General features: G+C 59.4%; 2 protein-coding genes and 1 pseudogene across 10 annotated transcripts; 1 reads left to right on the top strand and 2 right to left on the bottom strand.

Moving 5' to 3' along the window:
* The first annotated feature begins 42 nt into the window (after positions 1-42).
* Positions 43-15,367, top strand: FGFR3 (fibroblast growth factor receptor 3). 6 transcript variants are annotated; one of them, XM_027103954.1, is made up of 18 exons: positions 43-214; positions 580-790; positions 6,068-6,334; positions 6,478-6,531; positions 8,102-8,274; positions 8,358-8,481; positions 8,558-8,748; positions 9,537-9,687; positions 10,928-11,118; positions 11,467-11,615; positions 11,975-12,096; positions 12,174-12,284; positions 12,358-12,548; positions 12,631-12,753; positions 12,833-12,903; positions 13,115-13,252; positions 13,412-13,517; positions 13,626-15,367. In XM_027103954.1, the coding sequence occupies exons 2-18, from the start codon at positions 679-681 to the stop codon at positions 13,770-13,772; spliced, it is 2,421 nt and encodes an 806-aa protein (XP_026959755.1). In that variant the 5' UTR covers positions 43-214; positions 580-678; the 3' UTR covers positions 13,773-15,367. The 6 variants fall into 6 exon arrangements, with proteins under 6 accessions (XP_026959755.1, XP_026959753.1, XP_026959751.1 ...); XM_027103952.1 differs by having other exon boundaries at positions 44-210; positions 8,105-8,274; XM_027103950.1 differs by having other exon boundaries at positions 44-210.
* Positions 15,368-19,053: 3,686 nt separating this feature from the next.
* On the bottom strand, positions 19,054-53,594 carry LETM1 (leucine zipper and EF-hand containing transmembrane protein 1). 4 transcript variants are annotated; one of them, XM_027103946.1, is made up of 14 exons: positions 53,277-53,588; positions 49,254-49,314; positions 43,080-43,491; positions 37,309-37,452; positions 36,553-36,690; positions 35,704-35,907; positions 30,333-30,452; positions 28,765-28,896; positions 28,307-28,450; positions 27,751-27,882; positions 24,697-24,831; positions 23,697-23,887; positions 22,491-22,629; positions 19,054-21,553 (listed from the first exon to the last, which is right to left on the bottom strand). In XM_027103946.1, the coding sequence occupies exons 1-14, from the start codon at positions 53,353-53,355 to the stop codon at positions 21,404-21,406; spliced, it is 2,181 nt and encodes a 726-aa protein (XP_026959747.1). In that variant the 5' UTR covers positions 53,356-53,588; the 3' UTR covers positions 19,054-21,403. The 4 variants fall into 4 exon arrangements, with proteins under 4 accessions (XP_026959747.1, XP_026959746.1, XP_026959748.1 ...); XM_027103945.1 differs by having other exon boundaries at positions 27,751-27,885; positions 53,277-53,586; XM_027103947.1 differs by lacking the exon at positions 19,054-21,553 and adding an exon at positions 21,585-22,154 and having other exon boundaries at positions 27,751-27,885; positions 53,277-53,593.
* A 5,193-nt stretch (positions 53,595-58,787) lies between these two features.
* LOC113618742 (40S ribosomal protein S23 pseudogene) lies at positions 58,788-59,285 on the bottom strand (annotated as a pseudogene).
* Positions 59,286-67,825: the final 8,540 nt, after the last annotated feature.

Here is a 67,825-nt window from a genome sequence, read left to right as displayed (position 1 = left end):
CGCGCGCCGGGCAGCCCGGGCTCAGTGCGCGGTGGCGGCGGCGGCGGCGGCGGCGGCGCGGGCAGCTGGCGCCGCGCGGTCCAGCTCGGCCGGGCGCACGGACGCACCGCCGAGCCGACGGCCGGTGGGACGGGGCGCAGGCGCTGGGCCGGCGGGCAGCGAGCGCGAGCCAGAGCCGCGCTCAGTGAGTCGGGCGCCCGCTGCTGCCAGGTTGGTGCGTGGGGACCCGGCGGGCGCGAGGGGACCAGGCGGGCGCGCGGCAGGTCCAGAGCGCGCGGCGGGCTCGGATCCCGAGCGGTCTCTGCGGCGGGGCCCGGCCGGGGCGCGGGCTTCCAGCTCTGGAAAGTTTGCAGCCGCCGCCGCCGCCGCCCTGGGAGGGCTCTGCAGCAGCCAGGGAGGGAAGGGGGAGGGAGGGACCGCGGCGGGGAGGCGGCGGCCGGCGCCAGGCGGCCCGGGAGCCCTGGGCGGCGGCGGCGGGCGGGGCGGACGGGGATCGGAGGGGCCGGGGCGCAGGAGCCCTGCCACCGCCGCCTTCGCCCCTGCGCGCCCGAGTAACGAGTTGCTTGCCTCCTCCAACAGACTCCCGAGTGGCGCCCTCCCGCCGGTGCCAGAACCGGGCCATGGGGGGCAGCATGCTGGCGCGCGCCGCCTGAGGACGTCGTAACACCCTCCCCAGCTATGGGCGCCCCGGCTTGCGCCCTCGCGTTCTTTGTGGCCGTGGCAGTCGTGATGACCGGCGCCGTCTCCGGGTCCCCGGGCATGGAGCAGCGCGTCGTGCGGAGAGCAGCAGGTACGGAAGGACCCGACGGGTACTGGGGAGGGGCACTGGGCCCCGGCAGGCAGAAGCGTCGGGGCCGGGGAACGGGCGCCTGGGTGGGTGTGGGGCGCCGGAGATCAGAGTGGGCCCCAGGGCTTGCTCTGGGCTGGCATAGCGGGGCCAGCGTCCGGGTTTCTGCCGCCCTCCCTCCCCGGGGATCGGGGCCAGAGCTGGCGCGGCAGTTTGTGGGGCGCCTGGAGCCGCAGGGCTGCCACCCAAGTGCGAGGCTGCGGCGGCGAGCCGGGCACCGCGGTGGCGTCCGCAACCCCCGCCCCCAGCGGTTCCCCAGTGGGGCGCAGCCTGCTCCCGGGCGCTGTCGGGAGGGCTTGGGGACTGCGTTTCCACGATTCCCATTGTTCCGCGGGTTCTGCACTGACGGACAGTTTCTGCTGTTGGTGCCTCTCCCCCCAGCCCCCTTCGGGCCCCAGTTCGTGGCGAGCGTCAGCCAAAGCGAGAGGTTGGACTTTGGAGGGAGGGTATGAGAGTGCGTCAGCCCGGGGCCGGGCCCCAGCCCCTCAGTGGCCTGCATGACCAGGTGACACCTAGTGCCTCCGTTTCCCCCCACCCAGCTCTCATGACCTGTGAGTTAAGATGACTGCCCCCAGGGGTGTGCAGCGAACGCCAGGCGGGGGCCGGGAGGTGAGAGGGCGGATGTCCGAGCGATGTGGAGTCGCGGAACCCCGCTGGCGGTCAAGGTCCAGGGGGACGTCGAGGGTCTGCGAGGAGGGCCCGTAGAGCCTGGGCAGGGGCGGGGCGGGAGCGCGTCTTGGCACCGGGCCCTGACCCGCACACGCACAAGGCCCTCGAGGTGCAGCGCGCGCTGACGCACGCTGCGCCCGGCCGAGCGCTCCGGGTGCCCACGCCCCGCACACGCGCTGCCAGGCCTCGGCAGAGAGGGGAGGCCGTAGGGAGCCCGCCCCCTGGAGACCAACAACTCCGGGGCGCTGGCGAGGACCGGCGCGGGCGAGGGGGCTGCGCGCACCGCTGTCCCCAGCCCGGCGGCGGCGCGGAGGGAGGCCTTCGCCCGGTGAGCTCACGCCCCACCCGGGCGAGACCCGAACAGCCGCTCCTTTGTACCTCGGCGCGGCCACAGACCGCGCATTGATGGCGGCCGGGCCTCGCGGGGAGGTGTGAGTCGAGCGGCTGCGGGCGCGCAGTGCCAGGGAGGCGGCGGCCGCGGGCTGGACGGAGGCAGATGGCGGCCCGCCCCTCCCTGCGTCCCCCGCGCCCCTTCCTCCGGCGGCGGCTGCGGCCTCCCGGAACAATGTCATTTTTTTATGAATGAAAGTGGGCTCGGCGCTTGAATGTGCGTGTCATTCAGCGGCGTGACAGAGGCCGTCGGGAGGTCAGGGCGCGCTTTTAGCGCTTGCTAGGGCGGCCCCCGCTTCCAGGGGCGCAGAATAGGCGGCCGCGGGGGGAGCCCCGAATTAGCATTCGCATTCAGATAAAGATATTACTCCCTACGGCCGGGGAATGTCAAATAGCCCCGGGGGAGGGGGCGGTGGGCGGAGCTCCAGACCTCCCGGACCCCCTGCGGCGCGGAGGTGGGGCAGTGGCCCCCGCCTTCCCCGCCTCGGGAAACTGGCAGCGCCCCCACCAGATGCGGGCCAGGGGTAGAGCGTCCTGAGGACCCCCCCGGGGCTGGGGTGCCCGCGCACCGGGGCCCCTGTCCCCGCAGTAAAGTTGGTGAAACAGGCAGTGAGTTGGTAGGTCAGTAACCCTAATCCGGCTCCTGAAGGAGCTGGGCCACGGGCCAGGCAGTAAGCGCAACGGCCTCGCGAAATTTACGAAGGTCCCAGCCTGGCACTTCCCGGGGAACGTAAATTACGGAGCCGGAGCGGGCAGGGGTCACGGACACTGGGGAAGGTGTCCGCCGCTGGACTGCCCTGGCCACCCCAGGCCCCGCCAGGGCGGCCTCCATCTCCGCACGAAGCCACTGGCGGGGGCCCCCGCCAGGCAGGAAGGTTGATGGGTGCCCCCCCCCCCCCGCCCGGGGGGGGCCCCGGGGGGGGGGGGACTTCCCGGGGAGGCGCGGGCGGCCCCCCCCCCCCCCCGCTCCTCCCCCGGTTTCGGCCGAGAGATCGGAAGAGCGTCGTGTTGTATTCGTTTTTTTTTTTTTTTTCCAAACCGGTACCTGGGCAGACGGCCCGTGCACTGAGTCAAAGGTGCCCCCGCCCCCCCAGGCCCTCAAGTCCCACCTGGGGCCCTATCTGGGGCCTGGTGCGCCCCATTTTACAGTTGAACCTAGAGGGGAGCTAGGGGTCTCCTTGAGGAGGTAGGCGGGGCGTCTGCCCAGGTACCGGTTTGGGGGAGCGGGTGGCCAGGCCGGCCTGAGTGATTTACAAGTGAATGAAAGGTGAGGAGCCTCTTCAGGCTGGGAGACCGGGGGGGCTCCCTGACCCCAGGCCCTGCTGGGCCCGAGGCTGCTGGCTGCCCACCCTGGTTCTGGTTGCTTTCCTGCAGCCTCAGTTTCCTCGCCTGTGCGGGATAACGGAAGGGTTGCTGGAGGATTAGGCTGGATAATCCTGTAAGCCCTCATTAGCCCGCCAGGCCTCTGGATCCCACCCCTTTCTTTTCCTCACTTTGTTACGAAACTTTTCATATTGTTTCCGGGTGGGGAGGGGACTGGGGAGGCAGGAAGGCCATGACTTCACGGTCCCTTTGGGGCGCGCCTCCCGGCTATTTAAAGCATGTACCTGGCATCAGAGACCTTCACCCACATCCAGAGCCAGAGGGCTTTGCTCTTCCTCCGTCGTCAGCTCCAGGCGCCTCCTCTGAATCGGGTCTGGATTTGATGCTTGTTCCCTGGGGTCTCCTCCAGGTCCCTCTCACGGAGGGTGGCCCGACCCCTGCACACCCCACATGCATTGAGCGGGTCTCAACTGTAGTGACCCCAAACCGGGAGCGAGTTCCGCCAGCAGGGCTCGCAGCCCTCTGGAGCAGGCTGGCACCACTCCGGCTGCGGCCTGGTGGACATCAATCCTGGGGTGTAGCCCTGGGGCAGGGGGGTCTCGCGCCCCCTATTTTCACCGGCTCCAGTGCTTTAACTGCTTGTGGTGGCCCCCCTGGCCTGCCAGTGGGGGAAACTGAGTCACGGGGCCCGTGAGTGGCAGATTCAGGAGGATTCTGGGCCTGGGAGACGTGCCCGAAGGCCCGGCTTGGCCCCTCCAGGACACAGTACCCCTTGGCGGCCCCCTCACCGAGCTCAGGCCTTTGGCGGGGGTGCAGGCTGGAACAGGTGCTGTGGGACCCACGGGGGCGGACATTCCACCTCTGCCCACCCCCGCATGGCACGTGGGCACCCACCATGGCACAGAGAACATTTGTCTTCCCACGTGTGTGGCGCCAGTGCCTGTGTGGGTGTGGACGGGCCCCCTTTTGTTGATCAAGAAAGCCTCCTTCCTGAGGCCATTGTGGTGGGAGCTGAGTAGCCCACAGCCCCTAGGCAGAGTGCCCCCTCGGGCCCTGCCCGTCACTCTGTGTCCCCCCGCCTGACACCACCGCCGCCCCCGCCTTGGCGTTGCCTGGTCTCCCCCGGGTCCTCTGTGGCGCGGAGTGGATTGGATCTGCAGGAAGTGGAGGTGCTACTGCCGTCCCTGCCCTGGTCCGGAGGTCCCCGGCCTCTACGGCCACCTAGTGGAGCAGGGTCCTGGGCAGGTCCGGGGCTGGCCCTCGGCGGAGTGCTGGGTCCTCCCAGCCCCCTGCTGGACCAGGTTGAAGCGAATACTTGTGCGGATGGCTTGACCTGCCTTTGCCACCCAGACCAAACCGGAACCAACCACTGTTGCCCTTGGGCCAGGGCCTGGGGCTGAGGCAGCCGCAGCCAGCCTGTTCTCGGCCTTCTGGGGGGCCTCAGCCGGCTCCCGGCACTGGGTGGTCCCCACATAACACTGTGGCCGGGACTGGGGGTCTGAAAGTCAAGCCAGGAGCCCCCTGACTGTGGGGACCCTGGGAATGCAGACCCCATGGGCACTTCAGGGACCCTTCTGGTGGGCGCCGAGCTTGTGGAACCTCCTGAGGTGGGGGGCAGAATGGGGCCCGTCAGAGGAGCCAGGGACTGGCGTGGCCAGAACGGGCAGCTGGGCCCTCGAATCTAGGCCGTGCGTCGGCAGAATGACAAGTAACGGTGTGACCGACCCAGCTGGGTCTGCGTGGTGGGACCACCCACCCCTGTCCCGGGCCCAAAGCCCAGGCTGCCTGCCTGCGCCGTGCATTGCCCAGCTCTGGCAGGGAGGCCTGGGGGGGCTGGTCAGCCCCTGGGTCCCAGGCCTTGTTGGCCCCTTGGGATCTGGACAGCCACTGGTCAGGGGAGGGGCGCAGGGGCCACAGTGGACATGCGCCCTCGGCAAGGACCCTCCACCCCGACTTCTCGGCACCTGCGGGGAGAGGTGGGCCGGGCCTCCTCAGCCTGGCCTGGCGGTGCCTGCTCTGGCCTCGCCGCCAGCCGAGTCTGCGGTCTTCCTCCCCTCGCCTGTGTCCATCTGTAAGATGAGGGGTCCTAGGTCCCCTCACCCCACTGGCCACAACTGGTACCACGTCTGTGTATTTCTAGCCTCCTTCTGGGTATGTGTTCTCTCTGATTTACTGCGGAGGTGTAGTCTGAGTCGGGGTTCAGGCTGTCCATGCCCCTGAGAGCCTCCACTCTGGGCTGGCCTTGCCGGCATCAGCTTGGGGCTCTTCTGGAAGGCTTGGGAGTGTTGTCTGACTGCGGCGCTCCCTTCTGGGGCTGGGCAGGTCCCGAACTGGTTTTGAAGCCAAGATGAGGGGTGGGGGGGCACCAGGTGGGCACCCCCTCCTGGGATGAATTGTCTTGTCACTACCCCGCTCGTCCCCACCTCCGAGCCTCTGTTTTAGCTGAGGTCGGCCAAACACAGCACGCCCACCTCCTGCTTCGCTGCTGCCCGTGAGGTCGGAGCGGATGCTGCATTTCTAAATCACTGAAAAGAATCAAAGGAAAATTGGACGCTCTGAAACTGGAGTGTTCCGTGTCTACAGACAGTGCTGGACTGGAGCGGCCCCTCCCACTTCCTCGCGTGTCCTCTACATAAGCGCTACCACAGCAGGGTCGTCCTCGGGACGGAGACCTGGTGGCACTACGAACAGTGCCTGCGCCCGGCCCTGTGGGACAGTCGGCAGGACCACAGGCTCTTCCGTCTCCTGGGCCCACCTCAGCCCCCACAGGCCCCAGCCTCCCCCCGGTGCCCCTGGTTTGGGGGGCGCCTGCCTCACGGGCCCCCATCTTGCCCGCAGAGGTCCCGGGCCCTGAGCCTGGCCAGCAGGAGCTGGTCTTTGGCAGCGGGGACACCGTGGAGCTGAGCTGCCACTGGCCTGCGGGGGCTCCCTCAGGGCCCACGGTCTGGGTGAAGGACGGCGTGGGGCTGGCGCCCTCAGACCGCATCCTGGTGGGGCCGCAGCGGCTGCAGGTGCTCAACGCCTCCCATGAGGACGCCGGGGCCTACAGCTGCCGCCAGCGCCTCACGCAGAGTGTCCTGTGCCACTTCACCGTGCGCGTGACAGGTAGGGCCTGCTGGGGCCCACGACGCTCCCGAGGGTCCTGGTGGCCTTGGGGGAGGGGAGGCCCCCGGAGGCGCCGTCGGAGGGAGGGGCCCCTGCCTGGCTGCAGGGCCACCTCCCACATTTCCCTCTCGCCTGCGCTACAGATGCTCCGTCCTCAGGAGACGATGAAGATGGGGAAGACGAAGCTGAAGACACAGGTGAGGCCGGGTTCCAGGCGCGCGGGGCTGCCCAGGGCTGGGGACCGACCTCCCACTGGGGCCCTGCTCACCAGGCAGGGGAGAGACCGAGGTCTGGGGGCCACCTCCGTGGGGGCCCCTTAGTGTGGGGTGGCGGCAATGCGTGCCCAGCTCTGGGCTCCGGGTGGCAGGTGACGGGTGGGATGGGGCACCGTGCTGTGGGGAGGGGACTGGGGCCCGGGGCTCCAGGAGCAGCCGGGGGGCCGGTGTGGCCGGGGCCGGGGCAGTGAGGCCTGTGGGCGAGGTGGCCCGTCCCACGTGTGACTGAGACAGGGCAGGCGGCAGCGGACAGAGGGGTTAGGGCCGGTGGGGGGCGACTGAGACAGTGCGGGGGGGGGGGGGGTGGCGCTGAGCAGCAGGGACAGCAGGTCCCGGCATATCACTGTGAAGGGGCTGCGCGGTGCTTTCCGGTGACAGGCTGAGGTGACAGCGCCTGGAACAGTGAGCAGCAAGGGCTTTGCCCAGCGGGCGGGGGGCCGGCTCAGGGAGGTGGCGTCTGGTTTTGGAGGAGCTGAGTTTGAGATGCCCCGAGATGCGGGACGGGGGTGAGGGCCCGGCGGGCGCCCCGCCGCCTCCCGCCTGTCCCCTGTGTGTCCCGCTCGCCCTGGCCGTCCCAGGCAGGGGGTTGGCGTTCTTCTTCCTGAGTGGGCTCAGGGCCACGCAGCAGGGCTGCTGGCAGAGCTGCCTTCCTGAAGGCATCGTGGTCTCCAGTCCCAGGGAACGGCCCCTCCCTGCCGGGCTCCCTGGGGTGTCTGACACCGGCCCCGAGAGCTCTGGAGGCGCCACCCCCGGCGCCTGCCCACACTGCTCCCCACCCGGGCTTCGGCACCCTCTCGGAGGTGGCTGCACGGATGGCAGCAGGGTCGCGGGGAAAGGCTCCCTCCCTCCTGGGGACACCCACCCAGCCTCCCCGTGGTGGGAATGCAGCCTCACCCCAGCCCCAAGGGAGAAAAGCCAGTTGGGCTGTGAGGGTGGGGGTGGGACGGTCCTGGAAAACAGGATGGGGGAGCAGGGCCTCCCAGACACCCTTTCACCGCGTCCCCACCTGGCGCCCATGGTGTGGAGAGTGGCTCCTGGCCGGTCTCAAGGCTCCGGGTTCTGCGGGTGGCTGGGTCTTGCCTCCTGGTGAGCTCCCGAGGCCTGGCCCTGCCCGTGCATGCAGCCGGGCTTCCTAGCCCGCTGTGACCTGGTCCCTCTGCGGGCTGCGTCTCCCCTCTGGTGGGCCTGCCTGGGTGGGTGGGTGCTCCCCTGGGAGGACACCTTTGCGTCGTGAAGGCTCCTGGGCCGTGGTGTGGCGCCCGGGGTCCTCTCGGCTGGAGGAGGTGCTTGAGGGAAGTGGACGGGAAGGGAGGGGACCTGGCTTTTGAATGCCAGGAGGTGGCCACCTGAGGCCACCGAAGGCTCGTCCAGCCCAAGCAGGGGTCTTCAAAAGGCCGACCTTTCCTACACAGGAGGGGAGACTGAGGCTGGCGCGGGGCAGGCAGGCCTCTACTCCCACCCTGGTCACAGCCTTCCCGCGCCCTTCTGCCAGCAGGGGCCCCTTACTGGACACGGCCCGAGCGGATGGACAAGAAGCTGCTGGCGGTGCCGGCGGCCAACACGGTTCGCTTCCGCTGCCCAGCCGCCGGCAACCCCACCCCGTCTATCTCCTGGCTGAAGAACGGCAAGGAGTTCCGAGGCGAGCACCGCATCGGGGGCATCAAGGTGGGCCCGGCGGGGGGCGCTGGGGCCTCGGTGCCGGCCAGCAGGGCACAGCCCGCCGTCCGCTCACCCGTGTCCACCTGCAGCTGCGGCACCAGCAGTGGAGCCTGGTCATGGAGAGCGTGGTGCCTTCGGACCGCGGCAACTACACGTGCGTCGTGGAGAACAAGTTCGGCAGCATCCGGCAGACGTACACTCTGGACGTGCTGGGTGAGGCCCGGGCTGGCGGGTGCGGGCGGCAAGCGGGCGCGGGTCAGGCAGCCTCTGAGCGCCCCCTGTCCCGCAGAGCGCTCCCCGCACCGGCCCATCCTGCAGGCGGGGCTGCCCGCCAACCAGACAGCGGTGCTGGGCAGCGACGTGGAATTCCACTGCAAGGTGTACAGCGACGCGCAGCCCCACATCCAGTGGCTCAAGCACGTGGAGGTGAACGGCAGCAAAGTGGGGCCCGACGGCACACCCTATGTCACGGTGCTCAAGGTGGGCCCTGCCGCGCCGCTGGCTGGGTGGGGCAGGCGGGCTGGGGGCGGGGGACTCCTTGCAGGTGAGCCATCAGGCCCGGCCCCGCGGGGGCCCCTTTCGCCGGGGACAGGGAGGGCATCCCAGGCAGGAGGCCTGTCGTGTTTAAGGGACGGGGGTCGGGGCACAGGCTTTGGACCTGCGGGGAGAAGCAGCGGGGGGGTCGGCTCGGGAGGTGGGGCCCAGCCCAGCACGCCAGGACCTACAGTGAGCCCTGTGTCCTTGCGCCCTTGTCTGCCTTCAGACGGCCACCCGCCCACCTCACTGGGCCCTCAGGGCAGGACCGCCTGAGCTTTGTTCCCACGGCCCCGGGGGTGGGGGCCCCCCGAGTTGGGGTGATTGCGACACTTGCAGCCCAAAGAGAAACATCTGTTTAGAGACGAGATGGGCCTGCGGGGCGGGAGCAGGGGTCCAGACTAGCCGCGGGGCGGTGCCGGGTGCTCTCGGCCCAGCCGTGTGGCAGCCGGGGCCCCCGCGGTGGGCAGCTCCAGTGCCCTGGGAGGGCCTCTCTGAGCGCCACCAGCCAGGGCTGCGCTCCGGGCTGTTGGGGTGGATGAGGGGAAGGCGCATCCGCGGAGACGACAGCCGCCTCCAGGCAGCCTTCCTAGCTGGCACAGCCTAGTCCGCCCATCCGTGCCTTGGGGGTCTCAGAGCCTCAGAGCCTGGGGTCTAGACAGGCCCGCTCCTGCGCGGCCACTTCCATGCCCGGCGGGGCTTCCGCGCCTGAGCCGGGTCTCTTGTCCCTGCAGTCGTGGATCAGTGAGAGTGTGGAGGCCGACGCGCGCCTCCGCCTGGCCAATGTGTCCGAGCGCGACGGGGGCGAGTACCTCTGTCGAGCCTCCAATTTCATAGGCGTGGCTGAGAAGGCCTTTTGGCTGCGTGTTCACGGGCCCCAAGCAGGTAACAACTCTGTCCCACGCCTGCCTGGCACGCCGAGCTCCAGCTCCGACGCCCTGGCCCTGCGCCCACCCGCACGCCCCGCCGCTCGTGCCCCGTCCCCGGCTCACACTCTGCTCCTGGCGTGGCCACATCTGCGCCGCCGCCTCTCTGGCCTCCGCCGTGACCGCCTGCTCTGAGCCCCTGTGGCCTGTGCCGACCCGCCTGCACCCCCGTGCGCACTCCTCCCCCCACCCCCCTGCCCGGAGGACCTCAGCCCCGAGGCCGGGCCGGAGCCCATCTTCCGCTGCTCTGGCTCTCGCGCTCTCCCTCCATCCCTCTCTCTGGCCCCTGCTCCCGCTGCTGCTCACTTCCTGCCCATCTTTGTCGCCTGCCCGCCCGCCTCCCCTCCTGGTGCGCGCTAACCCCTCCTGCTGTGCTGCCGGTCGCACGCCTGGCTCACCTGGGACAGAGGACTTGCCGGTGGAGGGACTGGCTTCAGGCTCGGTGTGGACGCACGAGGCAGGGGGCCCTCGGCCGCCGTGGCCATGGCCGTGGTGGTGGTGGCGGCGTTTTCCTTGCAGCCTGGCTGGATCGTCGCCGCGTGGACTCTGGCTGTGGTGCCCGCGGGAGGTGCTGGCGCTCTCCTATCGCGCTCTGTTCTTTCTTTGTAGACGGCGGGCGCTAACACCACCGACAAGGAGCTAGAGGTTCTGTCCTTGCGCAATGTCACCTTTGAGGACGCGGGGGAGTACACGTGTCTGGCGGGCAATTCTATCGGGTTTTCCCATCACTCTGCGTGGCTGGTGGTGCTGCCAGGTACCAGCTCCTGCTGCGCTCGCTCTGCGCCTGTCCTCTCGGGGCTGCAGCTCGGGACACGCCAACGCCATCGGGGACAGGCAGGGGACCGCAGAGCCCTCGAGCCAGGCCCTGTGCCCGGTATGGGGACAGAGCCCACACGGCCCTGTCTTGGCCCAGAGGGCCTCCCTCGAGCGCCCCATCCCAACGGGGTCCCCCGCAGCCGATACGGTGGCTTTGGTGTCTCCCGGGTGGCGGGTGAGGGTGCCGCCGGCTCTGCTGGGCTCTTTCTGTCCTGGGTCTGCCCCTCCTGGCCCAGGCATTTCTGGCTGCTGGACCTTCAACGAGTAGGCCCTTCAGGCCTCAGCGCTCGCACCAGGGGAGCTGAGCCCCCGGCCCGGCCCAGGGCGGCCCGCGGGGGCTCCTGGGAGGCTGGGCCAGGCCCCCAACGCCCGTGTCTTTGCAGCTGAGGAGGAGCTGGTGGAGGCTGGTGAGGCTGGCAGTGTGTACGCAGGTGTCCTCAGCTACGGGGTGGGCTTCCTCCTCTTCATCCTGGTGGTGGCCGCTGTGACCCTCTGCCGCCTGCGCAGCCCCCCCAAGAAGGGCCTGGGCTCGCCCGCCGTGCACAAGGTCTCCCGCTTCCCGCTCAAGCGACAGGTAACAGAAAGTAGATACCAGGTTCCGAGCCGCCCGTGCCCCTGCCCCGGCCTCCCGGGCTCCCACGCTCAGTCCCCTTCCTAGTGTCAAGGCCTGGGGCCTGGGGCCTGCCCGGGGACAGCCCTTCTGCTGTGGGGGGCGCCGAGCCCTCAGTGGTCTCTGTGGTCACCGCACAGAGCCGGGTCACTCTGGGCACAGAGCATGTTAGAAGTCTTCGCTCAGTGTTGTGCAGGAGTCAGGCAGCCATCCCAGGCCTGGCCTCAGCCTACGGTCCGAGGGGGCCGCACCCTTGCCCCCGCGCCCCGGCCGTGCGGCCCCGCAGCACCAACCTGCCCCTGCTGACCCAAGCAGGTGTCCTTGGAGTCCAGCTCGTCCATGAGCTCCAACACGCCGCTGGTGCGGATCGCCCGGCTGTCCTCGGGGGAGGGCCCCGCGCTGGCCAACGTCTCTGAGCTCGAGCTGCCCGCCGACCCTAAGTGGGAGCTGTCCCGGGCCCGGTCAGTGGTGTGCGAAGGCCTGGGGCCCTGGCCCGGGGGGGCGGGGGGCGCACACACGGTGGGGGCCGGTGGTGGGGAGGGGCCCCACTCAGACCCGGCTGCATTCAGATGGGAATCAGGTAGGCCACTGCCGGAGATGGGGCTGGGGCGTGGCGGGGAGGACCCGCCCCAGGAAGTGCTCTCACCGGCCCAGAGGCCGGGGTGGGGGGGGTGGGGGTAAGGTCCTCCACCAGCACGAGCACGGTCGCCGGGGCGAGGGTGGTGGGCTTCCTGGAGGCGGTGGCACTGCACCTCAGGCTGCCTGGGACAGTGCCTCAAGCGGGCGGGCGTGCTCATCGCTTCTCTGCTTTTGCCGCCAGGCTGACTCTGGGCAAGCCTCTCGGGGAGGGCTGCTTCGGCCAGGTGGTCATGGCGGAGGCTATCGGCATCGACAAGGACCGGGCTGCCAAGCCCGTCACGGTGGCGGTGAAGATGCTGAAAGGTGAGGGAGGGACGTGGCGAGGGGAGCCTGGACAAGGCTGGGGCGGCCCAGCCTGACAAAACCCCCTCCCCGCACAGATGACGCCACAGATAAGGACCTGTCGGACCTGGTGTCCGAGATGGAGATGATGAAGATGATCGGGAAACACAAGAACATCATCAACCTGCTGGGCGCCTGCACGCAGGGCGGTGGGTGCTGGGCCCGTGGCGGGCGGCGGGCGGCCCCCAGGTGCAGCCCCCTCTGAGACCCCGGTGCTCGCAGGGCCCCTGTACGTGCTGGTGGAGTACGCGGCCAAGGGCAACCTGCGGGAGTACCTGCGGGCGCGGCGGCCCCCGGGCACGGACTACTCCTTCGACACTTGCCGGCTGCCCGAGGAGCAGCTCACCTTCAAGGACCTCGTTTCCTGCGCCTACCAGGTGGCGCGGGGCATGGAGTACCTCGCCTCGCAGAAGGTGAGCACTGGCGGGGCCGGGCCGGCGGGGGGGCGGAGGGAGCAGCCGGTGGCGACCGCCTCAACCCCGGTCCTGTCCCCAGTGCATCCACAGGGACCTGGCCGCCCGCAACGTGCTGGTGACCGAGGACAACGTGATGAAGATCGCGGACTTTGGCCTGGCCCGCGACGTGCACAACCTCGACTACTACAAGAAGACCACCAATGTGAGCCCGGCCTGGGGAGGGTGGGGGACTCAAGCCGGGAGGGCGCCTGGCGGTCAACAAGCCCCGTTCCTCCTCCCAGGGCCGCCTGCCCGTGAAGTGGATGGCGCCCGAGGCCTTGTTTGACCGCGTCTACACCCACCAGAGTGACGTGTATGTGGCCCCCAGACCCGGGCGGGGGTGGGGTGGGGAGCTGGGCGGGGCACAGGCCACACCAGGGCAGGGGCCGGGGAGCTGTGGGGCAGAGCCGGCCACCATCGGTAGCCCCCTGCACCCCACTGGGGTCTGTCCTGGGGCTTCCGCACGCACGGGGGACCGCGGGCGGCAGGGTGGGCTGACGGTGCCGCGCCCCCGCCGCCCACAGCTGGTCCTTCGGTGTCCTGCTCTGGGAGATCTTCACGCTGGGGGGCTCGCCGTACCCCGGCATCCCCGTGGAGGAGCTCTTCAAGCTGCTGAAGGAAGGCCACCGCATGGACAAGCCGGCCAACTGCACGCACGATCTGTGAGCGCGCGCACCCGCCTGTCACCTCGGACCCCGCTGGGCCCCCACTGAGCCCCGCCCCCGGGCAGGGGGAGGGCCGGCCTCGAGGCTGTTCCCAAGGGAGGGGGACTGGCACGGTGTGCGGGCGCAGGGCAGGGCCCACCTGAGTGCCGCCCGCAGGTACATGATCATGCGTGAGTGCTGGCACGCCGTGCCCTCCCAGAGGCCCACCTTCAAGCAGCTGGTGGAAGACCTGGACCGCGTGCTCACCGTTACATCCACCGACGTGAGTGCGGGCCCCACTGCCGCCCCCCGCCCACCCCCCGCCCCGGGCCTGGACAGCTCGGGCGTGGGAGGTGGCGTAGCACTGACCACAACCCTGGCCCGCCCGCAGGAGTACCTCGACCTGTCGGTGCCCTTCGAGCAGTACTCGCCGGGCGGCCAGGACACCCCCAGCTCCGGCTCCTCAGGGGACGACTCCGTGTTCGCCCATGACCTGCTGCCCCCGGCCCCGCCAGGCAGCGGGGGCTCGCGGACGTGAAGGGCCGCGGCCTGCGGGCCAAGCCCCCATCAACGTGAGAGCGGACCCCAGCCTGCCGTGCTGCCGCTGGTGTGCCGTGACCAACGGGTCTCACCGGCCTGGGCTCAAGACCTGGAACAGGTGGACAGATGGACAGACAACTTCCACATGTGTGCATGTGTGCACTCGTGTGTGCTCGGGGTCCCCGGCGTGCCCGCCCTGCTGTACGGTGACCTCCTGGCCACCTGGGCCGGCAGCACCGGTGGACCGGACGTAGAATGTAAGGGGCTCCTCCCGTGGGGCCCCTCAGGGCAGGGAGCCGGGCCCCTCCCCAGGCTCCCCTGACCCCCGCTGCCACCCCACAGGGAGCATCGGGGCGGGCCGGGCTCCAGTGTCCAGAGTGGGCTGAGGCCCCCCCCACAAGTGCCCAAGCTGAGCCTACAGGGAAGCCCCCATGTGGCACACCTCCCACCCAAGTGGCACCTTGCGCCTGGGGTGAGTGTTAGCGGCTCCCCACCTCCAGGCCTCCCCACTTCCCACCTTGACCCTCAGAGACTGAAATTACGGGTACCTGAAGGCGGGAGCCTTTAACTTCTATCCGAAAGGTTTATTCCAGAAATGAGTGTACATTTATATAAATAGATGCTGTGTATATGATATACACATACATATATATATAAATATCTATATGGAAGAGGCAGGCTGGTACAACTGAGGCACGGGGCCCTGAGGGTGCAGGGGCCGGGGTGCCCTAGTCGAGCGAGGCGCCCTGGGGGCTCGCTGTTGAGACGCAAAAACCAGCAGAGGTTGGAGGGGCTTTTCTGGCACCGCAGTTTTGTTTTAAAAATTGTTCCTGGACCTGTGTGTCTGTAAAGCTATGTATCGACCCCCAGAGCCTGCGTCCCCGTCACTCCCCAGGCTCCTAGCGTTCAGCCAGCTGCACGGCAGAGGCTTAAGTTTTAACTTATTAACAGTGAGATGGTTTATGCTTTGTTTAGGGGCATTGCCGAGGGTGTGTCCAGCCCACACCCCAAGGCCAGAGCCAGCCCCCTGGCACCCTAAAGGGTCGTTAATAGTTCGAGATGATTCCGAGCGGATATTTCATTTCCTTTGGCCTTCTTTTGCAGGAGAAGTAGATTTCGATAGGATTTTTCTTTAGGAGATTTAGTTTTTTAGACTTCAAAGCAAGCTGGTATCTTCATACAGGTTCTTCTAATTGCCATGTGTTCCAGGCGGGGAGGCAGTTTCGGGGCGGGGGGCAGCCCTGCGTGCAGGTTCAGATGTTATTAGATGTTACAGGTTTATATATCTCTATATCTATAATTTATTGAGTTTTTACAAGACGTATTTGCTCTAGATTTAACACTTCTTACGCAACGCTTCTAGACTTTTGTAGCCCGGACTGCTACCTTTCAAAGCTCGGGAGAGAAAGCCACAAATTCAGTTTTGTTACTTTTTGTACTGTTAATGGCCCTGAGTTTGGGCGGCTGTTCTCTGCTTGTCAGCGGGCTCAGGGTGGTCTCGGTTCTCAGGGCCCCCAGCCTTGTGGGGGCCAAAGGTGTTGGCCCAAACCAGCAGACGTGCTTTCCAAAAAATAAACAGACAACTGGTTCAGATCCATGCTTTCTTGTCTCCTGTCCTGGAGTCCCGGGCAGCTCCCGGGTACTCACTGCCCACCTGGGACAAGTCCTGTCATCTGTCCCCCGAGGAGGGAGGGGTCACTAGTTGCTGCTGGAGCAACAGCTGCAGGGGTGGGGGCCCTAGACTAGACTGGCTGCCTGGGTCTTGCGCTCTCCAAGGCTTTCCAGCCCAGATCTTTGGCTCAGAGACGATGTGTCCTGGGCAGAGCTAGGGTGAGGGTGATCCGGTGTGCCCAGCTGCACAGGGGCCCGACGCTGGCAGGGCGGAACCTCAGGGTCACCAGTGGTCTTCACTGCCTTGGTCGGGGGTCTCCAAGGGCAGGGAATGCAGGTGATGTGTTTGTGGGAGAAGGCAATGGGGAAATCCTCTGGGCCTGCCCATCCCCTATCTGCCCCCAGCTTGTGGAGTTCAGGGGCCCTGAGGGTCACATCCAGGTAACTGTTGCTGGTTCCAAGGCCTCCCTCTCCTCACCCTGCCCCCTGGTGTCTGCCTACCCTGTCAGCTGGGGGAGGGGGACGTTTCTAGGTGGGTCCCCCCCATGGAGCCCCATGTAAACCAAGCCCTCACCTGGCGCCCTGAGTCAGCCGTCTGCACTCCTGGCCACACTCCTGCTCCTAGCTGGCTTCCCACCCCCTCCTGGGCCTGGCACCCGCCTTGGGCCCCACCATTGCCCCCTGCGCTCCGCCACCGCCACTCCTTCAACTTTGGGCAGGTGCTGCACGCTGATGCTCAGCTCGTTGGGGTGCTGAGGACCCAGTGACAGCATCTGGGCCCGTCTACTGCACAGTTCACAGCCTGAGGGAGAGGGAAGACCGAGCAGGGCACCCACCCAGCAGTGGTGGGAGTAAGTCTGGGAAGGCTTCGTGGAGGAGGCAGCAGTGCCCAGGCCAACTGGGGGACTCGGGTGGATTCAGGGACAGGTGGCTATGCAGACTCACGCCCTCCCTGGGACCCAGCGCTGCCCAGGGCTGGCTGTCCCTCCCCCCCAGCCCCTGCTTTGCCACCTGGTGCCCCTCCCTCTGTCCCTCGTGCCTCACGGTCTTGGACGGTGTGAACTTTTACTGTGGCTTCTAAGAAACTCGCTCCCCTTATTGCTGTGTCCAACTCACCTTCCAACTGAGGGGGTTTCTGGGGCCTCTTTCTGGAGAGCCGGGGAGGTTGCTAGGAGCTTGGTTCTGGATAACGATGCCGCCCAATACCTGACCCAACTCGGGAAAGCGCTCCCGGCCCCCAAGCCCCTCCAGCCTGCCAGAGACCCCGTGTTTGTGTCCAACTCTCGGGAGACACGCGGCGATAGTGACGGGGATGGCAAGGAGGCCAGCGAAGGCCAGAGTCTGGAGAGAGGCCAAGGCCAGGAGGCGGGGAGGCGGCGAGGCGGGCGCAGTGCGGGCGTGGTGCGGGGCCCTCTAGCGCTGGCCGGGCCGAGCCCCAGCTCTGCCCCCGGCCTCTGTCCTGCCTGAACCCGGCTGGGCTCCGGGTGCGCGCTCTGGACACCGAGTGGACTGGCTGCGGGTGAGGCGCGGCTTTCCGGGACACCGGACGGAGACCCGGGGCGGGGGCGCTGGCCGGAGAGGGACGGGCCCAGGTGGGCAGGTTGGGGGGCCCGACAGAGGAGCTGCTCAGTCCTCCCCGGAACCTCCCCGCCCAGCCCCGCCCCTCCTCAATACTGCCCCGCCCCCTCACCCGCCTGGCCCCGCCCCCCTCAATACTGCCCCGCCCGGCCCCGCCCCCCACCTCGGCCCCGCCTCCACCCGCGGCCCGGCGTCTTCTCAGAGCCCCAGGGCCGGTGGGGTCCGGCCCAGGCCCGGGGGCGGGCTGCTGCGGGGCTTAGGGAGCCAGTCGCCAACACTCCGCCCGCCCTCAGAGGGTCCGGAGCCCCCATTCTCGGACCTCTAGGTCCGGCCTTGCCCTCTGCCTTCCCCTCGCGGCCTGGGGTGACTCGCCTGGTATGTGCGTCTGCACCTCTGTCCTGGCCCCCTGGCCTCCGGAATCTTGTTCCCACCCTGCAGTGTCGCCAGGCTGGACAGCGACCTCTCGGTGTCCTCTTCCCCAGGCGGGTGCCTGAATACACTCTCGGCCCCATGGTCTTCAGGGGTCCGCATCACCACGTGTAAAAACACGTGACGCCACCGGGAACAGAACGTCCCCAGTCGCCCCCCCACCGCAGTTGATGCAGGTTTTAAAGGTTTTAAATCAGGACCCCATCTGGCTGTCCCTCCTCCCGCTACGTGTGGCTTTTGGAGGGGGATGGCCATGGACGTGCTGGCGGCTCCTGTGGGGGGTCATGAGACTTCCCCGGCTGGGTGTCTGGGGCAGTGCCTGGGGCACACAGCCAGCGGCCCCGCACACCCAGCTCCCCACCCCCGTGACCCCAGGGTAGCCATCCGGGTGGGTTCCAGCGTTTCTCCCGTCTGTCCACCACCTGGAATTCTCCCTGAAGAGCTTCCTGGGATGGGCTCTATTTCCTCCTGAGAAAACAGGGTAGTCCCCAATTCTTTCCTGTCACCTGTTCTCGCTGTTTAAGAATCTCCATCAGCAGGGAAAGACTTTCCTGAGGATCAGCTGGGTGTGTGGATTTTTGTTTATGATCGATTCTGTCTTTTTTTGCTACTCACTCTGTCCTCACTTTGGCCCGAAGCGTCCCTTTAGGTTGGCTGTGGTGTCCCTGGACTATATATAGCCCCCTTGCCCGCCCCCGCCCTGGGTCAGCCTTGCCAGAGCCCTTGGTGACCCTCGATGTGACCTTCTGAACCACAGAAGTGAGAAGCCTCGAATCCTGGGGCACCGGCTGGTACCTGAAGACTCGCACGGCCCCGACCCCGGCCACCTTCTCCCGGGGCCCAGCCTGAGGAGGGTCCAAGTGCAGTGGACACACTCAGTCCTCAGCATGAGGGGACTGGGTGCCTGCCGGGGGTGAGATGAACCTGGACAGAAGCCACTGAGGCCCAGCAGCCCCCTGCCCGCGCCTGCACCCCCAGGGACATCTCCCTTCCACACGGGTCACGACCCACGTGCGAGCCCGCAGAATCCCTGGGGCAGACTGTGGCCAAGGCCAGGCTCAGGGAGAGATGGGGTGCAGGTGAGGACGACCCTGGGCAAGGGGTCGGGGCTCAGCAAGGGTAGAAGGAGCCCCCACAGGACCTGGGGCCGGTGCAGGGGTGAGGCCGCCTGAGACAGGCTGGACGTCCCAGCTCACGGGGGGTGGTCTGTCCACGCTGGGAGGATGGGGAGGTAGGACCCTCTGCCTGGCGGCCCTCCCAGCTGGGCCTCAGCTCTCTGCCCAGGGTAGGGACCCCCCTGCCCCTGGAGCCCAGAGATGAGGGCTGGAGAGGCAGTGGGTGCGGGGCGGGGGGGCGCTGTGGGCTGGCCCCCGGTCCGCACACCCCGTCGGCTCTCTGGGCCCTGCCCTGGTGTCGGGGAGACCGCAGTTCCTGAGGGCCCCCTCAGACAGTGGAGGGCACAGCCCTTAGGCAGTGCTGTCCCTGATCCCAGGGGCCCTCAGTCTCTCAGAACAGAATTCCACCCCCTAGGGCTGGCCAGGGTCCCAGCCCTGCCCACCAGGGACCACCCCCCACCCCGGGGCCTCTGAGGGTCGGGGAGAGGAAAGCCTGGTCAGGCAGTGGCTGCCTCGCTGACCTGACAGACAGACCATCACAGGGAAGACAGGCCATCACGACAGCGCTTTATTCAACCTTCTCCTTACATCAACTCGAGTGCCTAGTCACCAGCACAGTCTGAGGGGACGGGCAGGGCACGCGGTCACAGCACAAGGGGACACCAGAGGCCAGGACCAGAGCGCTGGAAGGCCCTCTCGTCACGCTCTCCTGCCGCGAGGCTGGGACCAGACGCCCAGACAGCTCTGCCATTTCCCGCCCTGACTGCCGGTGGGCCACACGGTTCACAAATCTGGTTTTGAGCTGTTACAGGAACACGAATTTGATATTTTAATAAAAACACTATTTCTAAAAAAGGTGTTTACACACAGCCCGAGGAGGCGGCCCTCAGGCCAAGCCGGCCCTGGGCCCCTGGCGGACACGCAGACAGAGCCACCAGCGGCCCAGGGCCCGCCGTGAGGAGCACTGCCTAGAGGTTCTTCTCTGCAAGTTACCAGGTGCCCTTCCTTCTCAAAGTCTGGATTTGGATATTCCAAAGCGACTCTGGAAGCCACGTGCCAACTTCCTGAATCCCTAATGAAGAAACCGGTGTTTAGGTGGAGCGAAGGAAGAATTCCCATTCCGCGTCACAGATCCCGAGGACGTCACAGATCCCGAGGACACAGGCGCCCTCTTGAGAAAGCTCGGGAAGGCCGGGCACAGGCACCGGGCACTCAGTCAACAGACGGCGGCCCTGACGCCTCGCTCGTCACATAAGACTCTCGTTCCCAGAGCCGCGTTCCATACACCTGCACCCGGGCACCCCTGTCAGCGGCAATAAATAAAGTTCAGGACAGTAAAAACAAGCAACGCGAAGGGGGAAGCCTGCAGCAGACCGTGGCCCACGGTACAAACACCAGCGAAGGGTCCCGCTGCACTGGGGGCGCAGACACGCACGATCCGGGAGGGCGGGGGGGATGCGGGGTGGGTGTGCGATGGCAGCGACGGGGACGCCCCGGGCGCCTGGCGAAGGCAGCGAGGTGAGGACGGAGGCGGCAAGGACGACCCCATCCGCGGCACGCCGGCTACCACGAAGTTCACGAGCAAGCACGCTTCCGCAGCGGAAAACCAGGCCACTGAAACACGTGTGAGAGGACTCGGAAGTATCAACTAAGCGTGGGGAACGTGCCTCTTGAATAACCGAACGAGGAACCCTTTAGAACCACTGTCCCTTTACGAAGGTTTACATCTGAGAATACAGAAGCTTATGCTGTCGAGTTTCTTCTTTAGTGGCTGGGTAGAAAGTTTCAAGTAACTTGGAAGCGATCATCTCGTCGTCGTCCTCCCTCAGCTCATCTGGCCACTCTAGGCCCACGTCTTCCGATTCCTATGTCTGTTTTCCCCCAAAGAACGTTCTTGCCGTACCTGACCCAGCCTTCACGTGGGCAGCCGGACAGAGCTGGGGCCGCAGGCCGCCCAGCACCCCCGCCCCCCCCGCCACGGAGCACCGGCCTCCCCAAGCTGCCGGTTGTGGACCCATCACCGGACACGCGGTGACACCCACTCCGAACACCCCAAATGAGGACACTTCCTAAAAGCACAACAGATGACTGCACCCGAGATGCTTCACTGTCCAGGGCTTCATTAGCACCTCTCCTGGCATAATTACGTTGGATTTACTCAGGTGGGCAGACTGTCATGTGAGGAAATTCTGTACCAGTTAAGTGGTTAGGGTTAGGTGAGAATCAAAGAGAACTCAAGAAAGAGCTCGGATACACACGTCAGAGCGAACTTCCAGGAGACCTGACATCCGCGTCAGAGAACGCGGCCCTCCAGAGGCCACGGAGATGACGGGCGTGTTGCTCACTCGCTGCAGATGTGAGCTTGGGAGCGCGCACGAGTGGCTCCTATTCACACTGATCTGTGCGAATCCAGGCCCACGACTCACGCAGCGTCCTCTCCAGGCCGAGGCGGCTGTGTCTGCACGACTCCAATCCCACGCCTGGGGCTCCGTGGGCACGGGGAGTCCACGCGGCCGGTCCTCTCTCCTCCCGCAGCAGACACCGCCAGGGGACACGCGGGGAGGCCCGAGCCGCTTCAGGAGCCCAGGGGGCTGTGCAGGGCCACGACCCCCGCTGCCGGCAGGCCGCACGCTTGCCTGCCACAGCTGGGACCACAGCAGCACTGGGCCACCGCGTGAATCCAGAGCAGACTCCCTGGAGGGGTTCAGGGATCCAGACTGGCTGAATCTTCGTGGAATGATGGAAATTAAAAATTACCGATTATGAAGTCTCTGATTTATTACAGACAAAATATTAGATCTGTCTCTAAGAATCACTTCAAAGCAATAACTGTCACGTTAGGACCGCCGCGGCAGACGCACAAAGGGCCACCAAGGCACCTGAGAGCCGGCGGGCCCTAACTCTTCACCTCTGCGGCCTCCTTCTCGGCCTTCTCCTTGGCCTTCTCCCTCTCCTCCACCTTCTCCTCCTTCCCCAGCGTGGCCACAATCTCAGCCACCTGGCTGGTGGAGATGTGGATGTCTTCTTTGTCCACCAGCTCGATCACCTGCACACACGGGAAGGGACGAGGGCCTCAGAGGTGGCTCTGCCCCTTCACAGCATGAAATCTCCCCTCAGGACACGGAGGGCACACGGCACACGGCCACCAGGCTGGGATGGCCTTTGGCACCCATAGGCCACGCTGTCCCGCCGGGGGCCCTGGGTCCTCCATCTGCCCCGGTCTTCTGAGGGCCAGACCCCCACCCGCACGGAGCCAACAGGCTCCACAGCCCCAGCCCAGGCTATGAGCCGCCAGGGAGCGGGCCCAGGTGAGGGCGCCAGCTGTGCCTCCCTCGGGTCGCAGGGCTGCAGGAAGGTGGGATGGACGACACAGCGAGGCTGCCGGGCCGGGCCCTGCTCGGGCAGAGCGCCGTGGGCACCAAGGAGGGGCCCCAGACGACGGGCCCCGCCCAGCCACTGCTGCCGCCGGGGTGATGGCGCTCGGCCCCCGAGCGGGGAAGGCCGCGCTCCCGACCAGAGTGACGTCCGCTGACATTCTAGGTAGACGTTTGAGTGGAAAGTCCCCGACGGGCCGGAGAGACCCTGGAGCCATGAGAGCTGCCGGCGAAGGCGTGCTCTCCACAGGAACGCCAGAGCCCACGGCCGTCCTGTGGAGGCGGAGCCCCTTGCAGGTCGCCTGGGCTGCCCAAGCTCCCGGCACCCTCTCAGGCCTCCGGCCACCCCCAGGGGTCCCGAGGCCCAGCCCCGAGGGCCACACGCGTCCCCTCCGGGCTGCCATGGCCCAGCCCCCCCAACACCATGCTCCGCAGACCCGGCCAGGGCTGGGCCAGGGGAGGCCAAGCAAGAGCCGGTGGCCTGCTCTGGACGGACGGCCTCACTGCCCTGACTCCACTCTGTTTGCGGCGAGGGCAAGACCAGCCCCAGGGGCCTCTCGGGTGGACGCACAGGTGGAAAAGGCTGCCAGCGAGACCCCCACGACCCACCTTGACGAGGTCGTCGATGTTGACCTTGCCGTCCTTATTTTCGTCCAGGGCCGAGGCCAAGCTGACGAGCTTGTTTTCGGGAATGTGCTTGATTTGCTTCATGGCAGTGATGAGCTCAGCAACGCTGATGACGGTCCCCCTGGGGAACACAGCCCGCATGCGGCACAGCTGGCGCCCCCCACAGCCTCACTGGGGCCCCGTGGGTCAGACCTGCCCTGGACAGCCCCTCCCTCCAGAGCTCCCTCGCCCCGTCCTCTGGGAACACCCAGCCAGCTTGGACACAGAAACAGAAACCACCGCCCCGTCCAGGGTCTCCTGTGTGTGCGCAGCCGCCCAGCGAGCCCGGCCTCTCCAGTGGGGACGAGGCCAGTGGGTCCCTCAGGCCTGCCTGTGCCCTGGTCAGGGTGGGAGGGGCTGAGTATGGCCACACTGCCCTCCGACCAGGTGGAGGGCAGTGGGCCCACACAGCACAGCAGGTCAATCCAAGCGGGGACACTGGCCTTGCCCGGGGGGAAGGGCCGCTGACCTGAGGACAGCGGGGGCCCTGCAGCCAGCCCGCCTGCCTGCCCCCTGGAGACATGGGCGCTCGTGGTGCGGTGTCTGGCCCACGGGAGCGCCGAGTGTCAGTCGCTACCACCTGGGGGGGTTTCATTTGCCCGGCAGCCACTCACACGACACTGGCCCCCGCTGGCCGCTGTCCCAGGCATGTGGGACACACCAGTGCAGAGCCGGCCCCCACGCAGGGGGTCATTATTGAGTTGCCTGTGTGTAGGGGTTCAGGAAGAGGGAGGAGGCTGGAGGAAGGGGAGAAGGGACAGGGAGAGGCTGGTGGTTCCCAAGGGAGCTGTGATCCGAAGGACACTGTGGAAGGACCGGTGACAACAGCCTGGAGAGAGCTGGGGGAGGGGCGGTGGACACAGGGAGAGCAGGCAGCCGCAGCCCAGGTCCTCCAGACGTGGGCTGACAGCGCTGCACCGTGTGTGCGTGCGCTTGTGTGTGTGAGCACACGCGCGTGCAGGGAAGACCCAACTTGGGGCCGCTTCAGTGACAGTGTCGTGGAGAAGTGGGGACACCTGGGTTCTGGCTGCAGCCGCTAGGTCAGAAGGGCGGGGCAGCTGGTCACCAAAGCTGAGAAACGCGCTCCGGTCAGAAAGGCCCTGGGCCCCCCCGGGCTCCAGGCCCCCGGCAACCGCGTCGCACACTCACCCTGCAGGCGAGCCCTCGGCGGCCACGCCCAGCTTGCCAGCCTTCTGATCGGCCTCCAGCTGCGTGAGCAGGCTGTCGATCTGCCCGATCATCTGCTGCACCCGCTTCGTCAGCCTCTTGCTGGCTTTAGACTCTTCCACGTAGATTTCTTTGCCAGTCTTTGAAAGTTCCTTCTTGATCTCCTGCAAGTCCTAATAAAATTGTTTGCTTGTAAAAAGACTGCCTTAAAACTAAAAAAGAAACCTTAAGTTCACCTTGCAGAAGTACTGGGTTAACCCAGACTCCATCATCAAGGTGGAAAGGTCTAGGCTGTGCGCGGAGCGGTCCCATTAACTGGGGCCACGAAGCAGCAGGCTTACTGCTGTCTATCATGCAAATTGGTTCTCACTGCAAACTCAAGCACTGTTTTTGTAGCAAAGGAAATGAACTCTGTCCTGAACCCCCGACTTTCTTCCTGACGGTGAAAGAGTCCAGGAATGGTGAGTGCCTTCTTAAATTCCAACTTGTGGTTTTCCCTAGGAGCAAGCGTTACAGGGAAGAACGGGAGGTGAGGTGGGGACTGGAGAACCCACACAAGAGGGCTGCCACGACAAAGTTCAGAAAGTAACAGATTATTTTTACCAATCTTAAAATAAATAAATAAATAAATAGTGTGTGAGAAAGAAGTCTCTTTTGGGGAATCATGAACAAAATAAGATTTCATATACCAAGTGACCAGACTGTTCATCTGATACCTTCATGTGTTTAGAAACTAAAAAGATATATGCGTGTCATCGACAAGGGCGAATGGCCAGCATTCCGGGGGAAAGTGACAGAGTGGGATGACTAGAAAAGCTACTGAATAAGATTTACTTAAATTCAGTTTTCTCTCCAAAGACCATTTGGCCAGCTTTTCCCTTATCTGACGGAGGCATCACTGAATACTCGGGGCGATGCAGCCTGGGTTTACTCTGTGTGTAGCCTCAGCCCCGCCCCCGCCCCCCCTCCCCCCACGCCGCACCTCGCTGTAGTCCTGGACGTCCTCCTTCAGCAGCTCCAGCTCCTCCTTCTCTTTCGTCAGAGATTTCTTCTGACCCTTCAGTTTCGAGCAGGCGTCACTGAGTATGTCAATTTCCTCCTGAGTTATTTCCTCTTCCTGGAAAGAAAATAAACAAGCAAACCGAAACCCTACATGAAGGGGAGTAACTGGCTTTCCCCCGAAGGCTTGGCCACTTTTCTATCCGTGTCCCGTGTCCACACTGCGCATGCCAGTCTTGGGCTCTGGGCGAGGCGACAGGCACCTGCAGTCACCGTCTTCGCTCTCCGAGGGGCCTCCTGCACCCGAGCGCACCTGTGCAAATGTGTCCGGCAGACGTGCATAGCCACGGAGCGACCACCACCCGACAGAGAAGTATCGTCACCCTGAAGGTTTCCTTGTGCCCACGTCCCCACCCCCACCCCACTGGCCTGCCTTCTGCCACGACAGCCTCGTTTGCTGGAATTCTGACAAACGGTATCACATGGCTCGAGCTCCGTCACCCTGAGATTCACCCACATGACGGTGTGTTCCTTCTGACCGCCGTGCACGATTCCATCCGCAGATACGCCAAACCTGCTTCTCTCCATCGTCGTGGCTATTCTAGGTCCTCTGAATTTCCGTATATGTTTTAGAGTAAGTCTGTCAATGTCAACAACAAAGCCTGCTGGGATTTTGATGGTGTTGAATCCACAGATCGGCTGCGGAGAATTAACATCCTACCAACACCGAGTCTTCACATCCGCGAGTGCAGTGAAGCTCTCCGTTTAGTTGCTGCTTTAATCTACCTCAGCAACACTTTACAGCATCCTGTACAGGTCTTCGTATCTACTTTCAAACTTTCCCCGAGTAGTTCATTTTCCGGATGCTGCCGTGCGATGTGCTTCTTAGAATTTCAGCTTGATTGTTCGTTACTAGTACAAACAAGTGCGATGACCTCTTAGGTGCTCACGTCACCCGTGAATAGCTTCGCTTCTGTGCGATTTTCCTTGTTCTTCTCTAACCATCCTGGCCAGTCCCGCAGTCCGATGCTGAACCGGTGGTGACAGCAGACGCCCGTGCTACCGTTAGGGATCCTGTGACCGCAGGGGCCACTCTGGCTGCTTTAAGTGGGGTTGAGAAGGTTCGCTCCCACTCGTTTGCTGAGAGACCTTTTCAATTGAGGAGAGATGCTGAATTCTGCCAAGCGCTTTTTGTGCATCTGCTGAAATGATCGTACATGGTTTTTCTCTTGAGGCTGTTCATGTGCTCGTTACATTAACTAATTTTTTTGTATTCCTTGGACAAACCCCACCAGGTCACAGTGTATTGTCCTTTCTACAGAACAGCTGCATTTCACTTACTGGAAACTTGTTGAGAATTTCACACCTGTGTTCAGGACAGATGCTGGTCTGTAGCTGTCTCGTATCCACCTGGTTTTGGCATCAGGGGCAGCTCATCTCAGAATATCCTCTTCTCAACTTTCTGCCAAGAGCTTGTGTAGCACGGGAAGGGTTTATTCTTTACATGTTTGGACTCACCAGCAACTTCACCCCTGAAGCCATGTGGGTCTGGGGCTTTCCCTGTGGAGAGGTTCTTCAGCTACCAACTCAACTTCCTAGAGCTATTCAGGTCTCTGTCCGAGTAAATGGTCAATACCGGTAAGACCCAGCCTTGTGCTGCAAATAGGAAATGGCGGTGCTCCGACTCTCTGTGGCATCTTTCCAACAAACCAAGGTTCTTCAGTGTAAGTTTTTAAAGGTTTGTGCTCCTTGCTAAGAAATCCTTGGCGATCCTTAGCTCATAAGCTCTCCGGAGAGTTTAAATGTCCTTTCACGTCTAAGTCTTGAATCCACTGGAAATGGAATGCACCTGTTTCCATGGAGACAGCCAACCATCCTGGCCCTACTGCTGACGAGCGACCCCTAACCCCAGACCCCGCTCCATGGGCCCGACCAGGCCCCGCCTCTGTTCAGCTTCCTGGCCTCAGCCCCAAACTGCCTTCCAAATGACCCTGGTACCTCGGTTCCTGACCCTTCCCAGGGCCACCCTTCAAGCCTAGGTCAGCCCAGGCTCCGGGACCCTCCTCCTCTCAGCCTCTCCTCAGTGACAAGAGCGTGTGGGTCTTCATCTGTCTCCTGGGCCATCACCAGGCGAACAGAGGCTCACCGGACTCATCCCAGGCTACGCCAACCCCTTCCCACCACACCACACCAGCCCTGCAGCCCACAGCTCCCTTCACCAAGACCCCCGGTGTTGATGCTTTATGCTTTCTCTTCTCATACGCACAGGACTGGAGGACACTCCTCCCTGAGGCCCTGCAGTGGGGCCCTTCCCTCCACCTCCAATGACCCCGCCGGGGCCCATCAGGGGTCAGTCCCCATCCACACGGCCCTCAGGACACGTGACGAGGCCCACCCCTCCACCCAGGTATCAACACACTCGACTTCACGCGCACCCCCCACCACAGCCTCGTCCCCCCTCTGACCCCTCTGAATGCGGTGGTCCCCCACCCGCCCCACCCCGGGACCTCGCTGGGAATCCCCAGACATAAAGCTGCCGTCCTGGTTTCTGTCTCCTATTCCAGCTGCCCGACGCTGCTGCCGCCCATCTAGTAAACACCTCCTGCCCCCAACACGCCTTCAGAAGCCGCTCTGCCCATCATGCTCCGTGTGCCAGGGGCCACCTGGCAGTTCCCCCGGCAGAAGGCGTCTCATGAGGAACATGGGCTACAACCACGACGGCGAGGCTGCCAGAAGCGAGCACCCCCAGCGCGCACCGCACGTCGGGCCCCCTGCGCCGGGCAGCTGGGAAGGGGACAGCAAGGGGGGCTTCCCCGCTGGGGGCCCTGCCACGCAGAGCACAGGGGCCGCAGCCAGGGCAGGGCCGCCTCACCCTCCCCGGCCTCGCTCTCCTCGCCCCTCGACCATCCACCGTCACCCTGAGAAGCCAGGCTGCGGCCTTCCGGCCCCGCTTCCTCGGGAGCCCCCACCCTGCAGGCGGGCTCACTGGCCCTGCGGTGCGGCTCCAACACCGCTCCCTCCAGGCGGGCGCCGTTACCTTCAAGCCCTCTAGGACGGGCGCGCTGTCCGTCAGGGCCTCGGACGGCAGGGTCACATCAGGCACTTCCGGCTGCGGCTCGACCACCAGCCTCCCAGGGGCACCTTCTGCCACCACTTCAGGCTCCACTTCCTTCTGAAACGCAAAGCCGCTGCCGGCTCAGCACCACCCGTCAGACCGTGGCCTTCCCAGGCATCCACACCGGCAGACGTGCCGCTGGCCAGAGGGCCGCCAGGCGCGGGGCAAGGTCTACAGAGCCCGGCCGGCTGGCAGTGGGGTCTGCCTCCACCAGGTTCCGCCGCAGGACCCTCCACGTGAGCGCAGCGCGTGACGAGCGCAGTCACGCAGCTTCTGCATCCACGCCCCAGCACCTACGGGCTGCCGGAGGCCTCGGTCAGGTCGCCACAGCCTCGAACCCCAGCTTCAGGGCCTCAGGGCCGGCCGCTTGCGCTGACTGGCGCCCGAGCCGCAAGAGTGCGTCTGCCTCCCCGTGCCCCCACCCCACCCCCACCCCACCCATGGGCCCAGCCCTTCCACCGCCCCGCTGCCCGCTCACCGCCGCCTGGGACCGCCTCTGCAGCTCTTTCTCGCGATGCTCCTGCTGGATGGCCGCCTCCTCCTGCAGCGTGGCCTCCAGCTTCGCCTTGTTGTCCACCTGCTCGCCCTCCACCTCGGCCACCTTCACCTGGGCCTCCTTCGCCTTCAGGGAGGGGACACCTGTGAGCGCACTTGGAAGCGGGGCAGGCGCGCCCCCACCAGAGCAGCCCACACAGTGCCTGGCCCGGGTCTCGGGGTGTCTTGGCCATCAGGGCTTGCTCTCCGAGGAGCAGGAACCCCGGCTGCTGGGAAACGCCCTGAGGACCCCAAGGGTCACCTTCTGCACGCACCGCAGGGCCCTCAGCGTGTAGAGGGCAGACAAGAAAGGAGGGGGCAAGTGGTGGGTCCGGGGGCTCCCCCAGAAGGGAGAGGGCCCCCGGCAGAGTGAGCAGCAGAAGGGGGCCTTGCAACACGCACCACAATCTCCGGAAGGGTCTGCAGGGTGGACTTGAGCTGGTCGGCGGGAGAGAGGGTGTCAGGAAGGTACATGGCCCGGGACAGGATGAGCAGCGACGTCGGGATCTCCTGGTGCAGGTGCAGCTCCAGCCACTGGAAGTGGGAGGTGGAGACCCAGACTCACCTGCCGGCCTCATCCCACCCACGTTTCCTGTGACCCGGGCAAGGGCTTCTGGCCCTGGAACTTCCCTCTTTGTTCTGGTTTGCGTAGGGGAGGGGAGGAGGAGGACACTGGTGGCAACAACCACGGCGGCACCTGAGTGGGCGGACCCGTACGTCCCCCGAGCGAGTTCTCCCGGGAGAGACCCCGCAAGCTCCGAAGGGCCTATTTACCGCTGTGCTAACGCCCACTGCCTGCCTCAGTCACGTGACACCCCGCAGCGAGGCCGCTGTGCTAACGCCCACTGCCCGCCGCAGTCACGGGAGCAGGAGACACTCCGCAGCGAGGCTGCAGGGCTTATAAAACACTGAGCGAGACGGCCAGGTCCCGTTCCCAAAGTTCTTCACTTAACAATGGCACAGAAACTCCAAAGGTGGCGCTGGTGAATTCATTCGGCGTTTGAGGTTTGCACAGCTACCGTGAGCTGGGCACTGTTTGAGGCTATTTTAGTGACAGAGAATGTTCAAACTGACAAAAGAGACCCCGACAATGCTTGGACACAAGGTAGACACAGAACAAAAGATGGGGCGAGAAGAACTCTCAGAACGGGGAGAAAATGCCGAGCACAGGTTAAACGACGAGAGAAGGAAGACACCTGAGCCCTTGGAAACCGGAACCCCCCGAGTCCTGACATCCCTCGGGCACAGTGCCCCACACTCGAGTGCCCCAGGTGTGCTCCAGCCCAGGCGGACCCAGGGCACCCCCCACAGAGGAGGGTCTGCGAGGGGACCCTGTCGGAGACAAGGGCAGTGAAGACAAGGACGAGAAGGCACTGCCCACTAAGCACCGTCTGTGTCAGCAGGGCGGGCAGCGGGTGTCAACAGATCTGTCTACACTGGGAACACAACCCGAGGGGGTGCCCAGCTGGCGCCCTGCCCCTTTTGATGCGAAGGCTGAGTTGCTGTGAACGTTGCCTACCCATCGTCGCATCCACTCAGACCCATGCCGGCGGGGCAGGCCTGTGGCCCTGCAGAGCCGGCCCCTGGCTTCTGCCCGAGGGCCCTCTGAGCGGCCGGAGAAGCAGGGTCACTCAGACCCAGGCTGCCAAGAGCAGGGGTTTCGGAGGTCGGCCTGGCCTGGGTCCTACTTCCCCAAACACCCCTGGCCTCAGTTGAGAGTCGTACTGGAATTTCAAAGGAAGCTGACCTCGTCCTCGTGAGTCCACAGAAGACGAGGCGGAGGGAAGAGCAAGCACAGCAAAGGCAACCAAGAGCCGGGGAGGGAGATGGGAGCGGCGCCCAGGAATGGCGGGCAGCCACCGCGTGTGGAGCGCATACAGGCCCTGGCCCAGGCGGCAGCTGAGCCGGAGCACCTCCCGCCCCCTGCTGGGACGGAAGGGGGGGCCCCCCACCATGCCGCAGGTACGCACCTGCTTCAGCTGGCCCCGCAGACGGTCTTCCGTGACGCCCAGGGCCCGCATGCCTCGCGCCCGACACGCCGCCTGTAGCTCCTTGACGTTGAGGCTGTCCACACCCTCCTCAGCGATCAGCTGTCAAAGGAAGCCAGCAGTTACCTCCTGAAGGGTCACTACGGGTCTGTGCTGTCTGCATTCGCACGCTTGGGAACTAAGTGTCTGATTAGAAACCACCTTCCTGGGCTTCCCTGGTGGCGCGGTGGTTGAGAGCCCACCTGCCAATGAAGGCAACATGGCTTCGAGCCCCGGTCTGGGAAGATCCCACATGCCGTGGAGCGGCTGGGCCCGTGCACCACAGCTGCTGGGCCTGCGCTCTGGAGCCTGCGAGCGACAACGGCTGAGCCCGCGTGCTACAGCTGCTGAGGCCTGTGCGCCTAGAGCCCGTGCTCTGCAACCCCCCCTCGCTGCAACTAGAGAGGGCCCGTGCGCAGCAATGAAGACCCAATGCAGCCAAAAATAAATAAAATAAATACATTTATAAAAAAAAGAAAGAAACCACCTTCCTACTATGCTTTGCCAAACACAAGATAAACCCCCACTACCAAGGCCCCGATTCCAGGTTTGCAGTGATCAGACCTTCTGACAGAGGGTGGGACCTTAGGGTCAACAGCCAGGACCCACCCCGAGATGCGAAGACACCCACTCAGGGCCTGCTCTCTGCCCAGGGAGCAGCCCTGCTGCCCGAACCCCATGCTTCTCCCATCCTGCACTGTGCAGGGACGAGGGGGGAGGAGAGGAGGAACAAACGGCAACAGTGCCACCTGCTCCCCCCATTTAAACCCCCCAGTGACCCTGTGAGGAGGACACGACCGCTACCTGCGTCAACTGTGAGACAACCGTAGGCGGACATGCAGCCACACGGCTCCTCCCCGTGGCTAACACCTTGCAACGTGCAGTATCAAACCACCGCCGGGACGCGATGCCGAGCCAGTCCAGGCAGAAGACACCTCTGTCCCCACGAGGACCTCACAGACACTCCCACCCCGTCTTGACCCCTGGGAACCAACCACCAAACCGCTCTTCGTCCCCGTGATTCTGTCACTTGAAGAGCATTACAGGGATGGGACTGCACAGCACACAGCCTTTGGGGACTCCTTGAGGATCCACGCAGTGTGTGTAGTAATAACCCACTCCTTTCCTTAGTGAGTACACTGCCTGGTACAAACGTCCTGGTTTCACCGTTTGCCCCGTGAAGGACATCTGGGTTGTTTGTTCCTTTCCCCGTCTTCCCGTGGGGCACGTGGATCCCGTCTGCACTTGTCTCCTGCGCTTCTGAGCACATGTCTGCGTCCGTTTTCAGGGGCTGCTCTGGTATCACATGATGCACCTACCCCATCATGGAGGGAACGTGGTGGCCTCCCCCCTTTATCCTCCCGCGCTTGTCGAGCTCATCCTCATGTCACCTACTGACACAGTGCCCCATCTTCGCCTCCACCATCGCACTTTACTTAGAAGACACACGAGCAGAAGCAAAGCCTGGTGCTTGTGTTTTTTCTTCCTGACGCCCTAAGGTTCCTCTAGGCTCTGCTGGTGACAAATTGTCGTAGTTTTCCTTCACCTGGGAACGTCTTGATTTCTCCCTCGTTTTTATCTTTAATTTTTATTTTTGCTGAATCTAGGATTGAATTGACCGAGTTCTTTTTTTTCAGCACACGAAAAATACTTTCCAGTTCCTTCTGGCCTCCATGGTTTCTGATGAGAAATGCACTGTCATTTGAATTGTTTTTCCTGCAGGTAAGATGCCATTCTCTCTCATTGCTTTCAAAATTATTTCTTCTTTTTTTTTAAAATAAATTTATTTTTATTTTTGGCTGCGTTGGGCCTTCATTGCTGCGCGCGGGCTTTCTCTGGTTGCGGTGAGCGGGGGCTACTCTTCGTTGCGGTGCGCGGGCTTCTCACTGCAGTGGCTTCTCTTGTTGCGGAACATGGGCTCGAGGCGCGAGGGCTTCAGTAGTCGTGGTGCACGGGCTTAGCTGCTCCACGCCACGTGGGATCCTCCCGGACCAGGGACCGAACCTGTGTCCCCTGCACTGGCAGGCAGATTCTTAACCACTGGGCCACCAGGGAAGCCCCTCAAAATTACTTCTTTGTCCTTCACGTTTGCTCATTTGACTATGGGTCTTTGTGTGGCCTTCTTTGTGCTTATCCGGTCTGAGGTTCACTCAGCGTCTTCAATCTGTAGATGCATGCCTTTCACCGAATCTGGGGAGTGGCCCACGGTCAGGATGGCGCTGGCACCCACTGCTTGTCTTCTTTTCGTTCGCTTTGGGGTCCTCCTGGTTCTCAGCACGAGGAGTGATTTTCGGCTGAAGCTGGACATTCTGGGTATAATTCTGGGTATTACGCTATGCGATCCTGGAGCTCACTTCCATCTTCTGTCCTAACTGGCTTCCTCTTGACAGTGCTCTGGCATGGGGGTGTTCTACCCAGCGTTTACAGGTGGTGTAACTGACAATCTGGCATCTACTGATCCAAACCAACGGACAAAGTTGTTTACGTCTCCCCTGCTGCCTGGCTTTCCTGGGCGTGCTACAATCATATTTCAAATCCTCCAACCACAAACTCTGACCTCTGCTTCACGTCCTGCCCAATGAAAAACGCCTCCAGCTGACCACTCCCGCTGACCAGTGATGAAGGCTGTCTCGACTCCTCCCTCTCCTCACGTCCTGGTCCCCTCTTCTGGGGAACTGTGAGCACAGCTTCCTTCCAACAGCCCTGAGCTCTCTGTGGCATCACTCAGTCATTGTAAATTACACCCCGGAACGGATGAGATCTGGCCTCCACTGAGGCCAGGGGGAGAGGTACTTCTGAGTCTACTGGGAGGGGTGGGTGGAGTCTGGCCTCCCCGCTAGGCTCTGCATGCCTCCCTGGCTGGGAGGGGCGGAAGAACCTCTTACTGGCCCCTCCTGACACCACTCCAGCAGGGAAGTATGGAGAGTGCCTTGAGACTGTCGGGTGCCGGTGGAGGCCAGGCCCCCTGCTGGTCTCTACTGACACCACAGGGGGCAGGGGGCAGGGGGCCGGGGATGAATGAGCCAGCTCCTCGCGGCCTTCCCCGATACCATCCCAGCTGCTACAGCCTGAGGGTGGCGGTCCCAACCCCACCGCCACTGTGTGTGTGTTGGGGGGGGGGGTCTGGGGAGGGTCGGGGTGGGGAGACACTGTTTCCTGTGGCGTCTGGCTGGAGCAGAGCCATCACTCTCTGAAGTCTTCTGTCCTGCTAGGTGGCCCCGTTCCTTTCCTCTGACCATAGGATGGCGATTCTGGCTTCTTCAGCCCCATGGCTGGATCTATGAGGCACAAAGACCTCCTGTGTCATTCCTGGGGTCCCAGGGGCTTCTCCCCACTTTTCAGAATCTTCTTATGTATGTTTTTTACCATTTAACGTCCACGGGAAAGTATGCCCCCTCCACCTTCTCCACAGCAGAGGTCTGGCCACCGCCCCACCTCATAGGAATCTGAAGCACTGAGGTGAGGTGACTTGTTCAATTTCACAAAGCTAGTGAGTGGCCAGGACACAACCCAGGCCACCTGCCTTCATGCTGCCTCTCCCGAGGAGGGGCAGCCGCAGAGCAAATTCTCCAGCAGAGCAGAGAGACAACTTCTCTTCATCCTTACAAAATGCAGTGATGATCTGCTTCTGGAGAACAAGAGAGGAAGTTTTACCTGCAGACGGAAATCTTGGAGGATGGGTTTAAGAGTGATCAGACCAAGAAGAGAGGATAAGTAAACCACACGTACAAAAGGATGTAAAATACAGGAAGAGCATATGTGATGCAGGGACCGTGAGCGGTCTAAGGGGAACATAACCCATGTCGGGGGGGTAGGGGGGTATTTAATGAAATGATGGAAGCACCACAACCAGGAAATAGGATAAGCACAGACACAGACACGCTTAGGGACGTTACTGTATAGCTGCTAAAATCCAAACAAGATGTAACAAAATCCAAACATCTCGGATGCTGCCGGAGAAAGATGGACACCCTCAAAGGAACAATAATAGGCCTGCCAGCTGACATGCACTCAATGGCATCTTTTTTTTTTTTTTTTTTTTTTTTGCGGTACGCGGGCCTCTCACTGCTGTGGCCTCTCCCGCTGCGGAGCACAGGCTCCGGACGCGCAGGCTCAGCGGCCATGGCTCACGGGCCCAGCGGCTCCGCGGCACGTGGGATCTTCCCGGACCGGGGCACGAAGCCGTGTCCCCTGCATCCGCAGGTGGACTCTCAACCACTGCGCCACCAGGGAAGCCCTCAGTGGCATCTTTAAATGTAGAAAAAAGAACTGCAAGCCTGGAGTCCTACACCCAGCAATACCCTGCAGAATGGAAGGTTAATACAGACAAATCCATACAAACGCCACTGAGGGGACTCCTCAAGCGGAGGAAACGGTCCGGGTGGAAACGCAGGAAGGAAGCAAGGGGGTCAGGAGGGCAAATACGTGGTGCACACACATCAACTCAGCAGCAAAAGCGCGTGCGACGCAGAGGCGGGGCCGGCGAGTGCAGCTGGGGCCTGGCGCGTGGCAGGTAAAGCACTCAGTCCCGTTAGACCCCTGTGTGTCGGGGAAGCGCGTTGTAAACTCCAGAGAAACTGCTAAAACAATAAACAAGGAGCAAGCCACTGGAGAGCGGGTGGGAGAGTAAACGGTTGGTTAATCCAAAGGAAGGCAAGAAAGGGGATAAAGTGGAACATGAAACACACAGGACAAACAGGCAAAGAGTATGGACTAAACACTACAACTGTAAGACAGAGGGTCGTCAGAGCAGATGAAAACAGTAACAAACACAAGGCAGAGAGGATTCAGGAAGCCTGTAAGTAACAAGAGGGAAGATCAGCCCCGAGGCAAGCTGGTGGAGCTATCAGAAGACCAGGCGCCACAGACGTCAACGCAGGCAGCGTCACTAGGGAGAACGAGGGGCACTTCGTGACTTCCTGAGACACACACACTGCACGGGGGCAGGCGGGCGGCACAGCTCCGGAGCAATCTGGTCACGGGCCAGGACTTGCTTCTGGCCTCCTGCCCTTTTTACTCAGGAGCCGCCATTCTAGGTCACTATTTTTATAGGACCTATCAAAGATCTGGGGCATAACTCACATTAACAGGTATTTATTGGAGGCTTCTTTAGGGTAGCAGCTTAGCTGAAGTGACCGTTAATAAACTAGGACACGTTCATATGATGAAACATCAGGCCGCCTTTAAAAGCCACCTTTTCAGCGACTACGTCCCACCACGGGAAGGTGTGCTGTCACGGCGGCTGGAAACCGTGTGATCCCAGCACTCACCCCAGGAGACACAGACGAGCCCCGAGCGGGCTGTGGGTGCTCACCTTGTCGTCGGCCTTGATGGAGCGCAGCCTCATGGTGAGCTGGAAGCGCAGGAAGTTGTTGGTGCCCATGGACTGCAGCTCCAGCAGCTTGCACAGCGCCACCAGCTGTAGGCGCGTGAGGTTGTCCAGGGTCAGCTCGTCCTCAAACAGTTTGGAAAACCGCATGATTTCCTCGTTGCTGGGTCTCTCACCCGTCTCTCGGATCTGCGGGAGCCATGGTAAGGGTCACCACGGGTGGGCCGTGTCCCCCGCACCCCCACGGCCTCGGGTCACACGCCTCAAGTCAGGAAACAAAGCAGAAGGGGCCACCCACACCCTCCCTCAGCTCCACTCACGTCTCCTACCGGGAGTGGCCCCTGCGACCCAAAGCCCTGAGCGCCGCCTGGCTGGGCTCCTGCGAGCGAGGCGTCCGCGCAGGAGATGGCATCCGGTCCCTGGCCCTTGTCTGCTACACCAGCGGAGCCGAGGCGGCTGGCCGGGAGGAGGCTGGGGCCTCTCCATGCTGGGCTGGCCTCCCGCACCGTGGGCGTGGCTATGGGGCAGTCTGCCCCTCCTTCCCAGCCCAGCCCCCTGCTGGTCACAACTGTGGGGTCTTAGGTTCCTGCCAAACTCTACCTCCCCCAGGGCTGCTGCAAAGTCCGGAGACCCAGGCCAGGGCTTGTGAACGTAAGTTCACGTTCTCGGGGCAGCAGGCTTGACCTCCAGGAGCCCCGCCCCCATTGTGCACAGTGAAAAGGAGGGAAGAAAGGAGAAAAGGCACGCTCCCCAGATAAGGTGGGCAGCCCCGAGGCGCTAACCAGCACTGGGGACCGACAGGGCAAGGCCTCAAGGGACGACGCATCACAGCACCTTCTGGAAAAACATGGCGAAGTCTTTGGTGGCGTCCCCCTTGGCTGCCTTGTTCTTCAGGGCCATCTCCTCGATGGTGTCCTGCAGAAACTTGGCCAGCTCCAACTTGACCCGCAGTTCCTTCTTCAGCCTCTCTTCCTGCGAAGTCAGAGAGGGCACTGCACTCCTGGGTTCCCGCCCCGCACGGCTTCCTGGACGGCGCCGATCCGGCAGCTGCTTCGAGCCCCAGCACGAAGTGCATGTACACCCAACCCAGCGCCGCCACACGCCTCCTGAACAGCGCTTCCTCCACCCACGAGCTCTGTGTGACCCTCCCCCCACCCCTGCCAGAGAAGGGCCGGCAAATTCCATAAAGGGCTGGCCTATAACGCTTTCAGGCCCTGCGGGCTGAGCCGTGTGAAACGTGGAGGCCACCAGACAACACACACACGACAGGCAGGCATGTCCCCAGAGGCCTTACTGACCAAAATGGCCCGTGGGCTGGAAGTCTGCCAACCCTGCCCTAGACCCGTCTCGTCCCCCACGAATGGGTCTCGACCTGTGGCTCAAGGAACACTGGTCTAGAGAAACTAGAATTTAAGACACATTTTAAAGAGAAGCAAACCTGAAACCAGCATCTATTAAATAATCACAGCACAGCATGACTGAATTATGAAGAAAACATAAAATTTAGAAACATCTAACATCTGAAATGTCAGTCATAAAACAATGCGGCCTTGTAACTGCTTTCAAACTGGGTCAAAACGAGCCGGTCACCTTGATGGACTGGGTCTCGAACGTGGACGGTAACATGTTGGGGAAGAGCTTTACGGCAACAGGAAGCAGGAACTCCATGAAGGGCACCACCACGAAGACCAGGAAGGGCACCAGGCGGAAGAGGTCGGCACAGATCCGGAGGAACTGGAAAGGGGTGGAGGGACCAGAGGGTGACTGGGGAGCATTTCTTGCACAGTCGTCCGCAGGAGCAACAGCAGGCGCCTCGCAGGGAGCAGACAGGGCTCCGGAGGCCCCCTGAGGCCAAACCACAAGGTGACGCCTTCAGAAAAGCTGGGTGAAGCTACCTCCCTGTGTGGAGGGGCACCCATCACTGGATGCTGCCAGTGAGCCGCCCCCCAGGGCGTCTGCCAGGTGCCCACCGGCCTGGCAGACAGCTGGACGAGACTGACAGACGGAGGACTGGCCACTGCTGGCAGCAGCGAGGGCCTCCGGGGAAGGCTGCGGCCACACCACGCACTCCAGGCGCTCTGCGGAAAGGAGGGCCGAGTGTTGGCGGGGCACTTCTCTTGTGTTCCCCGACACGATCGGTTAGATTTAAGACTATGTAACACAGCAATGATCAGGGAAAAAATCCAAGTGCCTCACTGATGCAAACAAACCACTGCTGAAGACATTAAAGAAACGTGCGACGTGAAATAACCGACAACCCCTGGGAACAGCGGACACTGCCAGGCCTCCAGCGGCTCACCTGCCCCTGCGCCAGTGCCTGCTCACGCGTGCTCCTTCCACTCGGAACCGCCTGGGTGCACGGCAGCCGAGACTACACTCCCCGCATCCCCAGCTGTGTTTCCACCGTGACTGACGAGACCGTCTTTGGAGGAGTGACGTCATTTCTACTAAGGGCCTCGTTTCTGGCTGGCACCACTTTCCATGATGGTTGCCCTCCCCGGGGGTCAGGCGCCACCCACCCTGCGACAGCGGTCACTGTGATCACCTGGACAGGCTGTTCTCTCCACTTGTGAGGGAACGCCCTGAGAGCACGCAAATAAACACCCATCTCTCTCCCTAGACACACTCATCACAGTTCCTCCCAAACCAGCCTCTACTCTGATGGTCACAAAACGGCAATTTCCTAACTCAAGCCCATCTCCCCATTTATCGACCTCGCTTTGCACCTTCATTTTTCTATTTATTACCAAAATGGACTCAAGGATTCCCATGTTTTTCATTTGTTTATAATTCATTATCATCTATATTTTTATGCTCAAATGATCCCAGATATGACCCTTCAAGTTGGTGCCTATGTTTTTTAACATTCTTCCATTAAATTATTTTTAGCAGTTCTATCGAGGTTTAATTTACATACCGTAACATTCACTCATTGTAAGTATGTAATTCAATAAATTTTGGTAAATTTATAGACTGAAACCATCTCTAAAATCCAGTTTTAGAACACTTTCATCGTGACAAAAAGTCCCACTGTGTCCATCTGCAGTTAACCTCCATTTCCACTCTGGGGTCTAGGCAAACAGGGATTTGATTTCTTTCTACAACTTTGCTTTTCCTGAAAATTTTCCATGCACAGAGCCAGCGTCCAGCTTCTGTTACCGGTGTATAAATGTCTAGGAATATCATGTCCTCTTGGCAACCTGACCCTCTCGTCACCATGAGTGGCCTCTTCTGCCCTGGTACTCCTGCTCTAACGTCGACTCTGCCTGATGTTAACGTTGGCTTTCCTGGACTAGTGTTAGCACCGCTTACCTTTCTCCATTCTTTTACTTTTAACCTATTTGTGTCTCTACATTTAGATGTGTTCCTTGTCGAGTGCACAGAGCTCAGTCTTGCTTTTTCATTTAATCTGACAAGATCAACCATTTACTTAATAAAACTAGAAAAAGAAAACACCATACGACCATCTAAATAGACACAGAAAAGATAAACAACAAGAATGTACTGTGATGAAAGAAATTAAAGATGATACAAATAGATGGAGAGATATACCATGTTCTTGGATTGGAAGAATCAACATTGTGAAAATGACTCTACTACCGAAAGCAATCTATAGATTCAATGCAATCCCTATCAAACTACCACTGGCATTTTTCACAGAACTAGAACAAAAAATTTTGCAATTTGTATGGAAACACAAAAGACCCCGAATAGCCAAAGCAATCTTGAGAACGAAAGAAGGAACTGGAGGAATCAGGCTCCCAGACTTCAGACTATACTACAAAGCTACAGTTATCAAAACGGTATGGTACTGGCACAAAAACAGAAAGATAGATCAATGGAACAGGATAGAAAGCCCAGAGATAAACCCACGCACATATGGTCACCTTATCTTTGACAAAGGTGGCAGAAATGTACCGTGGAGAAAGGACAGCCTGTTCAATAAGTGGTGCTGGGAAAACTGGACAGCTACATGCAAAAGTATGAAGTTAGATCACTCCCTAACGCCATACACAAAAATAAGCTCAAAATGGATTAAAGACCTAAATGTAAGGCCAGAAACTATCAAACTCTTAGAGGAAAACATAGGCAGAACACTCTATGACATAAATCACAGCAAGGTTCTTTCTGACCCACCTCCTAGAGTAATGGAAATAAAAACAAGAGTAAACAAATGGGACCTAATGAAACTTAAAAGCTTTTGCGCAGCAAAGGAAACCATAAAGAAGACCAAAAGACAACCCTCAGAATGGGAGAAAATATTTGCAAATGAAGCAACTGACAAAGGATTGATCTCCAAAATTTATAAGCAGCTCATGCAGCTTAATAACAAAAAAACAAACAACCCAATCCAAAAATGGGCAGAAGACCTAAATAGACATTTCTCCAAAGAAGATATACAGAGTGCCAACAAACACATGAGAGAATGCTCAACATCACTAATCATGAGAGAAATGCAAATCAAAACTACAATGAGATATCATCTCACATCAGTCAGAATGGCTATCATCAAAAAATCTAGAAACAATAAATGCTGGAGAGGGTGTGGAGAAAAGGGAACCCTCTTACACTGTTGGTGGGAATGTAAATTGATACAGCCACTGTGGAGAACAGTATGGAGGTTCCTTAAAAAGCTACAAATAGAACTACCATATGACCCAGCAATCCCACTACTGGGCATATACCCTGAGAAAACCATAATTCAAAAAGAGTCATGTACCAAAATGTTCATTGCAGCTCTATTTACAATAGCCCGGAGATGGAAACAACCTAAGTGTCCATCATCGGATGAATGGATAAAGAAGATGTGGCACATATATACAATGGAATATTACTCAGCCATAAAAAGAGACGAAATTGAGCTATTTGTAATGAGGTGGATAGACCTAGAGTCTGTCATACAGAGTGAAGTAAGTCAGAAAGAGAGAGACAAATACCGTATGCTAACACATATATATGGAATTTAAAAAAAAAAATGTCATGAAAAACCTAGGGGTGAAACAGGAATAAAGACACAGACTTACTAGAGAATGGACTTGAGGCTATGGGGAGGGGGAAGGGTAAACGGTGACAAAGCAATAAAGAGGCATGGACATATATACACTACCAAACGTAAGGTAGATAGCTAGTGGGAAGCAGCCGCATAGCACAGGGACATCAGCTCGGTGCTTTGTGACCGCCTGGAGGGGTGGGATAGGGAGGGTGGGAGGGAGGGAGACACAAGCGGGAAGAGATATGGGAATATATGTATATATATAACTGATTCATTTTGTTGTGAAGCTGAAACATACCATTGTAAAGCAATTATACTCCAATAAACATGTTAAAAAAAAAAAAAAAAAAAAAAAAAGAATGTACTGTATAGCACAGGAAACTATATTCAATATCTTATAATAACCTGTATCACGAAAAATAATCTGAAAAATGTATATACATAATTGAATCACTTTGCTGTACACTTAAAACTAACACAATATCGTTAATCAACTATACTTCAAAAAAATTAAAAATAAATAGTAAAAAAAGTAGATGCAGAAAAAGCATCTGACAAAATCCAAAATCTGTTCCTGATAAAAAGTCTGATGGAATTTACAAAAAAGATACTAGAACTAATAACTGAGTTTGGTAAGTCTGCAAGATACAAGATCAATATATAGAAATCCACTGTATTTCTATATACGAGCAATAAACAACTGGAAAATGGAATTTTTAAAATTCTATTTACCTACAACAGACAGAACGTGGAAGCAACCCAAGTGTCCATGGATGGATGATGGATAAACGAACTGTGGTCCATACACACAACAGAGTACCATTCAGCCTTAAACAGGAAGGAAATTCTGACACCTGCTATGGCGAAGGTGAACCTTGAGGACATTCTATGCAGTGAAACCAGCCAGTCACAAAGGACAGATCCTGTGTGATTCCACTGCTATGAGGTCCCTGAAGGGTTCAGATTAAGAGAGACAGAGAGTAGATGATGGATGCCGGGGGCTGGGGGCCAAGGGGTGGGGAGCTGTTATTTAACAGGTGCAGTGTCAGCTTAGGAAGATGACAAGAGATGAAGAGTTCTGGAGACAGATGGTGGTACCGACTTTACCCCAGTGTGAATGTACTTAATGCCACAGCCTGTATACTTAGAATGCTTAAAAAGGGTAAATTTTAGGTTGTGTATTTCACCAGTGAAAAAATTCCATTCACAATACCATAAAAAATATGAAGCCACACACTATTGCTGAGGGAAATGGAAAAAGTCCCGCCTTATTCCCCACTGGCCATCCCCAGAAGGGCCCCCATTGTTTATTTTCCAGCCTTTTCTTATTTTCTGACACAGGTTATTCTAGTACCACTGCTGTCCCAGCCCTTGATCAGTTATGCTTCCAAACAGCCCCGGTTCCTCTCCATGGGGGTGGTTAGATCCAAGGGCTGGGAGTCAGGGGTGCTCATTGCTGCTAGGCTGGGGCCCCAGACTGAAAGGGAGCAGAAGGTTTGACAGCATGAAGGATCAAGGATCTGACGAGAGCAATTTAACAAAGGCAGAAACTAAGTCACAAAACAACAGCTTCATCTGTGACAACTCAAAGAAACTGGGGGGTAACTTTCAACAATGCACTTGGCATAAAAGGATGGATTAGCAGTTTAATCATTCTAGAAGAATCACTTATATGGTGAGGGTGCCAGTCCTTCAACATGCTACACCTTAAGCAAGCAATTAAAGCTCCAAAGGAGGACTTCCCTGGAAGCGCAGTGGTTAAGAATCCGCCTGCCAATGCAGAGGACACGGGTTCGAGCCCTGGTCTGGTAAGATCCCACAGGCTGCGGAGCAACTAAGCCCGTGCGCCACAACTACTGAGCCTGCGCTCTAGAGTCTGTGAGCCACAACTACTGAGCCTGCGAGCCACAACTACTGAAGCCGACACGCCTAGAGCCGGTGCTCCGCAACAAGAGAAGCCGCCACAATGAGAAGCCCGCCCGCACACCGCAACGAAGAGTAGCCCCCGCTTGCCGCAACTAGAGAAAGCCACTTGCAGCAACGGAGACCCAATGCTGCCAAAAATAAATAAATAAGTTTATTAAAAAAACAAACAAACAAAACCCCCCCACAAACTCCAAAGGAGGAGCCGTGAGCACACTTCAGGCAGAGAACAGAGCCCCGGGGAGCCCACCAACGTGGTTATGGCTGCACCTCCTCTACAGAGCTGCGTCAGCCCCAGCGGAAAATCAGGAACCCTGAGGCGTCTGAAAGAAACATTCAGCTAACTCAGGCGAGAACTAAAGCTACTGCAGGACAATCTCTTGCTGTGACTTTAGACACTTAAAGCAACTGACAGGTGACCCCAGCAGGGGCACACGCCCATTACCTGCCTGCGCTCTCGGCGGGTCAGGCTGTGGCCGTGGAGGATGCGCCAGAGCATGCGCGCGGCGATCTTGGTGTCGATCCAGAGCAGGCGGAAGCCGTGGTAGTAGTGCTTCAGCTCATCCAGGACCCGCTGTCCCAGGGGCTTCCTCACGGCCGCCTCTGCGGGGGGGCTGTACACGGGGCCTCCTTCTTCCAGCTTCTTGCTCTTGTCCTTTAGGGACCGGAGGGACTTCTCCACCACAGAGTCATCGCCCAGCGGGGGCGACGAGTGCCAGCAGCGCACAGGAAGGAGCCTCGGCCCTGCGACCACCACGCACGTGTGCTTGGGCCTCAGAGTCCAGCAGCCGAGGGGATCGCCTCGCAAGGAAAGGTACACGGGGTGGATGGGACTGCAGCCGCCAAAAAGAAGTTTCCTTGAAGAGGGAAGAAAGAAGCCAGTGGTGAGGGGCCAGCCTTGCTATGACCTCCTGGCAGCAGCACAGACCACAGCCGGATCAAAACCTCACACCCAACGTCCCAGCGTGTAGGACAGACTCCCTGCCCCTTCCTGACGCCGGAGAAATACACTCACTGTGGGGAGCCAGTCCCCACGGCCTCAAAGGAGCAGGTCAAACACAAACAACCAGCAAAGGCTTCACCTCCAGACAAGACAGACCCAACCTCTGGGTGGGTCTCCCAGGCCAGCCCTCTCCCCAGCAGGTGACTTTCTACAAAGACCTGTGGTTCCTGAGCAAGTCTGTCATGAAAACCAGGGAGGATGTTCCAATCGGGGTGACCCGGATCTGTGCATCAGCTGACCGAAGGCCTCTGGGCAAAAGGACACAAAGCCCAGGCCTCCCTCTCCTCCCCCTGCGGCTCACTCGGCTCCCGCACTGGCCTCCTTGCCCACGCGCGGCGGCAGACCCCAGGCCCAGAGCCTCTGCAGCCATGCCTGCCTGGACACCCCACAGGTGCTGGCTCCGCCCTGGGCTTCCTTGGGCCCCCCGACCTGCGGGGCTACCCTGGTGCCCACCCCTCTCAAATGCTCACACGCGGGCCACCTCCCACTGGACCACGGGCTCCACGAGGCCCAGTGGGGAGCCGCCTCCACACCACAGCGGGAAGCTGCAGGGGCTTCCGGAAGTGGGTACCTCAGAGCCCTCTCCATCGGCAGCCTAGCAGGCCTACAGGGCTGCCCAGACCCCCGGCCGCCAGAGAAGGCCAGTCTGCTCTGCCGGGCCCCAGGCAGCTGTGTCCTCGGTGTCTGCCTGCAGGACAGCCGCTCGAGGAGGGCCACTCGCTGCAGCCTGAGTTTCGGCAGCCAGGACCCGGCCCTCCCCAGCTCTCGGTGCCCACTAGACCTGGCACAGCCCAAGGTCTGGGCATGACGAAGAGGTCCCCTTCCAACGGCAACACGTGATGGAAGGCCATTTACAACCCAACACTGGAACAATTTACCCACACAATTCTCCTTCCGTGTTTCACAATCTTCTCATCTCACGTGTCCCTTCAGAAACCTCTCCCTGCTCACGCACGAATCCACCACTGGGTGGCCAAAGGGCCACTCACTTGAGAGGCTGTTTATCACTGACACACCCCAGCTTCTTCCCACCTGTCCAGTCATCCCTGTGCACCTGGCCTGCTGCCAGCAGCGAGGACCCGAGCTCTGAGCAGACCATCCCAGGTCAAACTCCAGCTCCACCACTGACGGCTCCGTGACCTTGGACAAGCAACCTCTCTGCTTCAAGAGCACCCCTCGTGGATGTGTGTGGGCTAATACACAGGAAGTGCCCAGAACTGCGCCTGGGGCACAGCAAGCCCCATTAAAGCGGTTGAGAAGCCACCAGTCAGGGCTGGAAGAAAGCTGGGACATGTCTAGTTTAGCTGCCTTTTTTTTTTTTTTTTTTTTTTTTGCTGTACGCAGCCTCTCACTGTTGCGGCCTCTCCCGTTGCGGAGCACAGGCTCCGAACGCGCAGGCTCAGCGGCCATGGCTCACGGGCCCAGCCGCTCCGCGGCATGTGGGATCTTCCCGGACCGGGGCACGAACCTGCGTCCCCCGCATCGGCAGGCGGACTCTCAGCCACTGCGCCGCCAGGGAAGCCCTAGCTGCTCCTTTTATGCACGGGGAACACTGAAGGACAAGCAGGGACGGCCCACCTTGGCTCTGGCCTGTACAGGCGGAGACAGCTGGCAGATGGCACCCCCCGCTGGCCTCTCTTCTGTCCCGAGCCCCTCGGCCCCGCAGTCAACACCTAAGCCAGGAAAGGCGGGTCCCTCGAGCCCGCCCTGTCCTGAGTCCTACAGGCTGGGGAACAGCCTTGCCCAGGGCACGGCAGCACCGCTGGCTCAGCCATTACTTTCTGTGCCTCAGTCTCACCTCTCAAAGCGGGAGATGATCATGCCCACACCTCCTGTCTTCATCAAGCTTAATTAACCAGTTTTCCAACCCAGTTGCCAAGGAAGCAAGTGACTTCCTCGAGGTGTGATGTCAGTCACGAGGGGCAGCCAAGAGGCAAGGACAGAGACCCATGAAAACAGACCAAGCAGAGAGACATGGGGCACGCCCAGCGAGGGCCATCGGGCCCCCAAACCTGGCTGTCTTCTCGCATGTTAGAGAGACTATTAACCGTCTAGCCAGAGAGATTCAGCTACATTCCAAAAGCACAAAATAACAAAACTAACGCGGGCACTGTTGCCTTTCCTCGGGGAGCTGGGACAGACAGCATCTTCGAGCAGGCAGCTCCTGCTCTGCCCTGGCCCACCAGAGCCCAGGCGTCAGCCTCCTGGAAGTGCCCGCTCCCCTGACTGCCAACACGTGGGAACGTCCCTTTCCCAGGGGGACAGCATGCCAAGACAGCAGCCTGAGGCTGGACCAGGGAGGACGCCGACCCTCCACGTGCCCCTCAGCTCCTCAGGGCAGACAGGAAAGGGAAGGCGGGATGCAGCAACAGGCACCGCGACCCAGAGGGTGTTCCAGAAGTGCAGGTGCCCAGAGACAAGAGGGGACCCCACGACTGCCTGCAGGACAACATGCCCCTCAGCCGGGACCTGGAGCCCTCGGGGCCATAGGACATCCATGCGAGGGCAGCACCGTCACCAGCAGCTCAGTATGTCCGCAACGAACCTTACACGCGCTCCCGCTAAGGGAGGCTTAAAAACAGAAGCAGCTCATCAGCTCAGCTTTTCCCACTGAATGGGGTTCGGCGCCTGCGGGGGTCTCAGAACCGCCTGCTGTCTCACGGTCTGACGGCTCATTCAAGTTGTGGGTGCTTCCTCTCTGCCTTTGTTTCTATGATAAGGGAGGTGAGAGCAGCTAGACAATGTCCACGATGTTATCTTGGATCAGAAGCTCCCCCACTCACCCTTCAGGGGTCTGGACTGTTTCCATTAAGACTGAGATTGCAGGGCTTCCCTGGTGGCGCAGTGGTTGAGAGTCTGCCTGCCAATGCAGGGGACACGGGTTCGATCCCTGGTCCGGGAGGATCCCACATGCTGCGGGGCAACTAAGCCCGTGCGCCACAACCACTGAGCCCATGCGCCGCAACTACTGAAGCCCGCGCACCACAACTGCTGAAGCCCGCGCGCCTAGAGCCTGTGCTCCACAAGAGAAGCCACTGCAATGAGAAGCCCGTGCACTGCAAAAGTAGCCCCTGCTCGCCGCAACTAGAGAAAGCCCCAGTGCAGCAACAAAGACCCAACGCAGCCAATACTTAAATAAATAAATTTATATATAAAAAAAACCCTGAGATTGCAAAATGACTGTTAAAAAAAACTAATACAAACGAGTACCGCTTACAACCACTTATCTATGTGACTCAAGATTTCTTACGTCGTGTGATCAAAATAAACAATAAACATTCCTGGTGCCGAGACGACACGAGACTTCAACCTCGCCTGCGACCCCTGACCTGGAGTGTGTGCGCTCGGGACGACCGCTTCACAGTTCCACTGTTTCACTTTCTAATCAAAGTGTTTAACTTTCTAAACACTGTGAACTTAGAAAACACTAGAGTCTCTATTTTTTGCTGTCGTGATAATGCGTGAATGACTACAGCTCTCTGATAACAGAGCTGGCTACTGAGATGAAAGAAAACTGAAAAACTGAAGCAAACGCACTGGGAAGGAAGAGACAAAAAATCACTGCTGTGCACTAGGCAGCCAATTAGAGCTAAAACAATCAACAGAGCTGTGTGAAGTGGCCGGGCACAAGAAAGCGTACCCAAATCAGTAACTTCCACGCCGCCAACAATCACTTAGAAAAGATAATGAAGAGCGAGCCCCCTCAGCCCCACCAAGTACAGCGCATCTGGGAACTGTCTTAAAGGCCATGCACGTGGCCTGCATAAGGAACACGACAGACCCTTTTCCGAAAGAGGGAAAACAACTTACAGGTGGAAAGACCACGTGTGATTTTAAAAGTTAATATTCCCCAGTGATGTTATGGGTTTAACGACATTCCAGTTACAATCCCCAAAAGACCATCCTAGAATGGAAATAATTCAAAAGTTGGTCTAGAAGGACTGTGGAGAAAGGAGGCAGGGGAGGCCTGGCCCCCAGAAAGTGACAGGTGCAGACTGTCCCCTGCAGGAGAGGCAGGCACGCCAGCCCCGCAAGCGCCGGGGTCACTGACCCACGTGTGGCGCCACCCCGCCACCTGAAGAGCTAGGCCACACAGCAGAACTAACCTGCCTCAGCGCTCAGTACTTTAAAACCAGAGACTTCACACCGAGACCCAGACTTCCAGCTTCTCCTGAAAAACCCTGACAGTTGACCCTGCGGGACCACATCCTTCACGGCAACCATGACCGCACCCCCAGGTCACCGGTCACCCGTTTCCAGCCACCCACTGGGCCCCAAGCCCCTGAAACGCCAGCCGCCGATTAAAGAGTTCACTTAGAACTCTGAAATCCAGAAAGAGTAAAGATGTTCTACACTCATACGTTAATGCCTCCACATCACAAAAAGAGGTTTCGTGGCGACAAAGTCTGGTGACTATCAGAAGAGGAGCCTAATTAAAATCAAAGCCCAGAGCTGGCTGGGAGCACTCCGGCAGCAGGTGGGGGCCTGCAGAGGCTGCTGCTGGGAGGGGCTTCTGAAAATACTTTGTCGTGTCCCCGCCAAACACTGCCCACGCGCCCATTCTGCTCCACGAAGACACCTGCTCATGGGTGGAAAGGCTGGGCCCGGCTACTCATTTTAGGACTGTGTAAGAGCCAGAAAACTGGAAATCCGCTTACATACACTTTTGCTTTAACAGCAATCCAGTCTTCACGTACAGCTTGTGTACTGTTCGCTTTAGGGAATGAAATCTGTCCCAGGGAGCATCCTCCAGAAGTTTCATAGCCAAGATGAGGCAACACATCAACGATCTCAAGTGAATGAGAAAACCCGAGGAGCCCACAGCTCTACGGACAAGGGGTCGTAAGGGCCCAGCACTCTCACAGAGGAAGGATCGGGCGTGTCGAGAGGCACGAGCTCCACTCCAGGTACCCGGGGCAGGTGGACATGGACCCGGTGCCGACAGCGGTCTGGGTGCCCCACCACACAGGTGAGGGCGTCAGGAGACTAAGCTCAGGGGCTGGGCAGGGATGATGACTGGCGAGGAGAGTACAGCAGCCCTGCGGGAAGCTCAAGTCCATGGGTGACAGTGGACAGGGGAGTGTGGGTGCCACTCCCTCCAGGAAGCCCTCCAGCCTCTCAGCAGTACCACAGAGCTCCCACCACACTCCAGATATGGCCCCAGGACCAGCAGGGCAGGCCCCGTGGCCAGCGGTCCATCCACAGGGCCTTCTCCGAAGGACCGAGCGCGGTGCCAGGGAGGGTTTGTCTGTGTGTTCACACGAAAAGCCACTGGAAATGGCAGCTGTGTGAGTGTGGAAAAGACTCGATACTGTACGCAGACTGTGGTTACCCACTGCATGTTTCAAAAAACAGATACATAAGGAAAAAAACCAGAATAAAATATACCAAAAGGCTAATAATTTCTGTAACAGGTACTGGGATTATGAGTGTTTATTTTCCAAATATTCACTAATGTATGTGGTTACGTATTTCAAGATGAAAAGATACAGGTTTAAAAGAACAAAGAGCAGGAACGTAGGCTCTACCACCTCCCCAAACCGAGAGTCGCGCGTCACTTGAGCACTTTCAAGCCCCCACCTACAAACGGGCAGAGGGTGACGTTTATCTACTTACATGCAGCTCGTCAACCCCGCGGTGCTGGCACAACTGAGGCAGGCACGATCCCCCGCACGACCTGCGATGAAACCAGAAAAAAAAAGTCAGCCTCAAACCAGGAGCTTCACACTGGCACCATCTCTTGTAGGCTAAGTCTCCGGAAGCTGAGCGAAGGCTCTGCCCCAGCTGGAACGCAGTGTCTTGGAGGCAGTCCCGGGGCGCAGGCACCCTACCTTGGGGCCCAGGCCCTGGCAGCCCTTAAGGCCTCCCCAGCTGGGACCGCCCCCCACCAGCCCCGGCTGCCTCTGGTGGGCAGACGCAGGGCGCACGTGACCCCCAGCACACAGAGCAAGGCAGGGCCCTGTCCCAATGTCCCAACACGCCCCTGCCCGCACGAGCGGTGGGGGCCGTGAGAACTGCCAGGACAACCGACGCCAAGAGTGAACCAGTTCTTGCATAAACAGTACTGAGGAGTGCGCGGCACGTTTCAGGATTTTCACGCGCTTTTGATGCTTTCTCTAACGCTAGTTCTCAAGCCCTTCCTCCAGCTGAGGCGGATCCGCTTTCCTTGTTCCCCCAACAGAAGCCCCCCACCTCGAGACCTTAACTCAGAAACGGGCCCCGCGGCAACCAGACCAGCTGCCGCAGCGCCCAGAGCCCCCTGGCCTGCCTGCCCCCCGCACGCCGCCCTGCCGGCCCCTTCCCATGCCCTCCCACTCTGAAGGCCTGGAGAGCAAACCCGGGGGTGGGCTCCAGGCTCTGCCCGCCCCCCGCCCCGGCACAGAAGGTGGTGGGTGTGCCACCCCCTCCTCCCGAGGCCCTTCTGTGTCTCTTTCCCGACAACCACCCTGAACTCTGACCCCAGCTGGGTCTCCTACAACTCACTGCTACCCTAACTCCCCAGAGTTAGTCCTGGGCCCACAGACGGCCCGCCACTTCAAACACCAGTTGCAAGTGGGGTCCCCAGGCTAACCACACTCCTGCCAACTACAAATTCGGGGTATCCATGACCCTCTCGGTTTTGATAATTTGCTAAAATGGCCCACAGAACTCAGGGAAGTACTCTATTCACTACTGCAGTTTATCATAAAGGATACAGATGAAACGCCAGACAGAAAAGTATATAGTGCAAGGTCTGGGAGAGTCCTTGAGCACAGGGGCTTCTGTCCCCACTGACTGGCACGTGCCACCAACCCCAAAGCTCCCCAAGCCTCCCTGTTCAAGAGCTCCTATCTTCACTGCCTAGACATGACTGATTACATCCTTGGCCACTGGCAGCTGAACTCCATCTCCAGACCCCCTCCCCTCCCTGGAGTTTGGGTGTGGGTCTGGAAGGTCCAATCCTCTAATCACAGGTACCTCATTAGCATAAACTCTGGGGTGTGGGAAAGGGACTCATTATGAATAACAAAAGATATTCTTATCATTCAAGAAATTCCTAGGGTTTTAGGAGCTCTGCCAGGAACCCACGATGGGGCAAAAGAGACCAAACTTATTTCTTCCTATCCCACACCATTCTTAACCTGGCTTCCAGTACACCAGGCTCTTTGGGTTCTCCTCCCTAAGCTGCTCCAGGGAGGATCCTCCCTGCCCCATCTCCAGATCCTCCCCAGGCACTCCGTACCTGAACACCTGAGGATACACGAGACCCAGAAGTCCGATGGGCACCTCGCACTCAACAGCTCCAAGAACTCCCGGCCCCCCCAGCCTGCTCCTCCCCCGTGCTCCCGTGTTTCAATAATGGCCAGACCAATAATGGCCATTCAATAATGGCCTGCTCTCACACCCAGTCCTTGGCAAATCTGGTCAGCCCACCTCTACAAGTCCCAGCCCACTCCCAAGTCCGTGCCACACATAGCAATTTCCTCCCAAAGAGTACAGTGTGCAAAGGGCAGGAAGCAACTCTGGAGAAGACACCACCTTAGCCCAGTGATTGAGGTCAGCACAGCCATGGTCTTAACACCTGCAGGCACCCTTGACAGATGTGATGAGAAGGACACACTTCACCTCTGGAGTCTTCCTCCCCAAAACCCTTAACCCCAGTCTAACCATGACAGAAACATCAGACAAATCCCAATAGATGGGCATCCTACAGTATATCTGGTCAGTCTTCCTCAAAACTATCAAAGAGTCTGAGAAACTGTCACAGCCAGGAGACCAAAAAGAAATGGTGACTAAATGTAATGGGTGTCCTGGATGGGGTCCTGGGACAAAAAAAGGACATCAGAATAAAGTATATACAGAATAAGGGAAATCTGAATACACTGTGGACCTCGGTTAATAACAATGTATTAACGTTGGTTTACTGATTATGACAATGACCCAAATTGATGTAAGATGTTAATAATGGGGGAAATGTTCTCCAGAAAAGGGCTGCCACACCCAGCTGGGAGCCTCATTTCCAAGGGTTCAAGGACTGGCTCCCCACGGTCCAGCCCTGGGTCTTGCAGGCTCTGGATGCCCTGTAGGTCCTACAGAAAATCAGTCGTCTGACCAACACTCAGCCCCTTAGTGTCTGTATAAAGAACAGTGCTAACCATGGGACACACCTGTGTTCCTGGAATGATACAACCACAAAACAAATTCAGCTGATTTTTAAACTGTAAACATGCTACAGAAACCTGTGTGGAGGGACTTCCCTGGTGGCCCAATGGTTAAGAATCCGCCTGCCAATGCAGAGGACACGGGTTCGAGCCTGGTCCGGGAAGATCCCACATGCCGCGGAGCAACTAAGCCCGTGTGCCACAACTACTGAGCCTGCACTCTAGAGCCCGCGAGCCACAACTACCAGCCCACGTGCCACAACTACTGAAGCCCATGCACCTAGAGCCCGCGCTCCGCGACAAGAGAAGCCATCGTAGTGAGAAGCCTGCGCACAGCAACGAAGAGTAGCCCCCGCTAGCTGCAACTAGAGAAAGCCCGCGCAGCAACGAAGACCCAATGCAGCCAAAAATAAATAAAATTAAATTTAAAAATATATATATCAAAAAAAAAAAGAAACGTGTGTGGCCAAAGTATTTTTATCACCATACTTAAGAGGCAAGAGATATGGAGAGCCCTGACAGCAGAGGGAAGGACTAAAAGCTGGACTGGGCAACCAGACTACCGTTCACAAAGGAGTGCTTGCTGTTGCATGCCCTTCTGCCGGCTCCAAAGGTCTAAGCAGCTGATCGACCATTATTGTTAAAAAATGACAAGAAGCGTGTTTTCCAGGGTGCCTTTACAAACTGTGAACACCTTGAAACACATAATTCTATTTGACAACCTCAATCTCATAGGACAAATAACAAGCCACAAACTCAGAAAGGTTAACGTAAAAAGAGACATGGAGTGAGGGTCACTGCAGGCACCCTACATGCGAGCCCCTAAGAGCTCCGCGTTATGTGTGATCTCCGTGTCACAGCTAGGGTCACTGAGGCTCCAGGTACAGCGGGACCTGCCTGAGGCCATGCGAAAAGGCCTGGGGACCCTGCACGACGCCCGTAACACCATAAAGGTATCGGTCCCAGGAACGTCCGCCCTTCAAGCCGGCAGAGCCTGCTCGCCAGTGTGTGCCAGACCCCGCCGTGGCCCCCGCCATCTCTAGAGCCCCGAACGTGGCCCGAGGGCAAGAGTGTCCTCGCGCGTGGGCGCCAGGTCCACGGGGCTTAACCACGAGAGGAGCGCCGACACCGTCCCAGGGCTGGCTGTCAGCGCGCTCCCTTCAAAACTTTCCCAACCCCGCTCCCGAAGCAGCGGCCGGCGACAGAGCAACTAAGGTCACGGCGCGGATGAGTCACACGCGGTCCCCGCGGGAAGTCACGGCCCGGCCGCTCCCCACCCCCGGCGACCGGCCGGCCAGGGCGGGGCGGACGGGCAAGGCCGTGCAAGGCCCCTCCCGGCGTGACCCGGCTCCGGGCTCGGTCCGAGTGCCGCGATCCACCCAGCGGGGAGTCGCCCGGACCTGAGGGTAGCGGGGGGCCGGCCCCGAGGCCCTCCCCGGTCCGCCCAAGACGGCCCCGGCCCCGGCCCCGCGTCGTCGGCCGAGAGCCGGCCGCTTACCCCTCGGAGCGGCGGCGCGGGGCGGCGGGAGGCGGGCGGGCCCCCGGCCGCGGCAACTCCTCAGTAAAATGGACGCCATGTGCCCTGCGCGGCGGCCGCCGGCCTTCTGATGCTGCTGCTCCTCCCCCGCGGCGGCCGCGGCGCCTCCGCCCGCCAGCGGAAGAATGAGAACGGTAGTTGGTTGCAGGTGGCGGGCGCTCAGCTCAAGGACCCGGCACCGGCGGCGGCCACGTCCCGGGGCCGACGTCCGGTGGCGCGGGGCGGGGCGGCCTGGCCGCCGCTCCCATTGGACCCTTAGGCGCCCGGCGCCGGCCAGGTGAGGGGCGGGCCCGCGCCGCCGCGGACTGCCCGTCCCGGCGTGCCCCGGGAGGCTGCCCCTGCAGCGCGCTGCATTCTGGGTCGCGGCTCGACGCTTGGCCCAGCGTGCCGGCTGCAGGGACTCGGGGAGCCGGCGGCGCATGCGTGCTGGGCCCTTCCGCGTCCGGACGGCGGCGGCGGCTGCGTAAGGCTTGGCGTGCGGCGGGGCGGAGACCCGCACCGACTGGCGGCAGATACCTCCGGGACGTTTGGGGACCGTCCCCGCCGGGGGCTGAGGGGCGTCGGCGGCCGGGCCTCTCTGGCCGAGCCCCCGGTCGGCCTCCGCCTCGGGCCGCCGCTAGTAACGCTGAGGGCCCCGGCTTCCGGGCGGCGCCCCCAGTGCCGCTCACCGCTCGAGCGTCTGCCCCCGGGCGGGGAAGACCCGGCAGCCGTCATCTTTGGGCCCCACCTTTCCCTTCCCTAAAGGCGGTCCGTTGGTCGTGGAGGGTCGATGAGGTGATGCAGGGAAAGCACGCTGGGGGAATGTGGGGCTCGGCGGCTCCTGGGGCCCCGTAGTCGCCTCCCCAGCAGGTCACGCCCACCGGCCTGCACCTCAATCCTTCCCCGGGACTCCCCACCCTGCTTCCCCAGGGCCTTTGCCGCTCTAAGGCCCTGCTCCTCCTGGAAGTGCTTTGCAGTCTTTCTCTCGCCCTCTGCCTGTCTTGTTCGCGGATGTGACCCCAGGGCACTGCTTGGTGAGGTCCTGCAGTGCACACGCAGCGCGCATCTGTGTTGTGCGGTGCGGGAGTGTGGAACTCCTGATCGCAGCAGGCGCCCGTCTGCAGGGGCTGCTTGGATGGCAGTCTCCCTGGGAGGCTCCCGCAGCACTAAGCCCTCACTGTCTGGAGGAAGTAGCCTGCCTGCGGTGGTTTTCCTGAACCTCCCTGAGCCAGAACTGCCAGGTGCTGGACCGGGATAGGCCTAGAGTCCCCGCCTCAGGTGGCGCCAGTCAGTGCAGGGCCCTTTAAAGATGACATGAAGTGCCTGTATTGGCCTTGGGCAGTGAGCGCTCTAGACTTAGAATGCAGGGCTAGTCTAAGCTCACAGATGCCTGAAACCCACGACCCCACTGCCAACAAACCATAAAGCCTGGCTCCTACCTGGCTTTATGAGCCTCGGAAGAGGGAGGGGAAGGGTGGGGTCACAAGGAAGGACAGTCCTTGGGCTAGGCCTGAGCCAGGGCCAACAGGCGCTCAGGGTTGGACAGGACGGGACTTTTAATGTCCAAATTGTAGGAGTATGCTGGTCTTAGTACTAGTAACTGACATTAGCCCTGAGCTCCTGAGGGCTCTGTCCCAAAGCTGTCGAGGGGCAGAGAGGGAAGCCGTACAGGGGGCCCGAGGATCAAAGCTGGTCCCTGATAATGCTTCAGGGTTCCAGCTGGCCCGAGACAGGGCAGAGCGGGAGGCAGTGACCGACCAATGGGCATGAGTGTCCGTCTGTTTGCAGGACTTTGAATAGCAACACTGCTCACTGCCCTTGGGTGACTCACCCCTGCCCAGCCAGGTGGGGTGAGAAGGAGAAACCAAAAATCGGGTCTTCGTAGAGCGGTGAGGGTGCTGTGTCTGGGGCTTCTGGGCAACCTGGGCAGGGTGGAGTTTTAGAGAAATTCATTTTTCAACAATCAGTAACTTTATTGGGTTTCCTGATTATCAGAAGAACATATGCTTGCTGTAGCCATTCAGGTCTATAAAAATAAATATAAAGAAACGAGTAGAAATCTGGCATCCTGCTGACTTGCATGCACACCCTTAAAGCGATGAAAGGCTGCCTTCCTGCCCTGCGTCCCTTCATGCAAGAAGAACGCAGAATCATGGCGCAGCGAGTTTGTTTTAAAATTATGAACTCTTTCTGCCTTTTTTTCCTCTCTTTTTGGGCGGCTCTCTTTTCCTCTTCTCTGTGCTCCCCACATACTGTACATAAACTTCTCTCGTCACTGTGCATTTACACAAGTGACAGAGTCGAGAGAAACAAGGTGGGATGTCCAGGCAACACAAATGCCCCAGTTAGGGAGGTTAGAGAATCAGGTTAAGGAGTCAGGTTAGAGATCACATAAAGTTAGGGATGAAATTAGGGACCCGATTAGGGGGGTCAGATTATAGATCAGCTTAGGGAATCGGGTTAGGGGTCAGGGTGCCAGAGGAGGCCTGGGCAGAGCTGTGTGCTGTGCTCCACGCCTTGGTGCAGGGCAAGCAGAGCTGGATTGGACCATGTTGGGGTTTGGCCCAGAGGTGTGATGAAGGAAGAAAGGGACAGTGGGGTCAAGGTGTGTGTGCAATAGGGTGGCTCATATAAGGCTCGATCAGGAAGCTCAGACTGGGGAGGAGGGGAAGGGGGAGAAGGTGGAGGCGGCTTGGGACAGTGGCAGGTGGCAGGGTTATCCGCCTGTGGGGCCTGCTGGGCCTGAAGGGAGTTTGGAGTGGGGTACCAGAGCAAGTGAGCTGGCCCGAGAGGGATGCTTACAACAGGGGTGGTGGGCGTGGCTTGAACCTGTGGGCTGAGGCGAGGGGTAGGGTGTGAGCCCAGAAGAGGCTGAGGTGAGGCTGGAGGGCAAGGTCCTTGAGGAGAGGGGCCAGGTGCCTTCCCCCAGCAGCCTCAGCCACGTTGGTGTACGGAGCGCCCTGATCAAGCGAGATGGTGGCTGTGGACTGGATATGGGAGGGACATGTATTTGAGTTGAGAACCCAAGGATGGGGTCCATGGACCAAGGCTGCGCCTACTGGTTCCTCGCAGCGACACCCACCCTCTCCTTGCCTCTTCATAGCGGAACCCTGGGTTTACTGAAAAATCTTTTTGCAAACCTTTAAAATTAAAAGTTTTAATATTAAAATTAATGTTACTTCAACGTGTGTGTAGTGAAGTGGCCATGTCCCAGGTGTACAGTCTGAAGCGTTTTTCCACTGTACACACAGCCACGCCGCCCTCACTCCAGTCAGAGCAGAAGGCTGCCAGCCCTCTAGCAGCCTCCCCATACCCGCCCCCGACGTCCCCCCTTCTCAGAGATAAACTCTACTATGACTTCCACCTCAAAAATCACTTCTGCCTGTTCTTTCACTCTATATAAATGGAATCAAATAGTGTGTACTTTTCTTTTAATCTGGCTGCTTTCACTTAGCATTATGTCTATGAAATTCTTCAGCGCTGTGGGTAACGTAAGTTTGCTGTTCGTCATTGCTATGCAATGTCCCATTGTATGACTATACCACAGTTTATCAATGCTGTGGTTGACGGACCCTCCATTTTTGGCCCTTCTGACTAACGTTGCCATTAACATTCTCACACGTGGCTTTGCTGCACACACGTACGCCTTTGATAGTAGAACTGCGGGTCAGAGGGTGTGCTGAAGTTCAACGTTAGTAAGTACTGACAGGTGGTTTCCAGGGTGTTGCTCCCAGCTTACCCGGCCACCAGCAGAGCGGAAGCAGCGCTCCGCCGCATCCCCGCAGACCCTGGTAATCACTCCCGAAGGTGGGGGCCTAGGGTGGCTTCGTTTTGCATTCCTTTCATGACTAAGAATTTGGAGGCACTTGAATATCTGGACCTCCTCTTTCCTGGAGCGCCTGTGTAAGGCTAGTTTCTTATCCCTTTCTCCATTGGGTCATCTGCATTTTTCTTTTTGATTTCTAAGAGTTCTTTGTATACCCTTAGATTATATGCATTTCAAGCGTTTTCTCCCATTCAGGATTACTTTTTAAATTCCTAATGGTGTCTTTTGATGAAGAGAAGCTCTTGATTTTAATGCTTTAATATCTTTTTTGGTGAATGCTTTTAGATTTTTGGTTTGGGGGTTCATTTATTTATTTATTTATTTATTATATGGTGAATGCTTTTTGTGATTGAAGAAGTCTTTGTTACCCCAAGGTCCTGAAGATATTTTTATGTTTTATTCTAGAAACTTAATTTTTCTCTCTTTCACATTTAGGCTTATGATAATTTGGAATGGTGTTTGTTTTGTGTGTTGTGAGGCAGGGATCAAGGGTTATTTTTCCTCTGTGGTTACAGAATGGATCCAGCACCGTTTATTGAAAAGACCATCTTCCTTCCCCTTCTGTAGGCAGAATAATGGTCCTCAAAGATGTCCACATTCCATCCTAATTCTGGAATTTGTGATTCTGCAGCTTTACACAGAAAAAGGGATTTCGCAGAAAAAGGGATTATATGAAGCATCTTCAGATGCAGTTTGCTCTGGTTTATCCCGCTGGGCCCAATGTAACCATGAGCGTCCTTAGGAAGGGAAGAGGGAGGAAGAAGTGAGGGGCGGAGGGAGGTCTGACCACAAGGAGGAGATCAGAGTGACATGGTATTAGGGGACTCAAGCAGCCATTGCCAGCTTTGGAGATGGAGAAGGGGCCTTGAGCCAAGGAACGCAAGCAGCCTCTAGAAGCTGCAAAACGCAAGGAAATGAATTCTCTCCTAGACCCTCCAGACAGGAATGCAGCCCTGATGACACCTTGATTTTAGCAGATTTCTGACCTACAGAACTTTATGATGATAAATTTGGGTGGTTTTAAGCCACTAAGTTTACAGGAATTTGTTACAGAAGCAAATAACTAATCTGTCCCACTGAATTACACTCTCACTTTTGTTATAAATCAGGTGGCCACGTGTGCATGGGACTCTATTCTGTGACTTTTTTTTTTTTTTTTTTGCGGTACGCGGGCCTCTCACTGTGTGGCCTCTCCCACTGCGAAGCACAGGCTCCGGATGCGCAGGCCCAGCAGCCATGGCTCACGGGCCCAGCCGCTCCGCGGCATGTGGGATCTTCCCGGACTGGGGCACAAACCTGTGTCCCCTGCATCGGCAGGCGGACTCTCAACCACTGCGCCACCAGGGAAGCCCCTTTTTTTTTAAAATCAGATTTTTCCCCTGTCCTTTTAGCAAAATCTTCCCTGACCTAAGGTCAGAAGGGTATTCACTTATATCTCCTACCAAAAGATTTAAAGATTTTCTTTTACTATTTAATACCTTGACCCATCAAGAGTTTCCAGGAAATTTTGCGTGTAGTGTGAGGTACAAGCCGAACTTCGTTTTTCTTACCCTACAGATAACGCGGCATTTTCCCAGGCCTCCTTACTGAACGGTCTCTCCTTTCCCCCAATCGGCCGTGGCCCTCTATCACGTACCCAAGTTCTGTCTGTCCTTCTCCATCTTCTTTTTTTGGCATACGGAAATTTATTACTATCCTGCTTTCATCATCAAAACTTATGATCTTGGTCTTTCCTTCTTGCCTTTGTATAAGGCCAAAAGAGAGACATTGGCTACTCTGACAACCTTGAAAGTGGACTCCAGGAATGTCACCAACAGCATGACCTTTGCGACCAAATCCAGCAACCAGAACTTCATCATTTTCCTCAATAAAATTCAAACAACCATCATTGGGTACAAAGGCTGTTGTGTTTTTTTGCCATTCTTGATGAGCTGAACCCTGACACACTTCCTGATGGCAGAATTCGGCTGTTTGGCTTCAACCCCTACTTTTTCAAGCACAATTCCCTTGGCATGAGAATCACCTCCAAAAGGATTGGCCTTCAGGGCTGTGCCCAAATGGGCTTTCTTGTACTGTTTATCATGCCACTTCTGGTCTTGTCGGTGGCTGTGGGGCTTCCTGGCAGTACGAGGACCGTGACACTTGCCCATCCTGTAGGTGCCACGGGCCTGAGCGAAAGCTGTCCTTCTTTCATTGGTCAGCTGTTCCCTGTACCACTACGCTGCTCATGGTGGGTCCCCATCAGAGGCACAGCCACCCAGAAGCTAAGGAGGCCCCTGCATGAGGCCCAGACAAGTCAGTGTATTCACACGGCTCTTTTCTTTTTGGGTAAGTGGGCAGAAGAGTGATATTTGGATTGATTGCTATTGTTTAAGTCCACTGTCTCTTTTCTTCCTGCCTGTCCCTCTGGTTCGACTATGAAATGCTTACGTGTGGTTTGCATCCCAACAGGCTGAATCCTGCTTGGGGCTCACTGAGCTTCTTGGATGTGTAAGTCAATGTTTTTGTCAACTCTGGAAAACCTTTGGCCATCATTTTGGCAAATATTTTTTTCTGTCCCATTTCTACCTTTTTCTCCTTCTCAGATTCCAACACACATATGTTAAACCCTTTAATATTGTTTGCCAAGTGCCTGAGACTGTTTATTTTCTTCAACGTTTGCCTCTCTGATCGGATAATTTCTTCTTCAGATTGGATAATTACTGGGACTCCCCTGGTGGCACAGTGGTTAAGATCCGCCTGCCAATGCAGGGGACACGGGTTCGAGCCCTGGTCTGGGACGATCCCACATGCCGCGGAGCAACTAAGCCCGTGCACCACAACTACTGAGCCAGTGTGCCACGACTACTGAAGCCCACGTGCCACGTGCCAAAAAAAGATTGGATAATTACTATTGGTCTGTCTTTTTTTTTTTAATTTATTTATTCACTTACTTATTTTTGGCTGTGTTGGGTCTTCGTTGCTGCACGCAGGCTTTTCTCTAGTTGCGGCGAGCGGGGGCTACGCTTCGTTGCGGTGCGCAGGCTTCTCATTGCGGTGGCTCCTCTTGTTGCAGAGCACAGGCTCTAGGCACGCGGGCTTCAGTAGTCGCGGCACATGGGCTCAGTAGTTGTGGCTCACGAGCTCTAGAGCGCAGGCTCAGTAGTTGTAGCGCACGGGCTTAGTTGCTCCGCGGCATGTGGAATCTTCCTGGACCAGGGCTCGAACTCGTGTTCCCTGCCTTTGGCAGGTGGATTCTTAACCCCTACGCCACCAGGGAAGTCCTACTGGTGTGTGTTTAAATTCACTGACTCTTTCTTCTGTCGCCTTCAATCGTCTGTCAAGCCCATTCAGTGATTTTGTCATTTTAGTTATGTACTTTTCATTTCCAGAACTTTCATTTGCCTTTTTTAACAGCTTCCATTTTTTCTATTGAGATAGATTCCTTTTCACTCACTAGACCTTTTCACTCACTCACTAATTTTCTTTGAATTATTGAATATCTCAAAACAATGACTTTGCAGTCTCCATCTGTCAAATCTAGTAACACTGGGCTCAGGGGTGGTTTCTATTGACCGCTCTTCCCCTTGATTTTGGCCACATTCTCTTTTCTTTGCCTAGAGACTTTTTATTGTATTTTGGTTGTTGTGGATGATATGTTACAGTCTCTAGACTGTTATCTTCCTCTGAAAATGAAAACATGTGCTTTCCAAGAGGCCAGACCACCAGAGACGGAAGCTTCTGCCTTCCGCCCCTCTGGATTCCTGCTCTGGGGGAGGCCAGCCCCCATGTTAGGAGGACACTCGAGCAGTCCCTGGAGCAGTCCAAGTGGGGAAGAACTGAGGCCTCCTGCCAATGACCAGCACCACCTGAGTAAAGCATCTCAGCAGCCCATCCACAGCCCCAGTGAAACCTTTATTTATTTTTTATTAAAAAAAATTTTTGGCCTCACCGCGTGGCATGCGGGATCCTAGTTCCCCAACCAGGGATCGAACCCACGGCCCCTGCAGTGGAAGCGTGGAGTCCTAACCACTGGACTGCCAGGGAAGTCCCCCTAGTCAAGCCTTTAGATGATGGAAGCCCTGGGTGACATCTTGTCTGCAACCTCATGGGAGACCTTGAGCCTTGAGCCAGAACCTTCCAGCTCCCCCACTCCCAAATTCCTGACAAAGCAATTGCATCCGATAATCGGTGTTCACTGGTGTTTTGAACCACTGGGTTTTGGGGTCATGTTATATGCAGCAGTAGGTAGTGAGACAGGGTGAGACTGGAGGATGTCTTGCTCCAGGGTGCAACCCCAGTTCCCAGGGCATGGATCCTGGTGTCTCAGCGGCTCAGCCAGGGACGTACACAGGGCTTGATGAGGCCCCCACTCGGGCCAGGCCAGAGCTCCCACAGCAGTCGTTTTCTGGTCCGTCTGGGGTTCTCACCCCAGCCAAGGGCAGTGGAACATCTTAGACTCCCCTCCACACAGTGGCCTCTCCTCCAGTGTCCTCCCCACAGATTCCAGCCGCGTCACTGGCCCTCGGCTCAGTGGTACAGGCTGCCCCACTTGGACTCTGTCCCTCTGTGCCAGGAGGGGTAGAGAGCTGGGTGGGCGGGCAGGGGGCAGTCAAGGCGTGCCTCATAAAGTTCTCTTCCCTGGGGAGCGCAGTCCTGCCCTTCCCTTCCCCCACCACCTGAAAACGGTTGCCTCATCTCTTTTGTCCATGTTATGGTTGTTTACAGTGGGAGGTGCAGTCAGATCCCAGCTTCTGTTATAGCCCACAGCAGAAGTCTCAATCAGATTTGCTTTTTAAGAGAGTCTTCTACATTTGTGGGAAAACTGGTGAGCTCTGACTCAAGTCTGGGATTTAGTTAACGGTAATGACCAATTTTGGTGTCTTAGTTTTGACAAAGCTGTGGAAATGTAAGGTGTTGACACTAGGGGAAGCACCTAGTTGGCGAGGGGGACTCTATACTATATCTGCCTCTTTTCTGTAAATGTAAAATTGTTCCAGTAAAATAAATAAAAAGGACCTGTCTGGCTGGGCGGCAGGGGAAGGCGAGTGGCTCCTAGTGGCCACTCCTGCTGTTCCTGGTCAGTCCCCAACTCAGGCTGGTGAAGCCCCTCATCTGTCCAGAGCAGAAGCGGTCCAAAGCGCTCCGCAAGCTGTTACCAGCGCTTATATCTCTCGCTGCAGGCCCAGGACTTAGGAAGAACTTTTATTTTCTCCTTTCTGCTGTTCTGGGTTTTAATTTCATGCAATTTTCACAATTAGAAAAAGAAGTGCTGCTTTAGCACAAAACAATGTTTCTTTAGCCAAAGCCTGAGCGAGTGGTGAGCGCTGGCGGAGGGCCCTGCCCTGGCTGGTCCTGGATCTGGGCAGTCCCGTGGAGAATCGGGGTGCAGGGGCCGCAGGCGGGGTGTTGGGCAAGGTAGAGGTCACCCGTCTTCTCACCATCGCTCTCCGTTCTCGGGTGTCCTTTCCTTCTCTCCGAGAGACCCGGAACTGCAAAAACCGAGCAGCCTGGCTGGCCGCCGGGGAGAGTGCGGTCGGGGGCGGCGGGCGTGGCTTCGCGGCGCTTGGCCAATGCGGGGGCGGGACTTCGGGGGGCGGGGCCAGCGCGGAAGGAGCCCTGCAGCCGGCCCGCCGGCCCGCAGGTCCCTAACCCTGGAGCCCCAGGCGCTGCCGCGCCCAGTTCCCACTGTCCCCACCCTGCGGGTTCCGGAGGAGGGCAGCCTGGCAGGTGCGAGCTCGCGCCCTCCGGGGAGGCGGGCTCTAACCCGGCGCAGCCGTTCCTGCCTAGCAGCCTCTCCCAAAGGGGACACTGTCCTAGTAGTGTCACCATTTCACACACACACACACAGGCCTTACAACCTGCCCAAGGTCGTGCAACTAGGAAGAGAAGGGCTGTGGGTTGAACTGTGTCCCCCCAAAAGGTGTGTTCATAAACTTCCGCCCTGTGAATGTGACCTTATTTGGAAATAGGGTCTTTGCAGATGTCATCAAGTTAAGACGGGGTCATCAGGTGGGCCCTAATCCAGTCACTGGTGACCTTACAAGAAGAGAAAACAGAGACCAGTGGACACAGGGAGAAGGCCCTGTGAGGACAGATCCTGGGAGTGGAGTGATTCTGACTCAAACCAAAGAACACCAAGGACTGAGGCGTCACCAGCAGCTAGGGACAGGCAAGGAGGGATTCTTCCAGAGAGCCTCTGGAGGGAGCGTGACTGTGCATTCACCTTGGTTTCAGGTTTCTGGCGTCCAGAACTGTGAGAGAACAACTTTGTGTTGTTCTGTGGTACTTTACCAGCAGTCCTCAGGTACCAGCACAGGGGGAACCAGGACCGGAGGCCAGGCAGTCCATCCCAGGCAGCCCTGGCACCTGGAGATGAGCATGGGCTGTGTGTACCCCCAGGGGACTCAGCCAGCCTAAGGGGGGGATCAGGGAAGGCTTCTGGAAAAAGTAGTATCCCCGCTAAGACCTGGCATGGGGATGAGAAGGGGAGAAGTTCAATTTGGTAACTGTCCAGGGGTGGGTCCATGTGGCTGTCCAAGGGGACACATCCAGTGAGGAGTCAACTTTATTGGCCAGGAGCTCTGGGGAGAGGGCTGGGCTGGAGAGGCAGAACTGGATGGCCTCCGCATTCCTGAAAGTGGGATGCAAGTCTCACTGAGGAGTGGGATTGGTGTGAGGGGGACTGGGCAGCCATAGCAGAATTTTAAGCAGGTGGGTGACATGGCCAATTTTGTGGTTTAGAAAAATTCCCCTGGCTGGGTGCGGAGAATGAACTAAAGGGGGAGAAAGCAGGTGGGGAATCAGTGAGTCGAAAACTGCCTCTTTTTTTAAAAAAAAATTATTTATTTATTTATTGTTGGCTGCATTGGGTCTTCGTTGCTGCATGCGGGCTTTCTCTAGTCGTGACGAGCAGGGGCTACTCTTTGTTGTGGTGTGCAGGCTTCCCATTGTGGTGGCTTCCCTTGTTGCGGAGCACGGGCTCCAGTAGTTGTGGCACATGGGCTCAGTAGTTGCGGCACATGGGCTCTAGAGCGCAGGCTCGGTAGTTGTGGCACACGGGATTAGTTGCTCTGCGGCATGTGGGATCTTCCTGGACCAGGGCTCGAACCCACAGTCCCCTGTGTTGGCAGGCGGATTCTCAACCACTGTGCCACCAGGGAGCCCCCCGAAAACTGCCTCTTATTTCCAAATAAGAAGCTGAACTAAGGCCCTGGGCGGGGGCGGGAGGGGGGCCGGCGGGCAGAGTGACAGGGGAGGAGAGGCTGGCTTAGAGGAGGGTTTAGGAAGTCGAATCCTGAGGAGGGGTGAGCCCTAGGCTGGCTTGGGTGCAGTCTCCAGGAAGCAGCCTTTGGTGGGGGTGGGGGAGGTAGGGAAGATGGTCCTGAGGTTGCCCTCAGGACCCGACCACGGTCCTGGGCTGTGGTTTGTTCCTGCAGGTGACCACCGAGACTGATGACAGACACCTCAGGCCTCTCAGGGGCTCCTGTAGGTCAGCCCCAAGGCGGATGGAGAGAGGGGTGGGCAGAGAAGGCGGGGAGGCCTACTGCTCAGGCCTCCCAGCCGGGACTTAGATGGGGGGCTTCTCAGCAGGGCTTCAGTCTCCTGGTCTATCTCCCAGCCCGACAGGGAGCCCTGCTCAGGGGAGGGTCGGCCCATGTGACCCAAGGGGCCTTACAGCCTGCTGGCTCCTGTGGGCTGGCCCGGTGAACTGCAGTGGTCCTTGGGCTGGGCAGGAGCTGAGGCAATGCCGGGCCTTTAGAAAGGCAAGTTTCCAGCCTGGGGAACAGAGCGGTCTGGGCTTGGAAGGGGCTGCCGAGAAGGTCTGGGGGTGGGAGGCCCTTGCCACTGCTAGGCCTGGCTCTGGGCCTGTGCTGGGCTGAGAAGGAAGCCTCTCTCCTCCCCCCCCCTTGGAGAGAGGGGCCACCTGGGGCACGGGAGGAGGGGCAGCTTGAGACTGCTGGTTTCCACTTGGAAGCCCTCTTTATTTGGCCAGGGATGGAGAAAGGCTGGGGTCAGAGTGCATACATTCCCATGGAAACAGCGATGAGCCTGGCCCCTGGGGGACCCCGGCCCTGGTGGGGGATGCGGAGGCCAAGCCGGAGCTCGGGGGCTCCTTTGGCTAAGGGGCCTGGGTTTTGCCTTGGCAGCAGCTCTTACAGGGAGGTCTGGGCCAGGAGCTGCAGGACCTGTGTCGATGGGGAGCAGGGCGGCAGAGTGGGCTCCAGCCTGGGCCACACAGAGATCATGGAGTGGGCCGTGCCTTCTAGAGCCGTATGCCCCGTGGATGGTAACAGACGGCAGGCAGCCAGAGGCGGCGTGGCTACAGACCTTTTGGACAGGGGACTCCCAGCTCCGCTTGACCCCTTGATCTGCGGCTGCCGGGCTGGTCCTTGAGCTAGCAGGAAGGCCTGGGATACCCTGGTCCTAAATGCCTTGCCCAGTCCAGCCTTGGCCTGAGAGGCTGGGTGGGGGGCAGCAGGGGGGAGCTGCGATGGAGGGCAGCTGAACCCCAGCAGACTGCCCTTGCCCCCTGAAATGCCTTTCCTCTGTGCTCGCTACTTTATACCGGGAGTAGACTCCCAGTCCCTTGGTCTTCTGCAGTCTCTCCTCTCTGAGTGCAGAGTTTCATTTAGAGAAGTGATAAGAGCCTCAAAGAGACGGAAACAAGGTTCAGCCCCAGCTGCTGACGTCTTTGAGTGCCCTGCAGCCCTCTGGGCCCACCGAACTTGGGGCTTCCACTCCCATGGCCCTCCCCAACCTGCAAGGGGCGCAAACGTGCAGATGAGGAATCTACATTCCTCATCACCCAGGAATCTACATGCCCAGGGCCTCCTTCAGTCCTGTAAGGGCCTCTTTTTCCTATGCACTGAGGGAGACCCAATCATCGGAAATCCACTCTCCACGGGAGGGGCCCGCAGTGTGTGCGGGACTGGGGCTGCCCAGCTGGCCGACTCGATGAAAAGGGCTTAGGACCCAACAAGACAGCAGGGCTGGGCCCAGGGAGGCCTGCCCTAGGCGGGAAAAGATCAGCCTGCTCCAAATAACTTTCTTCAAGAAAATCCAAACACACACTTTCACGTTTTGAATAAATTTACATGTTGATTGCACTATTCTAAATGCAGATTTTTTTGGTTTTGAAGAGGAGCCCTAATTCCAAATCTGTGAAATCAAATGAGATATGGTGGTATTTGTCTTGCACTGCAGGGATTTAAAGGTACTGGGGAGGTAGACAGTTTTCAGGCTTGTGCCCCAGAGGGATCCCGGGCCCAGAGAGGGCACCTGTTCTCCTCCCCACAGCCAAGAGATATGGCAAAATGCAAATGTGGATGGGCCAGCACCCAGCTAGACACCTTCCAGGGGCTCCTGGTGGCCAGAGGTGAGTCCTGGCAGTGAACGATGGGGGAAGGGCGTCTCTTCTGGTTGCTCAGGCTCCCCAGAATGCTGCAAGGGTGCAGCACACAGTAGGACCTCACGATATAGCTCTTGGATGGAAGGGTGAAAAATTCTGTAATCCCATTCAGCTGGACACGGGGGAGGGTCTCCCCCTGGCTCTAGCGTCCGCTAGGCCACCCCCTGCTCTGGTGGGAAGCAGCTGAAGCTTGCAGCTGCTGGCACTCTTGGGCCTGCCCTGTCCCTCTTCCCCACCCCAGCCTCACTAGAATGGCACAAGCCCCAGCAGTTTCAGGGCCTGGGAGTCCTGCCTCTGTCCACGGTTACCCCACTGCTCCCAGATCCAGGCCAAACCAGAGCCTGGGAGGTGAGGGGAACGGCTGAATCCTCGCCCTGCAGATATTCTGCAGAAGACGCCCCCCCCCCCCCACTGCCCGCACCGCCCCGGCCAGTCTCTCTCCGGCCTGCAATCCCCGCTCCCTGTCGTTGTTTGTGACCATCTATGCCAAGTTTGTAATGTGCGTTCCAGGAGCACAGACACGGCGGGGACCTCTGCACCCTGCTCGGCAGTCCCTGGAGCTCCCTCCACAGTGCTCCCCTGCGAGCTCCAGCTGGGCCTCGCCTGCAGGGCCAGTTCAACCTGACCTCCGCCTTCCCGGATCCCAGCTGCTCGACCAGGCCCCGCGCAGAGCGCCTCCTGACCCGGGAGCCTTCTCTCCGCCCCGAGGCAGGGGCGTGGGTGACCACTTGGGTGAGGGCCCTGCGGCCAGCGCGGGCTGACCCTGCGCGTGGTGCTACGGGCGCAGGGCCCGCGGGGCGGCCGGCAGGGAGCCGCCTCCCACTTCCCGGCTCCAGGGCCGCGCGGCCCGGGCTGGGGCCGCGATCGCGCGGGGCGGCCTCGCCGGCGGCGATTGGGCGCGCGGCCGTGACGTCACCACGCGCGCGCGCTCCGGACTCTGGCTCCAGGCTCCGGGCTTTCGGTTGAGCCGCCGCCTGGCGCGCGCCCGGCCGAGTAGCGGGAGCAGGGCGCGCGCCCGGCGCCGGTCTGAGGCGGCTCGCGGGGTCCCGCGCCCCCGGCCCCGGCCCGTGCCTTCGATCACCGGCCCCGGCCTGCGCCCCCGACTCCCAGCCTCCGGCCCACGCCCGCGCCACGGACCCACCACCACCGCCCCGCCCCGCCCCGCGCGGATTTGAAAAGCCCGGCCGCAGCCCCGCGAGCGCGGCAGCCAATCAGCGGCGCGCACTTTCCCGCGGCTTCTGCGAGGCGGCGGCGGCCCGGCGGCGGCGGCGGCGCAAGGGAGGCGCGGGGGCGGGGTCGGCGCCGCGCGCGGAG

This window comes from Aethalodelphis obliquidens, unplaced genomic scaffold (assembly GCF_003676395.1).
Source record: "Aethalodelphis obliquidens isolate GAN/ISIS:26980383/991018 unplaced genomic scaffold, ASM367639v1 scaffold6, whole genome shotgun sequence".
NCBI lineage: Eukaryota > Metazoa > Chordata > Mammalia > Artiodactyla > Delphinidae > Aethalodelphis > Aethalodelphis obliquidens.
The sequence above is the reverse complement of the archived record's forward strand: the minus strand, read 5'-3'. Positions and strand labels throughout refer to the sequence as shown.

Excerpts from the sequence above, each read along its gene's own strand:
- FGFR3 (XM_027103954.1), top strand. The coding sequence starts at position 679 with ATGGGCGCCCCGGCTTGCGCCCTCGCGTTCTTTGTGGCCGTGGCAGTC. Across the intron at positions 6,532-8,101 it reads AGACGAAGCTGAAGACACAG|CAGGGGCCCCTTACTGGACA; the intron begins GTGAGGCCGGGT and ends CCCTTCTGCCAG. Across the intron at positions 12,904-13,114 it reads TACACCCACCAGAGTGACGT|CTGGTCCTTCGGTGTCCTGC; the intron begins GTATGTGGCCCC and ends CGCCGCCCACAG.
- LETM1 (XM_027103945.1), bottom strand. The coding sequence starts at position 53,355 with ATGGCGTCCATTTTACTGAGGAGTTGCCGCGGCCGGGGGCCCGCCCGC. Across the intron at positions 35,908-36,552 it reads TCGCCATGTTTTTCCAGAAG|ATCCGAGAGACGGGTGAGAG; the intron begins GTGCTGTGATGC and ends TGGCTCCCGCAG. Across the intron at positions 28,451-28,764 it reads AGACCCTTCCGGAGATTGTG|GCGAAGGAGGCCCAGGTGAA; the intron begins GTGCGTGTTGCA and ends CCCTCCCTGAAG.